Below are 72,089 nucleotides of genomic sequence, written 5' to 3' on the forward strand. Positions count from 1 at the left end.
AACAAGGGTCGATTGAAAGGTTACAACCAAGATCTGTGAAAAGGTTGTAACTAACAAGGGATTTAGGAAATTCAGGAGAAGCAGGAACATGAATTTAGGAGAAGCACATTAATTGCGCCAGCTCCAGATCGGGCTCAACACGCAAGCAGGTGCATGTCCATGCATGTTAAGGTAGCAGTTGGTGGCGGAGAGCAGGAAGGAGAAAGAGACGATAGTCGGCGGCGCTGTGCTTTTAAATGGCGAGGCAAGGCTTCTGCAGACGCGCCAGCAGCTGCTTTGGGCAAGCCACATGGGCAGCTGCATGCCACAGTGCGCAGGAGCGGCAAAACAAGGGCGGCGGCCGTTCAGTGAGCTGCTGCGTGGCAGCTGCTTGCCGGTAGCACTGTTCACTGCCTAAACCCATTTCTTCACCTCCCCATTTCCCCAATTTCTCTACAATGCGCAAAGAGATCCCTTAAGCAAACTTGTTGACTGATCTGAGCTCTCCAACTTTGCTCAAAAGATCAACATCAAAAGAGTGATGGTTTTGAAGATTTTGGATTTCAAACATAGGTACTTTGAAGCTAAAAACTGAACCTTCAATTAGGGTTTTGAAAACTATTTTAGTTAGGCATTTTTGAGCAATTATTATAGAGGTTAAATAGTAATCAAGCAATACAACCAAATGCTCATTAACATACCTCAAACATATTACCAATCAAAGGAACAAACATTGGCCAACTTTTATTTATGACAATTAGTTTAATAATTCTCCAAATAATGAACTTAATAACTGGTTTCCAAGAAAGCCAAAAATGCTAAGTGAGGGAAAGACAATATTAAATTCAGTTTTTGAAGCTCCAATTCAACATGTTTGATTTAGAAACACCACCAACTTGTGATTCCACATTAAAGTACACACTATGCACTACAAAGTTTTATTTTAACAAAATTTTAATTGTTCAGGCAAATTCACCTATATAAATTCACCAAATTTCTTAATCTCTATTATTGACATCATTTCATGCAACATGTGAAAAATATCATGAGCAACCTATGAAACACTATAATGCAACATATGAAACACTAATCATGCATCATAGCAATGCTATAAATGAAACAAGGAGTGCATACATGACATGATACAAGGTGATTATGCTTGATGATGCTCACGATCAAGTTTTAACTGCTTTTTAACATCTAGGATGTTACACAAGGCAAATACTACGACACTTAAAAAAATAGAGTAACAAGCATCGCCATTCAGTTATTAATTGTTTTTAAGGCAAAAACTATATATAAACGACACAGTAACAATTATCACAGCAACTTCATTCATAACTTCAATTACATTCCATAGTTGAACAATAACAAAGACCTATTGAAGACTACTGGGTGTACAATAACAAAGACCTATCAAGTACTGGTACATCCCAAAATTGAGTCTGGAGATAGGCAGTGCAAGCTAAGGACGAGGCAGCACCTCGCAAAACTTCCACTAGCATCTGCACCTCTCATGGCCAAAAGAGAGAGCAAAAAGAGGAGCATCTCAGTGAGGTGCTTTACCTTCCCTGCTGCACCTCTCACGTTCGAGAGAGAGAGAGAGAGCAAGAGGAGCATCTCCACCTCACATGGTCACGAGCATGTGCATTCCTGCATAGGATGACTAATTGTCAACATGTATGTTTAGTAGTAGGAATAAATGAAGGAAACCATTTTTTGTCCACCTTTCTTGTGTAGTAACTTCCTTGTCGATTAGAATATGGTGGTGCTCATGTCTCATGGTCGAGAGGAGGGCGTGGAAGAGAAGCGCCGCTATCATCGCTACTGCTCTAGAGGAAGAACGATCGCCAGGGCGCCAAGATGGTGAATGGGCACAAGAAATGCATAGGGCAAACCAGGGATTCCAAAGTGCATTGAGTACCCCTTGGCTTGCCTAAATAAGCGAACCCCCTTAATCGCAAAACTTCCATTAGCACCTAGATCAAGCAGCCCCCGCTGCACCTAGATGCTGGTAGTACCCAATCTTGATGGCCTTCACCCAACACTGCTGCTGCCGCCAGAGAAGTTGGAGAAGGAGCACCATGGCGATGAAGAAAATATAGATGGTTGGTGTCATGGGGTCAGAACCATAGCAAGCATTGTTGTTCGAGTCGGTGTCAGAGTATAGGTCTCCGGTGGCTCGAATGGACTCAAGAACACAAGAATCATAGAGAGAACACAACAGTTTATCCTGGTTCGGGCCAATCGGTGCCCTACGTCCAGCAACTGATGATCATTATACTCAAAAGCACTCAAAATTGGGGGGTTACAACAGGGTTGTATAGAGATTTGGTAGGGGGTTAGCTCGGTGCTAATCCTTAGGTTGCCTCGCTGCCGGTGGTGCCTTCCCCTTGTCGGAGAGGAAGAAGATGACAAGAAGCGGTGGAGGAGCTCTTGGTGCCCCTTGGTGGGTTGCCTTCCTCTCGATGCTGAGCGGAGACCAAGGAATGGAATGGAGTTGAATGACCTATCCTCTCCTTCCCCCCTTGGTTCGACCTTATCCCTTATATGATGACATAGGTAGGGTACATGGCTGTTTGGGGGAACTAGTCTATGGTCTACATGTGCTGGAGTCCAGGAGGGCCTTGCAGCGACGCGCTGTGGACCATGGCAATGTTGTGGAGCTGAAGAAGCCTTGGGCGCTGTTTGGCTGCTCTGTTCTGACACTATGCATGTCAAGTTGTGTCGGCTTTGACTTTCTGGAGTCTTCTTGGTGATGAAGGAGGTCGGCTTTAGGGGCTGACATGCGCTCCCAAGGGCCTCCAAGCCCTTGGAGGCCGCTGGGAAGCTATTTTCTTGTGTTAGGCCCCGTGCATGACCTTGTCAGAAAGTGGCTGGCAATGTCGTTCCCAAGGGGTAGCACCGTGGAGCCCCCGAGCCTTGGTAGCTCAGGGCATGTCTTCTTGCGCCTGGGCCTTGGCTAGCATGGTTGGCGGGGTAGGAGCCAAGGGCCAGGCCAAAGTGTTGTCATAGATCGAGAACCTCGGGGCTCAGGCAAGCCCCAGAGCCCCAAGCAGAAATCATGGTGGAGCCAGGCTCGGTCGGGCTTCTTCTCAAGAGGGTGCGTGCGAGCGTACCTGATGGATATAGACCCCGAGCCCTTGGGCGATCCTAGAGGGGTCGATCGGGGGGTCTTCATCGTTCGAAAACCATTGGACCCAAGGCTTAACATACCCATATGTTAGGATCTCGTCAGGAGCCCCCGAGCCCTTCATGGCCTCACTCGGCAGTGATGGCGATGAATGGCTGAATTTGATCTTCCGGTGACCGAACCCTCCTTGGCTAGGATGGCTTCCACTGACAAGGGTGTTATGCCCTACTTGGGGTCTTCTTCTTCAATGTGATGGCAGTTGCTCGGCCATCGGGGCTGAGTGATGATGGTGCTGATCCCTCTGTGTAACTATGTCGCACAGGTCTTCGACTCGAGCGAAGGCTCGATGAACTCGTCTGGGAGTTGCCAATCTTAAGCCTAGAGGTGCCCTCCTTTTTTATCAGAACCTACCGTGGGTTGGGTGATCATGAGCGTCTGGGCTCTAGCTCAGGGCCATCTGATCATCCGGAGCGCCATGCCCTTCTAAGGGTTGTGGTAGTAGGTCCTGGTGCTCTCGAGCTGGCCTTCTAGGGTCAACCTTCTGCTGTCATAGATTAGGGTGCAGGGGAGTGCACTAAGCCTTAGACAGGGACCCGAATCGCTGCTCCCGCCCGAACTTCGAAGAGTTGGTTGTTTTTTTGGGGATGTGTCACTCGAGCGCCCATCGATCAGGGTGTTGGGTTCCTCCAGTCTAGGGAGCTGGCATAGCCCCCGAGGCCATTATGGGGCCTCCCTATCAGTGGGAGAGGTGGCTTCTAGGCATGTCCCTTCAATTGACATCTTGTGCAGGTGGTTGATGGTGTCTGGACCATCATGCCTGGTGGAGGAGTTAAGGAGTGCACCATCGCGGTGTCCCACTTCGACTGGGAGATGGGACGTCGGGGCGACGTGGAGCAGATCTAGCAGAGGAGAAGCCACAACACTTGGTGTGCGTGGATCTAGGCCATCAATGATAGCTGGTGGGCCCGAGGGGAGTCGGATCCCCCAAGTCCCACGAGGAGGCATGCACGGAGTGGGCGACACACGTGGTGAAAAGTGGAGCGGGGACTGGACTCGTTGCCAGCGGTTCCCTGACTATGCCTTTACACTGCAACCGTTATCATGCAACCGCCCAAAGGCGTGCTGCGGGCATTGAAGAGGCGCCTGGCCAGTTCCCCAGGGCCCCTTCTTAGTCATTGATGGCTGATTGAAGGGCCCGGAGCCGCTCATAGCGCATCGTCTAGGCTATAAAGGGGGAGCCTTGAGGGACACAATGTCTTCAATTCCTTCCTTTGACCCCTTCTCTTCTTCTTCTCAGATCGATCTTCTTAGGTGGTGATGGCGACGATGAAGTGTGATGCTTCCCTCTGGGTGAGGCTATCTTGGTGCACCAGTGGTTGCATCTCCTGAGGGTGGAAGGACCCCTAGCAAGGGGAAGTCGGGTCGGGTGCCGCTAGCTCTAGATGAAGATTGGCAGCCGAGAAGATGTCTCCGTCCCCAGCAAGCTCCCGAGAATGGGTGACGCGGGGTCGGCCCTGCCTTCACTTTGCCTGTCTATGTGCCACAGAAGCTCAGTCGAGAGCCCTGACCAAGGGACCGTGGCTTTTGCCACCGTGGCAGTGGGTCGGTAGCAGTTTTTGCCGCCGTATATTGTAATCGGGTCATTCCCAATTAATGAAATGAAATTACTTTTGTTTGTAATCCCATTGCTCTTGAGTCAAGCTTAGAGACTTCGTCCCTCATTGGGATGGGCTATTACGATGATGGCCTCATTGGCCAAGGTTGCCATGCCCGTGCTACTAGCGAGTAAGTCCATGAGAACCCCGGGTTTATAGTCGTTCCATGCCCCAGTCATGTCCCCTAGAGGGGAGATCCTCGGCTTCCTGATCGAGCCACTCATATAGTTCCCAAGCCCATCTGTCGGTACTTCAGGGCTCACTGCCTCCCTCGTTGGGTCACCATGAGTAGCTCAGGGTGGATACTCGGACATTGCTCATACAGACTATCGGGATGCTTTTAGGCATCCTAGCTACAGCCATGTGGGCTCGTCTCCTGAGCATCCCTCGCACTTTAGGTGCTTCGGGTGGCCATGAAGCCTAGTGGGCTAGCCTTAGAACCCTCGGCGATGCCCCTTTCGGGGGGCCCTCAGACCATCATGCGGTGGGGTGGCCCAGTCCAATGAAGGATCGGGAGACAAGCATGTACCTGCAAAGAAAATGGAATGGACACAAGAGAAGGGAAAGATGACATAGCTGGTAACGCGGTGGTCGGGCCATTCTGTTAGCGCCTTGCTGATCTCTCGCCCGGTCCTCTCGCTCCATCCGTCCTATCCTCACCTCGCTCAGGGGCCTTCTACGATGGTTCTCCTCTAGTAAGGTCAACAGGTGGTTAGCTTGGTCGATGCTTTGGTGCCACCAAGCCAGCTATCGCTAGGGTGGCTCAGGATAAATGAGACAATTATAGAGAAAAGTGAAGGAAGAGGGTCCGGAGGACGAGACATATCTTGGTTTTTGTTGTTGGAGAGGTAGGCCAGCGAAGAAAGTCGGCAGGCGGGCCATGGCTCGTGAGATGGTGCTTCTAGGTGGATGGCTCGGCATTGGCCTTCCCTCATGGGGAAAGGTCGGAACTCACCACGATCGGGTCAACCCCTTCTAGGGGGCCAAGCGCCTAGATGGAGGGGCTAGACGAGCCACCACAGCTGCCAAGAACCTTGTCCACCTCGCCGATGCTCGGTCGATCGAGCGCACCTGCTTCCTTGGTTGCTTCCTCCACCGATTCCCATCCTACGTCGTGGCTAGAGCCATTGAGATCACTGGGGGCGATGAGCATGGCCACTTGGGTGATGCAGTCTTGCTCATAGTAGTAGGCTTGCTCGAAGCTTCCTTTGATGATGACTCCATTTGTGCCGGGCATCTTGAGCAACAGGTAGGTGCAGTTGGGGATGGCCATGAACTTGGCAAAGCACGGTCAACCGAGGAGGGCATGGTAGATGCCGAGGAAGTCAACCACCTCGAAGGTGAGTGGCTCCTTACGGATGTTGTCTAGCTGGCCAAAGGTGACATTGAGTCAGATGCGCCTGAGGGGCACGACTTCCTTCCCCAGCATGATCCCATAGAATGGTGCCTTGCTGGGGCGCAGGTTGCTGCAGGGCTATGCCCATTTTTGTCGAGGGTGCTGGCATAGAGTATGTTGAGGCCACTACCCCCATCCATCAGCACCTTGGTGAGGCATGTGGTGCCCATGATTGGGCTGACCACGAGTGGGTAGAGCCCCAGATGAGGGACACTAATGGGGTGGTCTTCCTAGTAGAAGGTGATGGCCGTCTAGGAACATCGGAGCCGCATCGAAGTGGCAAGGGTGTGAACAGTGTTCACCTCCTACTCGGTGATGTGATGCTGCTGGTGAGATTCATAGGCCTGGGAGCCCCAAAGATCATGAGCCAGCGCTTGGCTTCTGGGAACTCATTGTCTTCCTCCTGGGTGCCTCCTACCAGGCCGTCTGCCTTCGAGGCATGCTTCTAGGCCTTGCCCTACTGGCCAAGGGGGGCGGGGATGTAGCCTTTCATGGTAGCGCAGTCCTTGAGGAGGTGCTTTGCCTAACCACTGTGGAACAGGGAGGGGGCCTCGAATGCCTTCTTGAAGTGTTCTGGGCGTGCGCCTCGCCCGCGAGGGTGAGGTCCGGCGGCGTGGTTGGCTGCAGCCACCATCTCCTCCCCACGGTGCTTCTGGTCCTTGTTCCTCCTATCACGACGTCAGCTAGGACGAGGCAAGGTTGTCGCCACCATCGCCTCCGCTGAGGTGACCGGCGGCCTTGGCTTTGTCGCTGAAGTTGGCATAGACCGCCTGCTCGCCGGTTGCGATGTATAGGAGCTTTCGCATCGTGTGTGGGGTCTCATGGCCGAGCGCATGGACGATCGCCTCATAGGTCATACCACAGATGAAGGCGTTGATGACATCGGTGTTAGTGTTGTTGGGGAGCTCATTATGCTTCTTGGAGAAACGCTAGATGTACTCCTAGGAGGGTCTCGTTAGGCCTCTGCCTATTGTACATACCTCAGAAGTGGCCGATGAAGACAGAGCGGAGATCGCCCCAGCAGCAGATGCTGCAAGGCTCAAGCTGCTCAAGCTAGGCTCTAGTTGAGCCTGACAGAAGCAGATGAAGGTACTAGACAGTGAAATCATCCTGTGACACCCCGACCTTCATGGCGAGGCCTGTAATCCTCTAGCTAGTGATCCGGGTTGGTCTTGCCATTGTACTTGGAGATGTGCGTCGGTGGCCAAAAACGCCTAGGGTAGGGGGCCGCCCGGATTGCTGCCCCAAATGCTGGGGGCCAAAGTGATCTAGGGCGGTGCCCCCACCCCATTGCTAAGGGGTATGGGACTATTCCTAAGAATGGCACCTGGCCTCGATGGTGTCAGCGGATGTCACAGTCATCACCGATCCGGTGGCGTGCGGGGGACGCCGAGGAGAAAGGTTAGGTCTTCGCTCCTGCCGAGGCTTGGCGTCCTGAGTCCATGACCGGTCAGAGCTGTTGCTGGAGGTGTCGCTGTTGCTCCCCCTGCCTATGGGGCTGTGAACATCGGAGCGGTCCCTGTTGAAAGTAGCCATCATCTAGGGATGGCTAGGAAAGCACGATGCGGCACCGGGACATCGAGCGCTCAGCTTGCTGCTCGATGGTGACGCAAAGGAGCCGCTTTGCCTCATTTAGCCACTCGTTGGTCTTCAGGTCTGGCATGTCAGAGATGTCTTCCAGGCAGGCAAGCGGCGAGCCACCATGTTGTATGTCGCATGGGAAAAGCAGAGGCTGCTAGGAGCCCCCGTGCGGGCATCGTTATCATCGTCGAGAGGGTGCATGGCTCGCTGCCGTGCATGCTGCTACCTTTTGTTGGTATTTCTTAACGCAAACAGAAAGGATCCGCAAGAGCATGAAATTACCGTTGTAGCTTTCACCCAAAAGTATTTAGGGTATCGTATTTTCATAGGGAATAGAGGTATTTCTTCTAGCTAATACATCCAAAGAGAACACAAGGGTTAAAGTTGTTAAGGGTAGAGATGGATTCCTATGACCTTTGGGTCTAAGGACAAATAAACTCTACATTTACTTGCTCACTTTGGGCAACGGAGCACACATGGTCTGCCTAACGATACCGGCATACGGCTTTACACCATATCCGATCGTGGGGGATTATGAAGGACGGATAGGGTTGTCACCACCTGCCGCCTACCCCACAACTGAAGGATACGAGGCAAACGAAGGTAGCCTCTAGCCTAGACACCACATCTACGCTATCGACTACTACTCTAGTGTTCACGTAGGGTTATCCGTCTTTATCAGGGCCCTCAACTAGAGTATCCGCCATGGGGACAGATGACGAACCCCCAAACAAGTAATAATAGAGCTTAACTATTCAAAGGACTTAATGCCACAAGAGCCACGAACACTCACTTTAGCGGAAAGCTCCATTTAGGCACACATGTTCATCGAGGTACAATCTTAAGGAGACACCGACAAGTTCGGCTCTTCCCCGTACTCTCCCTCACATCTCTCCCAAGCCAAGTCTACTAGCTATGGACTAAGCCTTGGAGTGCAACTCTTGTGGTGTTGCTCTTCCTTGAGGTGTTGTTGGGATAAGGAGGGCTCGACCCTTGGTTTTTTACAAGCTTGAGGTCGGTTTGGTGGGATATAAAATAGGAAACTACCCAAACCATCCTTAGCAAGTCGCCATGCAACAACTGGAGCTAGGTGGGGCTGAGCGGGCTTGGGGGTGGTGCCCCTGGGTTGGCTCGTTTGCCACTGCATTGATCTGGTAGGCTCCTAGCTAGGCCTAGATGGCTCCCACGTCGGTGCCTGGCCCAGGTTTGTTGCGTAGGTTGGCTTTCTCATTTTATTCCATTGCACAGTTCTCCTTTACGTTTTTTGAGTTGCGCCTTTTGATGTGTTTTCCTTTGTATTCCATGTATATGTCCTAAAAATGACCAACTCACCAAAACTTCTGGAATACATTAGTGTAAAACCCTATTTACTAAGTTTTGATGTTTGTTTGAATGGAATTTGTGTAAAGTTAGCATCACAACCATCCTTCTAAAAAGCTTGGAAATGAGTAGAAGGAGATTGGGAGCCTCATGGGAGCACGTGGTTTTCAGCAAAATGAACTCTAGAGATTCCAAAAGTGAGCATGAAACATGAGGGGTCTCAAATGAGAAGCTTTCATGCTCGTCTGTGGAATTCATTTCCTTGGTCTCTAGAGTCGATGCTGCAGGAATGTCCATGACATAGAAGTTTTTGTTTTCAAGAACAATGTTTGGATAGCCAGAGGAACATGGTTCTTGCTCGAGTGAGGGTGGTAAAGGACATTCAGTTTTCACTAGAAATCCTAGGTGAAACTGAATGGGGAAATGAACTTCGCCTCCTCGAACGGGTCATGGTTGGGATGATGCTCTGCCATTGGGGAATCTAAGTGAGTGCCTGAAATAGTTTTCCCAAACTTTTCAATAGGGCTCCCATGGGAAGCATTTTCTTGAAAAAGCTTTTCAACGGGGTAGCCTATGACAAGATCAAACTCGAGGGTGGCAAAAACGTGGAAGTCTATGAAAACCTCGATTCCATTTATTATGATTGGCACGGCCCTAGCAATCCCACAACACTCAAAAATAGGTCCTGATGGGCTTTTGAAGAGTTTGTTGGTCGAGACTAGCGCCATTTTGCCCAAAAGAGTTTCCGTAAGGTATTCTGACATGATATTGGTCTCGACCATGGGGTTGTGCAGAGCTTCTACAACTATTGCCCTTGACAAGCAAGGCATGGTTGTGGAAGGTGAAAGAATCCGAATTGCTTCTAAAGAACGTTTCACTTCCATTAACCATTCCTTTGATGGATTTACTCTGGGGAAACTTCCTTGGGAAGATGTGTAAGCTTTTCTTCCTTATGAGTTTTGAGGTATTGCCATAATCCTTGAATTTGATATGGAACTCTGAAGGATGAAGCATTGTTTCCTTCGGTGTTCATGGTTTGGGTGAGGGCTCATAAGTCGAACCTAGGGATGGTATGGGCTTGGATTCGACAGATGAGGACTTCTCAACTCTCGACATGACTTTTGCATGGAGAGTTCTTGGGTTCTTGATGGAAGAAGCGTGATTGGCTATGAAGTGCTCCAGGAATTCTACTTGTTTCGTCATGGTTTTAAGTGTAAATGACCCTCTGATGGTCATGTCAAGGTATAGGACAACTTCTATGTCGAGACCCGAACAAAAGAGATGCAACAACATGCTGTCGGGTAAAGACAAGTCTAGGCCAGCATGTATTAACTTTGAAAACCTGACCTAGGCTGCTCCTATGGATTCCTTCTCATACTACTCGAAATCAAGGATTGCCCTTGTTAGGGAGTCGATACGGGACATAGGGAAGAATGCAAGACAAAACTTGCCTTTAAGTTCATCCCAATCCCCATTCGTACTTCATAAAGCAAATGTGTACCATTATTTCGCCTTCCCTGTGAGGGATAAGGGAAACAACTTCAACCTTAGTGTTTCTTGTGTCATGCTTGAGATGCTCAGGCACGAACACACCTCCTAGAATTCGTGCAGGTGATGGCATGGGTTTTCATTTTCTAGCCCAGAGAAGGGTTGTGCCCAAACCATAGCTTTTAAACTAGGGTGGATTTCACAGCCAGATGAGCAGTTAGGTTTTGAAGGTGGCTTAGGGAACTCCCCCTTTGAAGCAAAAGGGTATAGGATAGGAGTTGATGTCATGGTGATAAAAAGGAAAGAAAATATTTTTGTTTTTGTAAAAAGAAGGATACAGATATGAGGATGAACTAGGTTCGAAGAAAATAGCAACCTTTCCCTGGCAACAGCGCCAGAAAACTTGTTGGCATTTGTTAACGCGAATAGAAAGGATCCGCAAGCGCACAGAATTACCGTTGTATCTTTCACCCAGAAGTAATCAGGGTATCGTATTTCCATAGGGAACTGAGGTATTTCTTCTAGCTAATTCATCCCAGGATAACACAAGAGGTAAAGTTGGAAAGGGTAGAGATGGATTCCTATGGCCTTTGGGTCTAAGGACTGATAAACTCTACATTTACTTTGCTCACTCCGGGCGCCAGAGCGCACCTGGTCTGCCAGGCGATACCGGCATATGGCTCTACGCCGTTTCCGAATGTGGGGGATTAGAAGGACGGATAGGGCTGTCACCACCTGCCGCTACCCCTCAACCGGAGGATATGAGGCAAACAAAGGTAGCCTCTAGCCTAGACACCACGTCTACACTATTGACAACTACTCTAGCATTCACGTTGGTTTATCCATCTTTATGAGGGCCCTCTACTACAGTATCCGCCATGGGGACGAACAACGAACCTACAAACAAGTAAGAATAGAGCTTAACTATTCAACTGAACTTAATGCCACAAGAACCACGAACACTCACTTTAAAGAAAAGCTCCTTTGAGGCACAGGTGTTCATCGAGGTACAAGCTCGGGGAGATACCGACAAGTCCGGCTCTTCCCCATACTCTCCCTCACATCTCTCCAGAGCCAAGTCTACTAGCTATGGCCCTTGGAGTGTAGCTCTTGTGGTGTTGCTCTTCCTTGAGGTGTTGTTGGAATGAGGAGGGCTCTACCCATGCTTTTATACATGTTTGAGGTCAGTTAGGCGGGAGATAAAATAGGAAACCACCCAAACCATCCTTAGCATGCCGCCATGCAGGGGCCAAGTGGGCTTGGGGGCGGTGCAGGCCGCACCCTGGGCTGGCCCGTTCGGCACCGCCCTGCTCTAGCAGGCTCCTGGCTAGACATGGATGGCTCCCACGTCGGTGCCTAGCCCAGGTTTGTTGCGTAGGTAGGCTTTCTCCTTTTATTTCGTTGTGCAGTTCTACTTTACGTTTTCTGAGTTGGTCCTTTTGATGTGTTTTCCTATGTATTCCATGTATATGTCCTGAAAAATGACCAACTCACCAAAACTTATGGAATACAGTTAGTGTAAAACCCTATTTACTAAGTTTTGATGCTTTGTCTGTATGGAATTTGTGTAAAGTTGGCATGTGAAAATATGAGTTAAGGGCTGCCAACACCTTTGGCACTCGAGCTCTGCCTCGGCAGCCTCCAGGTCCACCTGCCGAGCCCGCAGGTGATCCTCCTTGTCTTAAAGGTAGGCCGCGCGGCTACGGGGACTCTAGTCCTACGGCATGAGCCCGGGCGCCTCCTTGGCAAGAACCTCACTATCAATGTGGTAGCACATGCGTGGAGGGGCGTTGTAGTCGACATCGTCGGAGTTGTACTCTGAGTCGCTCCCCAAAAGGATCTCGAGGAAGGTGCGCATCGATGGGACATCAGTCCCCGCCACATGAGAGAGGATGGCGCTCTGCGATGCCTGTTGACTAATGAGGTGCTCCAGCTCTAATTAGAAGGACGCTGCCGCATTCTAGATCCCAAAAGGCGGGTCTAGGTGGTAGTACCAGAAGCAGTCAGGTGGTGGGAGCACCTCACCGGTGGCGATCTGGTGGTGGACGTTGGCCAGCATGTAGAAGGCATTGGCCATGATGGAGAACTCGCCGGGGAATCGGACACCACCATCTAGGGCGGTGCCGCTTGCTTCGATGACGAGGCGGGTGGCTCTAGCCACCAGTAGAGCCAGAATCGCACTTGACGCTACCCCCTACCTGGCGCGCCAGCTGTCGTGGGGTCAGAACCACGACAAGCATTGTTGTTCGAGTCGGATGTTCAGAGTATGGGTCTCTGATGGCTTGGGTGGACTGAAGAACACAAGAATCATAGTGAGGACGCAACAGATTTATCCTAGTTTGGGCTAATCGGTACCCTACGTCCTAGTAGCTGATGATCCTTATACTCAAAAGCACCCAAAATCAGGGGGGTGACAACAGGGTTGTAGAGAGATTTGGTAGGGGGTTAGCTCGGTGCTAATCCTAAGGTTGCCTCGCTGTCCGGTGGTGCCTTCCCCTCGTCGGAGAGGAGGAAGACCACGGGATGCGGTGGAGGAGCTCTCGGTGCCCCTCAGTGGGTTGTCCGTGCTCTCGGTGCTGAGCGGAGGCCAAGCAATGGAGTGGAGTCGAATGATATGTCCTCTCCTTCCCCCCTAGGTCCAACCTTATCCCTCATATAACGAGATAGGTCGGGTATATGGCGGTTTGGGGGAACTAGTCTACCGTCTACATGCACTGGAGTCTAGGAGGGCCTTGCTAGCAACGCGCTGTGGACCGTGGTGGTGTCATGGAGTCGAAGAAGCCTTGGGCGCCATCCGGCTGCTCTATTTTGACACTCTGCGTGTCAGGTTGTGTCGGCTTGGACCAGCCTCCCCCAAGTGGACCTTCTGGAGTCTTCTTGTTGGTGAAGGAGGTCGGCTTTAGGGGCTGACGCGTGGGCCCAGGGGCCTCCGAGCCCCTAGAGGCCGCTAGGAAGCTTTGTCTTCTTGTGTCACGCCCCATGCGTGACCTTGTCGGAAAAGTGGCCGGCAATGCCATGCCCAAGGGGCAGCGCCGTGGAGCCCCTGAGCCTTGGTAGCTCGGGCGTGTCTTCTTGCGCCCGGGCCTTGGCTGGCATTGTTGGTGGGACAGGAGCCAATGGCCGGGCCAAAGTGTTGTCGTAGATTGGGAGCCTCGGGGCTCGGGCAAGCCCCCAAGCCGCAAGCGGAAGTCGTGGTGGAGCCAGTCTCAGCCGGGCTTCTTCTCCAGAGGGTGAGTGCGAGCGTACCTGATGGGTATAGACCCCGGGAGATCCTGGAGGGGTCGGTCGGGGGGTCTTCATCATTCGGGAACCATTGGACCCGAGGCTTAACATAACCATATGTTAGGATCTAGTCAGTTGGCTCAAGAGCTTTGTCTGTATCTATCTGTATCTAAGGAGGAAGGAGTGTGTGGATTGCCAAGAAGGGCATCCAGGCCCCAGCTTAAATAGGCCAACCTTGAAGATGGAGAAGCAGAGAGGAGCAGTTAATATAAGCATCAGGGAAGACGAGACATACTCCATAGGAAAGTGATGGTGATGCAACTGTGTTGTGGGTAGTTGGGAAATAGGGAAATAACTCACGCTGAATTTACAACCGCCGGTACACCAAATGGTCGTGTAGGGCCGGTGGCCATAACGCCTATCCCAGTTGGCTTGGCATTCCAAACGACGGTGGAATTCAACCCCACTACCACTGTCGCATTGATGGTTTTCAACTACCGGTTTCATTCCTTACGAGGCCTCCCTATCGGTCCAACCGACGGGGAAAGTTTCACACCGACACTTTTATCGCTACGGCAGTGAAAGCAGCGATAGTGAAAAGTAAATCTGTAGTAGTGTCAGTTTTGTACACAGTCAACACTTGGCAAAGACACGACCGACCACCTAGTGCCAAATCATGAGAAGCCAAGAAGCCGGTGTGTGGTTGAGGTGCGTGCAGGAAAGGAAAGGGTGCCGGATAATATTAGCATATTATATGGTGGGTGAATTAGCAGAGAGTTGATATAACCAGCAGAAGAGGTGAGGTTGCAGCACTAGTTGTAACGTGAATTAGCTGAGTTTGATATGTATTCTATGAGTTCTACTAGTCTAGTGTGCATGCTTTCAACTTATTGACAGGTTACGATAGAACACTCTAATGTAGACTATCGATTGACAACAGTTATATTATATGCATCCATGACAACAGTTAAAAGTTGTAGACTCTAATGTACACTCAAAAGTTGATAGAGCTCTATTAAATTTTGAATAAAAGTTGCAAAAAAACTATATTAAAAGTTGTGAGATAAACTATAGATTCGTTCCTGAAGTCATAAAAATGAAAGCAATAAGACAGTTTATATATCTTAAGCTTAGGCTTCTGCTAAATACATATCCTAGGACGAAAAATAAATACTAGAAACTATAAACAAAGGTCCCCAACGTAACCTCCATGTTAATCCTGATAAGAACCAATAGAAAAAAGAAAAACAAGAAAAGAAAAGGAGCAAGAAAAAGGAAGAAAAAAAGGCTGGGTTCCATTTGTCAATGACTCGTTCCACTTTCTTTATCCCCAGACCAAACATAACTTAAGCACGACTAATCTTGTTCTCCCAACTAAACACTAGACGGAATTATTCCATCACTTGAAATCAAGGGGGGGGTCATTCTATTCCATCATGTCTCCCAAAGAAGCAGTATCTTTGTTAAAATTCCTAGGCCAGTAATGCTGCTTCCACCAGAGCGAGGGTGCATCCTCCTCGTCCATGAAACAGCAGTGTATGGTGGCACCAGCTAGCTAGACACAGGAGCACTGAAGAAGATCGAGACGGAGAAGAGATTGCTTTGCGTCAGCATTCGAGGTCAAGAATTGCTTTGCCCATCAGTTTATACTAATGAATCCAAAGCGTTTTGGCGCACACAACCCTTTTGTCAGTTTTTATATACATCCAACAGAAGCGAACCGAATCTCAACCTCTTGGCTCCATCAAGCAAAGCGTTTCTTCTTCACTTTTTCTTTTCCACTCCAGGGAAAGAAAAGCATTATATTCCTTGTGCACAAGGACCAACCCAAAGTAACATTCCATTCCAATCCCATCCCAATCACAAGTAAGTAGCAAGCGATTGATCTATGTATGTATGCATATGTATGCAACCAGTATCTGCCATGTGTATGTGTGCATATATATGTATGCAGCCAAGAAGCTGCCATCTTGCCTTGCAAAGCATAACTTGCCGTGTATGAGTATGACGCCTAATTCCTTCCTACTATTATTCAATCAGGAATTCGATCCTCCAGCCGGGCATGGAATTGAATACACAAGTCATAGTGAATTCCAAAAGCCATGGAGTACGTAGTAGGAAATGGACTGCTCATTCCAGAAGCAAGGAATATCTGCTTCCATGCCAAGTTTACTTGGTCACTCGATCCTTGTCTCCTTTATTTTTCCCCATTGCTAATGCTAGCTATACATAAGGGGCCAGACCATACGTACTTGTCACCTTGCCTGTGTCACCGACAATCACATCCTCAAGAGGCAAACCAGCCGAGCAGGTAGCAGCTCAAGCCCCGCGCGCCTGCAAATTGAGGTGACTCCATCCTCTCCCGTTGCTACAGAAATCAACTTCTTTTAATTTCATTTTATTTTCCAATGTCTCTTGCTAGCATCGTTTCCTCTTTACTGTTTGAAGTGCTTGGAAGTCTATGTTTGTTTTCATTCACTAGCTACCCAATCTGCCTTGCCATGGATGAGACCTTGCAGATCACAAATTGGTTAACATTAATTTAGATCTGAGTCACATGTTAATCATTAATTACATATTCTCCTTCAATAAGCCTTGCATCCGGTTTGGAATATGAGTTAGCTACCTTAAGGTCATTTAATTTGGTGCGTGCACGCTGGCCCTTAATTACTTTGGCTGTCCATTACAAGACTCGGCTATTCCGATGAGAGTAATGTGTGACGGATTACTTGTTTATGTAGGACGTTCCTCTGGAGCCATGGCCGCCATCCTAGATGCTATGGCACCCTACGTGACGAAGCTGATAGCGGACATGGCCACAGAAGAGGTGGCCATATTGCTGGGTGTGTCCGGCGAGATTGAAAAGCTCAAAGATAACATGGAGACCATCAACTGCTTCCTTGCCGATGCTGAGAGGAGGCGCATCACTGAACAGATCGTGCAGCGATGGGTGAGGAAGCTCAAGGACGCCATGTACGATGCCACTGACATTCTTGACCTTTGTCAACTTCAAGCTGACAAGCACAAGGAATCTAAATGTGGCAGCATGGAGGAGAAGGCTTCGGGTTGCTTGCAGCCATTGCTCTTCTGCTTGCGAAATCCCTTGTTTGCACACAAGATAGGCAGCCGCATCAAGGAGCTCAACCAGCGGCTAGAAGGCATCTACAAGGAAGCGGACAAGTACAAGTTCAATATCAGCATCGGTTCCAATCCAGAGCCGCGGAGGCTAACTGCTGCTGAGTTATCCATCTACAAGACAAGTTCACACTTCGACGAGTCTTCCATAGTTGGGGAACAAATAGAGAGGGACACAAAGGAGCTCGTCCAGGTTCTAACCAGAGATGACAAGAATCATGACATCAAAGTTGTCTCTATTATTGGCATGGGTGGTATGGGAAAGACCACCCTCGCCCAGAAGATTTTCAATGAGGCAACCATCCAAGTGCACTTCAAAACGAAGATATGGTTAAACATCAACAAGCAGTTCCATGAGGCTGAGCTACTAAGGACAGCAATCCAGCATGCTGGGGGAAACCATGGTGGGCAGCAAGACAAGCGCACTCTCACAGACACCCTCATCAACACCCTATCTAATAAGGGCAGGTTTCTCATGGTGATGGATGATGTGTGGAGCCAGAGAGCATGGAACGACGTGCTTAGTGTCGCAGTTAGAATTGCCAGCAAGAAACAACCAGGAAGTCAGATCCTAGTCACCACAAGATTTGTACACCTACCACAGCAGATGCGAGCCGCCGCGCTGCACCAACACCGTGTCAGGCCTCTAGGCAATGATGATGCCTGGTCCTTGCTCAAGAAACAGCTGCAGCCTGATCAGGTTAGTCTAACCGTCTTATCCAAAAAAAAAGGCTAGTCTATCCATACTCTATACACTAGGACACCTGCTTTACTCATAGAAAGCCTATGAAGTCTCGTAGTACAATCTAAGCATTCTTGCTCAGAACAGCAGCTTTGGAGAGTAGCAAAAAGACACCAGGAAAACTATGATCTAGCAAACATAATAATCAAATTTAATAACAAAATGACACTATAGGGTCAGGTTAGCTATTAATTACTCTCTCCATCCAGAAACTCAGTGCACATCCATTTCAATGCGAAGTTTACCAATCTCCAATTTGACCTTATTTTTAGTATATCAACAAAAAGTAACAATATTTATCATATCAACTTTAGTATCATTAGATTTAACTTATGGAGAAATGAATTTACGATATATATATTTCAATTCATAGATGTTAATAATTTACTCTATAATTTAGTAAAACCTAAGATAGTTTGACTTAATAAAGCTGTCCACTTTTGGAATGTATGGAGTACATAATTAGATACTTTATTTAATGCCTCCACAATGATGCTCATAAGACGTGTTGGAGAAAGAAGTAAATCAATAGTTCCACTAGCGCCCAATGAGAGGCAGTTGCATCACCCGCCCTTCACTAGCATAGTAAACATTACTACAGGCGGTCTAAACGATTTTGGGAGGCAGGCAAGCTATCAGCCACCAAACCAATGTCTGTGTTAATCACGATTAACAGAGGCGGTGCTCGGTGCCCGCATCTGTTAATTGATTTAAAATAAAACAAATAAAATATCCCAAGCCCAACGTCAAACCCATGTACAGCCCGCCGCTTCTGTGTCCGTGCCACCGCGTTCTGAGCCCGCCATCATCACGTTCGTACCATGCAAGAGAAGGGGCCACGCGCCCTGCTCGGATCTGTCACTGCAGCGGAAAGCTGGTGGTCGCGCTCCGCCGCTGGAGGAGGGCCTTGCCCTGCGTGGATCCACCACCGCTGCTTGAGGTGGTAGCCATGCCCCACCGCTACTGGAGGTGGTGGTCGTGCCCCACCGCCACTAGCAGTGGTGGCCGCACCGCCACGCCACTGGAGGAGGGCCTCGACCCACATGTGCCCCAGGAGGAGGGGTCGCGCCCCCCGCACGGATCTGTCACCGCTGCCGGAAGAGGGCCACGCCCCATGCGCCGCCGGAGGAGGGGCAGTGAATCACCTATAGATCCGCCTGACGAGATCCTAACAGACATGTATGTTAAGCCTCGGGTCCAATAGTTCCCGAACAAAGAAGACCCCCGACCGACCCCTTCAAGATCGCCCGGGGGCTCGGGGGCTATGCCCATCGGGCACGCTCGCGCGCACCCACTGGCGAAGAGAACCAACTGAGCCTCACTCGACCGCAGCCTCTACCTAGGGCTCGGGGCTTCCCCGAGCCGTGGGCTATCGATCTACGGCACGACCAAGCCCAGTCCTTGGCTCCTGCCCAGCTCACGACGCCAGCCAAGGCCCGGGCACAAGAAGACAAGCCCCGAGCTACCGATGCTTGGGAGCTCCTCAGCCACTACTAATTTTTGACCCTATCGCATCGCTTCGCCTTGCATCAAATGCAAATCTGATGCAATAGGTGGCTGCTGTTGCATCAATTTTTCAAATCTGATGCAATAGGTGGTCATTATTGCATCGACATGGAGTTGGATGCGATAGTACTTCATCTCGATGCAATAGGTATGATCTATCACACCAATTTTGTACACTAGATGCAATAGGTAGAAATTATTACATCGGAAAATTTTGTTGCGTTACTATTGATTTTTTATGCAATATGTAGGTGGTACTGTTGCAACAGATTGATAGTGCTAAACTGTGATGCAATATATGATTTTTATTGCATCAGTTCAGGATTGTTTTGATGTGGTACATTGTCATTATTGGACCACAAGTGCCTTGGTCCAGGAAAAGGTCAACGCAGGGCATACCTATTGCTCGCTGAGCCGCGCGCCTCGTCACACAAACAGATGAGGGCTTCGTTGCGCCCTCCCTCATGTGGCCACGCCATTGCCTTCATCGCACCCTCCCCCCACGGCGCGCGCATCACGCCCTTTCCCCCACCCTCCCCCAGGCCGCCAAGGGCCACTGCACGCACTGTGCATCTCACCAAGTACGTATTGCCACGGTTGGTATATTGGAATATATTTCATTGCAAATAATTGTTGTATTGCCACACTTTTATTCATGGCCCTTGCATAGTCCTACGCATGGTCTAAAGAAAAAAAAAGGATAAGGCCACAACCGAGCCGCCCACCAAGTAGGCATGACACCAACACACTGCCCCACCAAACACACGTCACCCTGACTAACTGATGCCACCGTTGATGCCCTTTACACACTAGGAGCAATTAATATATAATTTTAAAATTTTGTCCTCATCAAGATGGGTACCAATACCACATGGTTGAGTGAATTTTACATATCATAATATATTTTTCCTCATTTCTTATTAAAAAGCAAGAAAAAAGCACCCTGGGTGCTCAAACCCACAACTAGCTCTCAAAAAAGCACAAAAAAACAATAAAACATACACCTTTGGGTGCTTCTCCACAACCAAGTATTGGAGCATAGAGTTACCACTAAATAGCAAGGCGTTGCCGAAAAATGATAGTCAGGTGCATTTTGGTCACTTTTAACTTCTCTCTCCAAAGCAGTCCTTAGAAATATTATTTTAATAGCTACATTGTTTGAGAACCAATTACCAGCATTGAAAAGTACTTTGTAGCCAAGACAACAGTGAGCAGTGTCCCTTAGCAAAGACCACCATTGAAGAGTGACCTACCGCAAATCTTTACAATATGGCACACTTTTAATATGTTGGCCAATCTAAGTGTCCTGGTCCTATAGAAGAACCATGGTCAAATTACACTTGAGCGGGTGGAGCCTCCTTGAGTGGGCGGAGCTCGCTATAGCGGTCAGCGGCGTAGGCCAGGCTCCCGAAGTTGAGGACCTGGCCCGGAGCGAAGGTGCTGGCCGTGATGGAGAACTCTCCGGGGAAGCCGACGCCACCGTCTGGGGCGGCGCCGCTTGATCCGGCGACGAGGCGGGTGGCTCCGGCCACTATAGAGCAGTAATCACACTTGACGTGCTCCCGTACCTAGAGCGCCAGTTGTCACGGGATCAGAACCGAAGCAAGTATTGTGTTCTGAGTACATGTCTCCAGTGTCTTGGGTGGACTCAAGAACACGAGAATCAACAGAGGGGACGCAATGCTTTATCCTGGTTTGGGCTCTCAGGTCCCTACGTCCAGCAGCTGATGATCCTTATACTCAAGAGCACCCAAAATCTGGGGGTTACAACAGAGTGTAAGAGAGAGAGATTTGTAGGGGATCGCTCGGTGCTGATCCTAGGGAAGCCTAGCCACTGGTGGAGCCTTCCCCCTCGCTGAAGAGGAGGAAGATGATCGGAGGAAGGGGAAGGAGCTCTCGGTGCCCCTCTCTAGGTGGATTTGCTCTTGGTGCAGAGCATGAACTGGTTTGCTGAGGAGTCCAATGATCCATCTCTGGATCGTCTAGAATTGTGTTCTGGAATTGTCGACTAGAATCGTCCTCTCCCGTCTTAGGATCCGACCTCCCCTTACATATCAAGGTAGGTCGGGTACATGACAGTTTGTGAGAGTTTAGCCAATGGTCTACATGTGCCGGAGTCCAGGAGGGTGTTGCCGTGGCATCAAGTGGACCGTGGCGATGTCGTGGAGCCAAAGAAGCCCTGGGCATCGTCCGGCTACTCTGTTCTGACACGCTGAATGTCAGGCTATGTCGGTTTGGACCGGTCTTCACCAGGTGCGCCTTCTGGAGGCTTCTTGGTGGTGAAGACAACCAGCTTGGGGGGCTAACACGCGAGCCCGGAAGCCCTGGAGCCCCCGAGGCAAGCAGAGGAGTTTGGCTTCTTGCATCACGCCTAGTGCGTGACCCTTTAGGAGGAGCGGTTGACAGTGCCACATTCGCGGGGTAGTGCCGGGGAGCCCCCAAGCCTTGGTGGCTCTAGGGGTTTGCCTCGAGCCTAGGCATTTGCTAGAACCGAAGGCTGGGAAGGAGCTAAGGATTGGGTCCATGCTCCCTTCGATCGGGAGCCCGGGGCTCGGGCGAGCCCCCGAGTCCCAAGCAGAGGCGCCGGGCATGTTCGGGCTTGGCCCAATGCCTTAGCCAGAGGGTGTACGTGAGCGCACCCGATGGGTGTAGCCCCCGAGCTATCCAGGAGGGGTCGGTCGTGGGATCTCTCGGTCGGGAACCCTTGATCCTGAGGTTTAACATATCTCTATGTTTGGATTTCATCAATAAGTAACCAATAAATATAACATTTGTCTAAATTATCCACCTATGCCATTACAAACCATAATGTAAAGTAGTCCAAAATTTACAGCTAAATTACTCAGTCTACCATTTCTAATAAACCAAAACGAAGACCCTAAGTTTGCATATAAATGAATATTTTAATGCATCAAGTGCGTCCTAGTAGATAATGCCCAGATTTCGACATTCGACTATCCTAGTCGTTCTATAGCTAATAATACCACGTAGCTGCCACACAACAAATTAAAACGCAAAGAGACCATTTAAAGTCCGATTCCTGTAGCCACAAGAAAACTTTTTTTTTGCAAGGAAAGCCACTACAAAACTTTCTGTAGTATAGTCCTGTTTCCCAAATGAGAACATTTAAAGCCCAATTGCAATGCACGGATTCCATATATTAGTCTTATGGGATTTTGGGGATTCCATTTCAAATCGGCCCTTTCCAAGCATAGTCTTGTGCTTATTTTCGAATAAAGGACGGTACACTTCCAATATGTTGGCCAACCTACGCTTCATTGTTTTACAGAAGAAGCTTATTTGCTTAGAGAAGTACATAAGCAACCTGATAGTTGTTAGAAGTAATTAAGAAGCTTTAAATTAAATGTTGGCAGGTAGATGGAATTGATCAACTGAAAACTATTGGGATGGAAATTCTTGAAAATTGTGAAGGCTTACCACTTGCAATTAAAGTGATTGGAGGTCTCTTGAGCACAAGATACCCAAGTGAGCATGAGTGGAAATCTGTTTTGAACAAGCCAGCTTGGTCACTGACCGGGCTGCCTCCAGAACTCGACAACCGACTATACTTGAGCTACGAGGACTTGTCACCCCAGATAAAGCAATGCTTTCTGTACTGCTCACTATTTCCTAAAGGTAAAGAAATCATTGGAGATGTAGTAACTCGAATGTGGATTAGTGAAGGATTTATCCAACCTTTGGATGGTAGTAGTATTATTTCACATGAGTATGGGTTCGAAGAGATGGCAACTGAGTACTACCAAGAGTTAATAAAGAGGAACCTTATAGAACCTTCAGAAGAATATTCTCTCACTGGATACAAGTGCACCATGCACGATGTGGTCCGCACCTTTGCTGAATATATGGCAAGAGAAGAATCACTAGTGGTGGTTGGCAGAGAACATGCAGCTACTGGTATTGGTGGTGGTGGTGGTGGTGGTGTGCATGTCCGTCGCCTCTCTATAGAACAGACCGTATCAGTACTGGATTGGGGCATTTTACAAAGGCGAGAGTCACTTAGGACATTAATTATAAATTTTAGAGTAAACTTTCATCTTCCTGGTGACTCGCTGAGTAGTTTCTCTAGTCTGCGGGTACTATACATAAGGTCTGCCGATTTTGATACACTAGTTCCCTCTCTGTCTATGTTGAAGCACTTGAGATACCTTCACTTATGGGGTACTGATATATCTAGGCTCCCAGATGACATCCACAAGATGAAATTTCTACTGTACATTTCACTTGGTAACTGTGAGAAGTTATTCTATCTTCCTGGCAGCATCATAAAACTTGTGCATCTAAGGTCTCTTGACATCAGCGGATCAAATGTCAGTGCCGTGCCTAAGGGGTTCAGTGAGTTAACAAATCTGAGGTCAGTTTATGGCTTCCCAGTACACGTGGACATGGATGCAAGCAATAGCTGGTGCAGTTTGCAAGAGCTGGAGCTTCTCTCTCAGCTTAGGGATCTTACATTATATGGCCTAGAGAAGGTGCAGGACAGCCGGATGGCTGAAAAGGCCATGATTAGCAGCAAGCGCCACCTTGGGTATGTAGAGTTGAACTATAGTGCAAGTGGACATACTATAGGGACAGGCAGTGGTGAGGCAGAGCAGCAGCAACAACAGAGTGTGACCGAGGAAGTCTTGGAAAAGCTCTGCCCTCCAACCTGCCTGGAGACTCTAGTTGTTCAAGGGGGATACATTGGTCGCCAGCTACCAGACTGGATGTGTGCTCCAGCGTCGGCAGAGTTTAAGAGCATAAGGTATTTGAAACTGGAGAACCTGCCTTGCTGCACCCAGCTCGCTGATGGTCTATGCTGCCTCCCAAGTTTGGAATTGCTGGACATCACGGATGCGCCAGCCATCAATCGTATTGGCCCCCAATTCCAAGCGTCATCCTCCGTGGCAGCTAGAGGTTCCGATGCTAGTACATCTCCACCGTTTCCTAAACTGAGACAGGTGTATTTGGATGGACTACGTGAGTGGGAAGAGTGGGAATGGAACGACTGTGAGGAGCATATGGATGTGGAAACTACCATAGCCATGCCTTGTATGGAGGAACTCCGAATAGATAACTGAAAGCTGAGCTGTCTTCCACCAGGCCTCGCCAGCAGCAAGAGGCGTGCTCTGAGAGAAGAGAACTATACCTGTACGAGCTCTCCAACCTGACACATGTGGAGAACTTCCCTTCAGTTGTGAAACTTGATGTGTTTGACTGCCCTGAGCTCAAGAGGATCAGCGGCCTCGCCATGTTTCAGAAGATTAGGTTCTAGAAGGTTCTCCACCGGACGGCACCGTACTTGGCCAAGGAAGAGCTCCGATTCTACGAGAAAGGGAACACGGTCTTCCACGACCATTGCCGCTCTCCCTCGTAGAATCAAAGCTCCTCCTTGACGTCCGTTACCGCTCGGCAGAGAACATGCTCGCCGACCTGAACACGGTCCGCAAGTTCAACTAGTACGGATTTTCTACAATTTTCTTACTATTTTCTAAGTTTTTCATTTCATGGAAAAATTAATTCTAAGATCACGCAAGCCACCGGGGACGAGGATGGCGCGTGCTCCAGCGAGGACGAGCGAGGCGTGATTTTGATGAACTAATTTAACTTTTGTTTATCCAAACATATATGCAAATCATCATGTGATTTTAAGCTAAAAATGACATATAAAATCATAATAAAGTCCAACATATAAAGTTACACATGCATCTACATCGCAAAATAAGATAAGCTACTGATAAAACATAAGAGGAATAAGTTTGTTACCTCCAAAATCGAAGAGCAACACCAATGGAGGGGGAGAGAGCAAGAACAACAGCAAGCTGAAGAACAGAGGCAGTGAGTTTGAATGGAATGGCTCGGGCTCGGGGAGGAAGAAATGAGCTGAATTATAGGCCGGGATAATTAGTCCTGGTTAGGGGTCCAAACCGGGACTAAAGATTAATCTTTATTCCCGGGGCATCACCCAAACCGGGACTAAAGATAAACCTTTAGTCCCGGTTGGTAATACCAGCCGGGACTAAAGATCCCTGCCCCGCGGACGACCGTTGGGCAGGGACCTTTAGTCCCGGTTGGTATTACCAACCGGGACTAAAGGGTCCTTTAGTCCCGGGGGCAAAAAATGCCTAGGCTAATGCTAAATTGGGACATCGTTTTAAAGTCTGTTCTCTAGTAGTGTGGGATGCTTGTACGTCACCTATCTATAGGGCAAACCGTATCAGTGGTGGAATGGGCTATTTTGCAAAGGCACAAGTCACTTAGAACATTAATTGTAAACTCTAGGGTAAACTTTCATCCTGGTGATTCGGTGGGTAGTTTCTCCGGTCTACGTGTGCTGTATATACTGTCTGCCAATTCTGATACAATAGTTCCCTCTCTGTCTATGTTGAAGCACTTGAGATACCTTCACTTAGTGGATACTGATATATCTAGGCTACCGGACGACATCCAGAAGATGAAATTTCTACGGTACATTAAACTTGTTAATTGTAAGAATCTATGCCACCTTCCTAGCAGCATCATGAGACTTGTGCATCTAAGGTCTCTTAACATCTATGGATCAAATGTTAGTGTCATTCCTAAGGGGTTCAGGGAGTTAACAAATCTGAGGTCACTTTATGGCTTCCCAGTACACGTGGACATGGATGCAAGCAGTAGCTGGTGTAGTTTGCAAGAGCTGGAGCCTCTCTCTTAGCTTAGGGTTCTTACATTATATGGTCTAGAGAAGGTGCAGGACAGCCGGATGGCTGAAAAGGCCATGATTAGCAGCAAGCGCCACCTTGGGTATCTAGAGTTGAACTATAGTGCAAGTGGACATACTATAGGGATAGGTGGTGCTGAGGCAGAGCAGCAGCAACAACAGAGTGTGACCGAGGAAGTCTTGGAAAAGCTCTGCCCTCCAACCTGCCTAGAGACTCTAGTTGTTCAAGGGGGATACATTGGTCGCCTGCTACCGAACTGGATGTGTGCTCCAGCGTCGGCGGACTTTAAGAGCCTAAGGTATTTGAATCTAGAGAACCTGCCTTGCTGCACCCAGCTCCCTAATGGTCTATGCTGCCTCCCAAGTTTAGAAGTGCTTACCATCATAGATGCACCAGCCATCAAGCGTATTGGCCCCCAATTCCAAGCGTCATCATCCGTGGCAGCTAGAGGTTCCATTGCTAGTACATCTGCACCGTTTCCAAAACTGAGACGTCTGTATCTGAATGGGCTACGTGAGTGGGAGGAGTGGGAATGGAACGACTGTGGGGAGCATATGGATGTGGAAACTTCCATAGCCATGCCTTGTCTGGAGAGACTCAAAATCGACAACTGCAAGCTCAGCTGTCTTCCACCAGGCCTCGCCAGCACCAAGAGGCATGCTCCGAGAGAACTATACCTGTACGAGCTCTCCAACCTGACACATGTGGAGAACTTCCCTTCAGCCCTTGTTTAGATGGAGAAATTTGGATTTTGGGGCTACTGTAGCATGTTCGTTTTTATTTGGTAAATAGTGTTTAAACATGGACTAATTAGGCTCAAAACGTTCGTCTCGTAATTTCCCACCAAACTGTGTAATTAGTTTTTCTTTTCATCTACATTTAATGCTCCATGCACGGGCCGCAAACATTCGATGTGACAGGTACTGTAGCAACTTTTTAGAAGTTGGGGTAGAACTAAACAAGGGCTCAGTTGTGAAACTTGATGTGTTTGACTGCCCTGAGCTCCAGGGGATCAGTTGCAGAAGATTAGGATCACTCGCTGCCCAAAGCTGGAGGTTCTAGAAGGTGTCCCAGCACGCAACAGCCTTCGACTGGAGGACGCCACCATGGACACGCTTCCGGAATACCTGCGAGCTGTACACCCAAGGTATCTCGAGTTGTATTGCAACAAGAAGCTACACGAATCCTCCTCATCACCAGGTAGCTCTGAATGGAAGAAGATCAGCAATATTGGAAAACGCGACATCAACTGCATCGAAGATTCAGATACAAGTTCGGATGGATATTCAGAGGAAGACTGAGGACAGCACAGCTCCATTGATGATCGCTCATGCACTCAGGTAATAGTAAATCGCATTCTTTCACTATGCCGAAAGTTGCTTTCCATATTATTAATTAGTTGTTGCTTGTACTCCAATTCTCGCATAAGTATGTTTATTATCATCTCTTGTATTTGTAGCTTTAATTTTTCTCTCACTTAGTACGTATTTTCAAGTGTCATTATGCAGTGACCGTGTAACTAATGTATGCAGGGATCCAGGATCCTTACGCAGAGCCACATGATGTTAGCTTGCAGTGGCAATTGGGAGTGAGATGTGCTTGGTAGAAGCTCGTCTCCAGCACGCACTTATGCAGTACACATACTCTGTTCACATACAGAGTGTCAACATACTGCCAAAGCATGGTTACCCGCGGCGTCTCCTGCACTCTTGTAGTCTTGACCATGTATCTTTTTACACTCCATATATATATTTTTTGAAGTAATGGACCTATATATATTTGCACAAGTAATAGGTCTGAAGCCGTGGATCTTGTAATGAACCGAATGTGTGGTCATGAAAGCAGACATGCAGCACGAACATTGTATGGTGACCTGATCGCTGATCATGAAATCAGGCATCCCAATCATTGTTGTTGATCGATCTTACTCAGCCTCCTCGATATCATGGCCATTATGGAGTTCTCCACTCCGATCTTGGTGGCAACAACATGTCCACTTCTGCTTTTTCGCCTGCACTGCACCAATATATGCAAGGCCCTCTGCTTTGTGAGGGAGGCAGAGCAAATGGTTCATTCATACTACTTTGGGAATATACGTCACCTGGCACCAGTGAATCCAATGTATCTCTAGTTGGATTGCAACAACTGGCCGCATAAGCCCGCAATAATATAATGCTGGCGACACGCGCAGACGGGTTGAGGGACAGCAGCAACCTGCCCCAGCGCCCAGCCTGCAATTCTACTAGCGAATGCACTTGCTTCTTGTAAAAGCAGAAAGTAAAGGACGGACCTGCTTGGTGCGTGCAGGCTGAAGCTTCGACTTTGATTGAAGCTGTGTTCAATTCACTCCAAAGTGTGTCGGTCAGTAACTCAGTATCCAGCAGCAGGTCCTTGTGCTTCCGAGTGGACTGGCGTCGCTTGTCGTGTAGGGGAGGGGGTCGCCGGTGGGTGCGGCCATGCGGGCAAAAGAGGTGCAGGAGCTGATTAGAGGTAGCTGTACACTGTGGTAATCATTGTCGTCGCTGGTGCTAGACCGGGGTGCTAGATCGAGGGAGCACCGTTGCCGGGAAAGGGACAGATTGAAGGAGCGGCGGCGGTGGCAGCTTCAGGAACCCGATAATAATAAAAACGAGCCCCTGTGTGGCTGAATCCATGGGAGTGGGCCTAGTGTTACAAACAACTGAAGGAAAATTACCATTATACCCCTGATAGAAAAAATTAAATTTATAAAAATTGTTTTTAAAGAATTGGTCACAAAATAGAAAATATGAAAGTACCTGCAAGTACCAGTGGTACTTTTCCAACGAATTGTGAAAGATATGCAAGGTTCTCCTGTGTGACCGAGGCAGGCAAATGTCAAAAGAGTTATTTTATGTACAAAAGCTGGTTGGGTTTATTTTAGAATACCATTTAGAAAAGGCTTAAAATCTTACTATTACTAATTAGAGGCCCTAACAGAGCCTCCACGTTAATCCTCATCAGATGTGTTAGAAAAAAAGAAAATTGCTAGAAAATCTCACATTAATCAGACACATGTGGCTATCAAATCAAAAGCCTTGAGCCATTCATAACCATTAGATCTATTTTATTTGAAGAAAATTACCCACGTATGACATTATACTAAATAAAATCTTTTTAATGAAAACAAAAAATGGTCGTACGTATATTTCATAGTCAGTTAATACAAAATAGCAGATTGGTCTATCTATCATGTTCAATTTTAGTTATTATATTAATATCAATATAAAATATCAGGACCCATCACGTTTATGGATCTATCACTAAACTTTTTTTTTACAAAGAAAAAGAGAACGTTCAATCATACAGAAAAAACTTGAACCGCCTTACAAATGTTCGCTCATAGATGGTTAATATAAAATATTAGATTAGCCTACGAATCGTGTTCACTTGGTTAATACATTAATATGCATATAAAATATCATATCTGTAGTGACCAGATCCTAACATATGGGTATGTTAAGCCTCGGGGTCTATGGTTCCCGACCAAAGAGACCCCCCAATCGATCCCTACAGAATCGCCCTGGGGCTCGGGGGGCATATCTATCGGGTACACTTGCGCGCACCCTCAGACTAAGGAACTTGCCCGAGCCTGAGCACACCGAGGCATCTGCTCAGGGCTTAGAGACTAACCCGATCCTCAGGCTCCCGATCGGCAGGGAACATGAGCCCGATCCTTGGCTACTGCCCGGCCTACGACGCCGGCCAAGGCCCAGGCACAAGAAGACACGCCCCGAGCCATCGAGGCTCGGGGGCTCCTCGACACAGCACTTTGGGCGTGGCCTTGCTGGTTGCTCCCCCGACAAGGTCACGCACGGGGCGTAACACAAGAAGACAAGGTCACTCCTCGGCCTCAGGAGGCTTGAGGGCTTCCGGGCCCGCGTGTTAGCCCCTCGAGCCGACCTCCCTCGCCACCAAGAAGACTTCAGAAGGTGTGCCTGGGGGAGGCCGGTACAAGCTGACATGGTCTGACACTCAGCGTGTCAGAACAGGCCAGTCGGATGATGCTCAAGGCTTCTTCGGCTCCACGACATCGCAATGGTCTATAGAGCGCCGCTGCAAGACCCTCCTGGACTCCGGTGTATGTAGACCACCATAGGCTCAACCCCCAAAACCACCATGTACCCAACATATCTCGATATATAAGGGATAAGGTCGAATTCTAGAGGGGGGAAGCCGATTCAGACAGATCATTCCATTCTTCATCGATCCGCTCCTGCTCAGCACCGAGAGAAGAGCAACCTAGAGAGGGGCACCAAAAGCTCCTCCACCGCACCCATCGTCTTCCTCCTCTCAGACGTGGGGACAGCTCCACTGGCGGCGAGACAACCTCAGGATTAGCACCGAGCTAACCCCCTACCAAATCTCTCTTCCTCATGTACCCTCTGTTGGAATCCCCCGATTTTGGGTGCTCTTGAGTATAAGGACTATCCGCTGCTGGAAGTACGGCATCGATCAGCCCGAACCAGGATAAAACCGTTGCGTCCTCTCTGTGATTCTTGTGTTCTTGAGTCCACCTTAGCCACCGGAGACACGTACTCTGACATCGACTTGAACAACAATGCTTGCCACGGTTCCGACCCCGCGACCTCAGGTGCGCCAGTTAGGGGGCAACATCAACTGCGATTCAGGCTCTATTGTGGTCGGAGCCACCCGCCTCGTCGCCGGAGCAAGCGCCACTGCCCCAGACGGCGGTGTCCACTTCCCTTACGAGTTCTTCATCACAACCGGTGCCTTCGCTCCGGGCTAGGTCCTCAACTTTGGGAGCCTGGCCTATGTTGCCAACTGCCACGGCGAGCTTCGTCTACTCAACGGGGCCGCGTAGGCAGGCAATGAGCTCTTGGCACCGCCCCCTCTACCAGTCCTCCAGGAAGCATATCTCAAGGCCCTGGCCCAGCAGATCTGACGCGGTCTAGGTCCACACCCCACTGTGTTGGGTCGTCGCCAGATGTTCTACATGCTGGCCAACGTCCATCACTAGATCGCCACCGGCGAGGTGCTCCCGCCGCCTAACCGCTTCTGGTACTACCTCCGGACCTGCCTTTCAGGATCTAGAATACGGTGGCATCCTTCCAGCTGGAGCTGGAGCACCTCGTCAGCCACGAGGCGCCATCCTCTCCAGCGTCGTGGGGGCTCAGATCCCCTCGTTGCACACCTTCCTCGAGATCCTCTCGGAGGACAGCTCGGAGTACGACTCCGACGACATCAACTGCTACGCTCCACCGCGCATGTGCTACCACATCGACGACGAGGTAGCCGCCAATGAGGCGCCCGAGCTCACACCGCCATACTTGAGTCCCCGCAGCCGCGCAAAGTACCTTCAGGAGAAGGCGGATCGCTTGCGAACTCGGCAGGTGGACCTGGGGGCCGCTGACGCAGAGCTCCAGCGCCAAAGGTAGGACTTTGCGTAGCAGCAAGCCGCACAGCTTCTCGCCAACAACGATGATGCCCGCACTAGGGGCCAGCACCCTACGCTTTCCCTCAGTGGCCTACAACATGGCGGACGCCACTTGCCGGCTTGAGGACATCTTCGACACGCTAGACCAGAAGACAAACGAGCGGCTGCACGAGGCGAGGCGGATTCTCCACGTCGCCCTTGAGCAGCAGGCCGATAGTTCCGCCTCCCGGTGTCGCACTGTTTTCTCTAGGCCGTCCAAGCCGACGACCACCATCATCGGGGACCGCTCTGACGCACACGCCCTACCAATGGGTGGAAGTGGCGGTGACTCCTCTGGCAGCAGCTCTGGCCGTCCACGGACCAGGGGTGCCAAGCCCCGGTAGGAGCGAAGGCGCGAACCTTCTCCCCTGCGTCCCCCTGCGCACCACCGGGTTGGCGACGACCGTGACGTCCGCGACACCATCGAGGCCAGGTGTCATGCTCAGGCACAATCCCACACTCCCGAGCGGAGGGGCGGGGGCGCCGCCTCAGATCACTTTGGCCCCCTGGCGTTCGGGGCAGCGATCCAGGCCACACCCTACCCCAGGTGATTCCGGCTGCCGACGCACATCTCCAAGTATGACGGCGAGGCCAACCCGGACCATTGGCTCAAGGACTACCGCCTCGCCATGAGGGCCGGGGGTTTGGACGACGACTTCGCCGTCTAGTAACTTCCCCTGCTCCTGTCTAGCTGACCAGAGCGTGGCTCAAGCAGCTCGAGCCTGGCAGCACCGTATCCACTGCTTTGTCGCCTGCACTGCACCAATATATGCAAGGCCCTCTGCTTTCTGAGGGAGGCAGAGCAAATGGCCAGGACGAGCCTTCACTGTGAGCTGTGACTGAGGAATATAATGGTTCATTCATACTACTTTGGAAGCACAGGGCATGTCAGTGAACAGAGGAAGGAGGACGTATAACAGAGCAGAAAGAGAGCAGAGCAGAGCACAGCCACCATCTGGTCGCTTGGTTTTTGGGCCAGAACACCTCTATCGCTTGGCCTCTCAACCTGTACGAGGATACCAACCTGATATCTGTGCACAGCTTCCAATCAGTCGTGTCACTTGACGTGTCCCACTGCCCCAAGCTCAAGAGTATCAGTGATCTCTGGACTGCAGCACAAGATTACCCCATACTCAAAAGGATCAACAACCTCTCTAGGTTGTAGAAAGTCAGGATCATCGGTTGCCCAAATGTGGAGGTGCTAAAAGGAGTCCCGTCACTAGACAGCATGAGATGAGACTATTGATGCCACCATGGAGACACTTATGGAATTCCTAACAGCATTAATATTATGAGAATTCTCTAATTGCCACTCAAACATATAACAATCCCTTCATTGCCATAAAAAGTTATAGGCTTCCTTCACTGCCATCCGTTTAGAGTTTTTGATCCCCTCATTGCCATTACCGTTGTATGAACAAGGCATATTTGTTGCAAGAAAGAACAAGCCTTATTTCCTTAATTGCCATCCATATAGATAATTTGTTCCCTTAAATGCCATTGAGAGGACAAAACACCATTACAAGGTGTTCGTTACACAGGAGACGGGACTAACTCCGTGAGCGCCGTTGATAACCAAATTTGAACAATTTTTGTAGTCTGAGTTTGATAGTATGCTTAGGCATTTTATTTCACTGGATTAATGAAATTTAAGTTTAATTCAGTACTATCTCTACGTAGATATTTTTTATTTTTTTATCTCTAAGATCTACTTTAAAAAAAGAAAAATCAGCATCCTCCATTGTTCAAAGTCCAAAAAAGCAATTCATCCTTCCATATCAAGCATGATCCATCTCCAAGTACTTCATAAGAAAATCTCCCTCCACGATGCAGACTCTTCCTAATCTGATATATCTTGTGAACATTATTATTTAGCATAATGGAATCAGAAAAAGCTACGAATTTCATGGTCAAACAATAATGTTCGCAGCGATGGCGTCACCTCACTTGAAGCGGATGAAGATGGCACCAGCGGAGGTTCACAGTGATGGCGCACTAGGGCCGGCCGCGACTTGACGACTTCTACTCGCCGAATCTGGCCGTTTCATGTGCATGCCGGGAAGCAGGGATGTGCTGAGGTTGTAGTTTGTTCCTTTTTTTTGGTCGTGTGCTCTCCTCTTTGCTGACGTGTAAGTCTATGTGCTCTTATATCCTTTTGTCTGTGTATATCCTTCATGTATATAGAGGGGCCGGATTAATGAATCCATTATCTAAAAATTTGTTCAAACTCCCGAGACAACGGAGTATTTGTTCAGTCCCGCTTTTTTTACGATGATCGATACAGATTCTGATTTTAATACGTATTCGGTCACACCCCCTACATCCCGTATGTGCCCTGGACCCTAAACCAGCACTCATACAAGATAGAACAAGTCACGTGTAGCAATGGTACGGAATTCAATTTTAATATGTATTGGATTACGTTGCTAGTTAATTAAAAAGGGTGAAACTAGCTCCCTGACGCCCGTGCCTGCTCCGCGCCCGCGCGTATGTAGGACAGGAGGGGACCGCCTACACTGCTTTGCACCCCGTGCGAATGCATGTGGGGGACCACCCGCGCCCGTTCCGTATCGTGCATGCGGGGACTGCCTTCGCCTGCACCTGCTCCCCGCGCCTGGTTATGAAACACTTGCAACATGAAGCACTTGCTGCAACATACGTCTAAAACGGATGAAACATTTGGAACATACGCTTGCAACATATGTGTATAGCCAGTGCAACATATGCAACATCCAGATAAAACATTTGCAACATACATCTGAAGTAGATGAAACATTTTGAATAGACACTTGCAACATACGTGTATAGCCATTGCAACACATGCAACATCCATATCTACTTTTGCAACATCCATATGAAACACTTGCAATATACCTCTGAAACACCTAAAACATACATGTTTGCAACACACACTTTCAGCGCAACATGGGCGGGCAGCGCGGTGAACTGGTGCAGTGGAGGTGGCCCTGCGGAACGAGTCTGGGCAGGTAGGTGGTGTGGTGGAGGCGTCCACGGCTGCGGTGAGATGGCCGCAGTGGGTGGGGTGCGCGACGGGTGGGAGCAAGCTTGCGGGTGGAAGCGAGCGGCGTAGGCGGGGCGCACGACAGACGGGAGCTGGCAGAGTAAATCAGAAGGAAGCAGGCCAGAGATTGGCGTGATGCGTCCTGCTCGACCAGACCACAACCGTCTAAAACCGCCCTACCTGCAACTCCAAGGTGGCCGGAATAATAGTTTTTCTTTTCTTTTGTGGCAAAGCAGAACAAAGCAGAACTAGCACAAGTTGAACAAACAAAGCGTAAATGGCATCGACAAATTGATAAAAAATCTGGCCGGCCGGTGTTCCCTTCCTCAACTCCATCGGCAAAATTAAGGAAAGAGAATACAATTAAGCATATATAGCTGCCTCCTTGGCGTGATCCGCGTTGTCCCGGCAGCCCGTCCAGCAGCCGTTTACATTGTGGCCTTGCCTACTGGCTACTGCTGGTTACTCATCCCCATCTGCCGATCTGCTGACACGCGCACTCCGGTGAGTCGTGTCTAGCTACTTGATTACGGCGTACTACTTTTCTATGATCGCAGGACTAGTTAATACAAGCTACATAAATTAGTTAAGCACATGGTTTACTAATCTGCAGTTGCTATCTTGTGGGTGATTTTTACTACTAGCTGGCTACCAGCAGCAGGTACGACCATGGTTTCCAATATCGGCCGAAATTTCCTGATATTTCCGATATATCCTCTTTATCCGTATGTGCCGATAAGAAAATAATCTTTTTCATACGAATTTTGTTTAAATTTATTTAAATTTACTTAAATTCAAATTAAATTTTATTTGAATTTGGTCCGATATTTCCGATATATCATGTTTATCATCTTTATCTGTGATCCCCGATAAATTTTAATTTCCGAAAATGAAAACCTTAGGTACGACACGCTTAATTCAGCCATGGCGGCTGTCCTGGATGCTTTCGCACCCTACGTCAAGAAACTAATGGCACGGCATGCTTAATTCAACCATGGCGGCTGTCCTGGATGCTTTCGCACCCTACGTCAAGAAACTAATCGCAGACATGGCGCAAGAAGAGGTGTCCATGATGTTGGGCGTCTCCGCTGAGATCACCAAGCTGGAGGACAACATGGAAGGCCTCAAAGCCTTCCTCACAGATGCTGAGAGGAAGTGCATCACTGACACAAGCGTCCAGAGATGGGCGACAAAGCTCAAGAATACCTTGTATGACGCCGCTGACATCCTAGACCTATGTCAACTCGAGGCGAACAAGAGGAGGGAGTCCAGAGGTGGCGGCAGCATGGAACAACAAATGGCGCCCGGCTGCTTCCAGCCGTTGCTCTTCTGCTTGCGGAATCCTGTGTTCGCACACAAGATAGGCAGCCGCATCAAGGAGCTGAACAAGCAGCTAGACAACATCTACAGGGAGGCCAACAAGTGCAAGTTCAATATGAACCTCGGTTCCAACCTAGATGCAAGGAATCTAACTGCTGAGTTATCCAGCTATAGGACAAGTTCACATGTCGACGAGTTAGCCATAGTTGGAGAACAGATAGAGAGGGATACAAGGGAGCTCGTTCAGGTGCTAACCACAAATGATGATAATAATCACAGCATCAAAGTTGTGTCTATCATTGGTGCAGGCGGCATGGGTAAGACCACCCTTGCCCAAAAGATCTTCAATGATGCAACCATCCAAGAGCACTTCAAAACAAACATATGGCTAAGCATCACCCAGCAATTCGATGTTGTTGAGCTACTGAGGACAGCAATCGAAAATGCTGGCGGAGACCATGGTGGGAAGCAAGACAAGAGCACGCTGACTGAGACCCTCATCAACACCATATCCATAGGCAGGTTTCTGCTTGTGATGGATGATGTGTGGAGTCATGAGGCTTGGAATCATGTGCTTAGTGTCCCAGTCAGGAATGCCAGCAAGAAACTACCTGGAAGCCGGGTCCTTGTCACTACAAGATCTGCACACCTACCCCAACAGATGCAATCCCCCCTGCGCCAACACCGTGTCAGGCCTCTAGAGAATGATGATGCTTGGTCTCAGCTCAAGAAACAGTTGCAGCCTGACCAGGTTAGTCATCTATCCATACTTTATACAACTAAGATATATACTTGATTTATAGAAAGCGTATGGATCATAGTTCCGTTAAATCTAAACATTAGTGCAAGGAGCACCAGCTTACGAGAGTAGAAAAAGGAGACCAGTAAAACATGATAGAAAGAGAAAAATAATAAAATATATGGGTAATAACAAAACTCTAGGTTCAAGTTAGCAATTACTCACTCCATCCAAAAATTTAGTGCATGGCTAGCTCTTTATGAAGTCTAGCTACTGGAAATGTGGTCATATTTAATATCAACAGAAAATATTAACTTCAATTATGACATCAATTTAGTATCATTAGATTTTGTTTATAAAGAATAAATAAGTATATTTAGAGCAAACCTATTTCACTTTATAAATGTTCACTATTACTGTAATGATATTTAGAGGCGGTCATTTTGCATTTACGGAGGCAGGCATGACATCAGCCTCCGGCCTATCATCATTCTTAATCAACCATTTCCGACGACGGGCAAACGACCGCCTTCATAAATCGATTAATGAATGGCCACATCTGTTAATACCATTTACGGAGATAGGATTTGGAGAATCAGTTCAGCACTAGCACCTCTCTACTACTACACCACACGCTTATTTGTGACTATATATAAGATGCTATCTTTTTATATCAACATTTCATAATCTTATATTGAATATTTTGAATACTAATTGAACTCAAATGGAAAATTTTTAACTATAAAGTTTAAATCTTGTCAAGCACTTCAACTTTGGTATAGGATATGTCTCCATGTGAGATTGTTTAAAAAATCAAAATTTTGAATCTCAAAATATGTGAAATTAAAACAAATATTTGAGACACTAAAAATTTTAAATAAAAAATTTATCAATGGAAAATATGTAGATCAGGTTAGCCCCCTCAATTTTGGTATTAACTATGTGAACATTTGAAATGACTTCAAATAAAAGACTTAGGAATTCTAAATTTTGAATTTCAAAATCTATAAATTTAGAACGCATATTTGGGACTCTAAATGACTTCAAATAAAAGACTTCAACTCAAAGTTGTAGATTGTATTGAGACTTACAACATTTGTATAGACCATGTCAACATCCATGATTGTTTGAAAATTTTAAATATAAAATTTCAGAATCTATAAACTTACAACAATATTTTAGGACCCTAAATAGTTTTAAATCAAAAACTTTTAAACTACTATTAAGTTGTAGATCACATTCAAGGCGACAATTTTGATATAAAGTTTATCTTTATACGAGTTCATATGCACAAGTTATGAATTATTTTTGCATGCAACTATTTATAGAGGCGGGCAACTTAAGACACCCGCATCTAAAAATTTATTTGTGGAGGCAGTCATCCTAAGCCGACTGCCTTAGTTAATCGATGCTTTTCGGAGGTTGTTGTCTTAGGACGTCCGTCTCCCTAAATGATTTTCGGAGACGCACATTTTCCTGGAGGCCACATGACCATTGATGGAGGTGGTCACTGGGTGTGCCCTCCTCTGTTAATCAAAGATCATGTTTCCTAAAATCATTTTACAATAGTGGATGGTAATTTTAACTATAATTTAGTGAAAGCTAAAATTGTTTCACTTAGAATAAAACCGCCCTCTTAGTTGGAAGTAGGGATTACTAGTAGTTAGAAACTTCCTTATGTGTCCCACAATAATGTTGAAAAGACATGTTGAAAAAGAGCTAAATACTAGAACTTTTTTCAAAGAAGCAGAAATATAAGGTCGACAATTTGGTAGCCTCTATAAAAATATTCACAGGATCTAGCTAGTATGTTTTGTAAAAGCATAACCACATTTCGTTATACAAACTAGTCTAGAGTAGCACCTTAAATCTGTATATGAACTACAGACCTCTGTGGTTATATAAAATAACCTAAGTAAGCGTAAATGTTGGTCTGGACTAGACGACACCTATATACTATTATAAACAATAATCTAAGTAGCACAAAAATTTACATCTAAATTATCTACATTTGCATCTAAAGTACTTAATATGTACATAACCTTCATTGTTTTACAAAAGAAGCATGCTGAATTCGTATTATTTGCAAGGAAATGTAATATAAGCAACCTCATCGTTGTTAGAAATAATTAAGATGCTTCAAATTACAAGTTTGGCAGGTAGTCAAAATTGATCAACTGAAAACTATTGGGATGGAAATTCTTGAAAATTGTGATGGCTTACCGCTTGCAATTAAAGTGATTGGAGGTCTCTTAGCACAAGATATCCAAGTGAGCATGAGTGGAAATCTATTGTCACACCCCAAATTTTTTGATTTTGAGTTGTACATAGAAAACACTAAATAAAATAAATAATTTCAATGAAGATATAAAATTTCCCAAGTTTAGTTTAAGGTAGTGCAAGTTTAGTTATAGAAAAAAAGAATTTTCAATGTTTTCCAAATTAATTTAATGGGTTTTGCTTGATGTGATGTTTGCTTGTTGTGTGACTTGGTGTAATGAGTGAGTAAAATTTTCAAAATGCATTTAGTAAGTCGTTTATCTGTCTCCGGCTCGTCTCTATCTTTTTCTATAATCAAATTCTTGCTTTCTCGATCCTAATATTTTCGTTCGGAATTTTCCAAGATCCTCTTCATCTGCTCTAAATCATTCCTTTGAGTTTCTCACTCATTAACCTATCTCTCAAAACTTTATGGGAATTTTTCAGCTTTTTCTAGAACTTGTTCCTACTTGTCTATGAGCATAATTTAATTTTTAGATGCTCCAAATTATCTTATCATGGGCTCCAAATACTTTATTTGGGTTCCTCATGTTTCATAATGTCTCTAGGCATTTTCCCCGAATTTTCAGAACTTTCGGAGTATTTTTCGCGGCTTAAATAATAATCCTATACTTTTTTGAAATTATTTTATCCATGAAATTAATTAATTCCGAAAATAATAAATCTCTCCTTTTTCCCAATGCTCAAAGCTCATTGCAATAATCCTAATAAATCCTAAAGGCACATGTCTTTTATTTACTAATGGGCTTTAATGTTTATTTAGACTCATTAGTGTAGGTGGATGGTGCAACGTCAATTAGCACCATATTGCTAGTTGATGTGGAGGTGGGGAGTTTTTCTCCCTATATATATATATGTACCAACCCCTTGGGCAAAGCACATCAACGCTACCGTAAAGATAAGCCCCTAGTCTGTGAAATCTCTCGTGTAGTAAATTAGATTTTTCTCCTCCTCTTGTCGTCGCCGCTGCAGGCTGCCAAGCGAGCGTGGCCTCTATGCGCGAGCGTGGAGATTCTGCTCGAGCCGTCCGTGCTCAGCGCGTGCCGTCGTCATCTTCTCCTGGCCGCGCGAGTCAGCGCATTGCCCTACCGTGAAGCCGGCCCCACATCATCTCGGTCGAGCCGATCCTCCATGAAAGCCAGCCACGAAGGCTCAAGCAGGGCAGTAGTCGGCCATGGCCATGTGTGCAGTCCCAGGAAGAAACAACTCTTGGTAAATCTCACGAAATCCTTTTTTTCCTTCCTGTGATTCGCTAGTGCCGGCGACGTTGCCTGTTCCTCATCACCTCTCTTTGTACCTACACCTTACGTACGTTTTGCCGTGACCTGCAGGCGACAAGGCCGTAGCTCCTGAAGCATGTGTTGCTTGACTTCGTCCTTGCATCACTGCGGCTTCATGGTCCAGCTTGTGCCTGGCCGGCCAGACACAACTCTGTGTGGCCGCTCGGCTCCTGCTGTAGGCCACCGACGCCCGTACCCTACTGCTAGATGGTGATGCATCAATTGTCGGGTGCGCCACTTGCTTCGACGGAGAACTCGTAGACGTGGAGAGCTTCACTGAGACGAACCCTGAATTCCCGATGAGCCATGCTGCCGTCTCCTCCTGCTAAGCCTGCCATGGCTGTCGTCCCCTTGTTGTTGATGGTGAGCACCTGCACATTTGTGTTCTGTCTTGCCCACCTATTCTACGTGCTAGCAACGACGTTTGACGTGTTACGTGCTTGTGATTTGTAAATTGAATATTCATTTAACTAATAGTATACGACTCTTTTTCTAAATTAAAAGCAACATAGGTGTCACACTTCGTAGTTTATACACAAATGTTAATATAATTAATTACACTGGTAGAGAACAGAGCTTTACTCCCGGTGGGGAACCCCCTCTAGTCCCGGTTCCCCACCCGGGAGCAAGCATCCGGGACTAAAGGGGGTCCTTTAGTCTCGAGTCAGGAACCGGGACTAAAGGGGTACCTTTAGTTCCGGTGGGTAACACCAACCGGGACTAAAGGTGCCTCCTCACATGCCACGAGGACAGCACCCTTTAGTCCCGGTTGGTAATACCAACCGGGACTAAAGGTTATTTTTTTTCTTTTTTATTTTCTTGTTTTCTTTTCAAAATAGGTTTTCGAAGTCGTATTGTACGCTGCTAATAATACATTTATACGCGCGTATAGTATGTTTCGGTTCAAGCACAATAAACGTATTAAATGACACAATTCAAGCATAGAACTATATATATATATATATATGCATGCATGCATCATATATATTTACATGCATGCATGCATTTGTATATTTTACATTATATTATTTTATATGCATATATTACAAAAGATTGCATTACAGTTGTTGTGATATAACAAATTTTCTCTCATCCTCTAGCTTGGCTTCCATGGCATTGTTGGGTCGAAGTAGAACTTGCCCTTGGAATCGATGACCTGGTCATTAAAAATTCCGGCTATAGACTCTTGAATTGCTTTGAGCTGGTCTTGCCGTATGACCTTTTCCTCCAAGCATCGAGCCTACAGGTTTGAATTAAAGGAAAATAAATTAATATATGTACATACATACATACATATATATATATATATATATATATATATATAAACATAGTAACACAATCAATAATAATAATTAAATGAATATATAGTGTATTTTTAACGTACTTTGAGTCTCTCTGTAGGAGTTATTTGGGAGATATCCTTGATAAACTTGCAAACATAGTAACCACAGTAGTTGTTCCCCTGTTCTTGCCTCAGACACCACTTTACGAGAAAAAGATTTGTCATCCAATCTGGTGATCAGGTGAAAGCTATATGTTTAATTAATAAAGATGATGCGATTTAGGGGACTTACTTTCAAAGGGATTACATTCAGTGGCGCTTTGCATTTTTCCATGTGTTGCTTCTCAATAAATGTTTTCCAAACACTGCCCAATAAAAAATTTGCCACATCATCAGGTATAGTTAATCATCAATGCAAGTTTGTGTGTATATATAGTTGTTAGAGATACCGAAATTACCTCTGGATAATATCTATCATATCTTGATAGTCTTGTTGTGGTTTTCTCATCGAGTCATAGATTATCAAGTGACTTTTCACCAGATCGATGTCCATCAATATTCAGTGATTGTTGCATGTGTTTATAGGATATAACTCATAACACTCATTAATTAACTAGAATTAACATATGAGCCATTAAGGATGATCGACATTATTAACACTCACTTGAAGTTGTAGGGGAAGAGTATATCCTTCTTGTGGCGTTGGTTCACTAAGAAGTTCATGAGGTTACTCTCTGACTCAGACTTCCAATTAGGCTTTGGAATAACTGGGTCTTTGAATATTATATGGGGATCAACAAAACCAATTTCATTGCAGCCTTTCTTTCTGTGCTCTGTCATTATAAATCTGCATATATATAGTACTTGTTAGGATAATTTATATGCATATACACACATATGATGAGTTTAATAATAGATCGAAAGAATTATTACTTACAGGCAATAGCAGCTAATGATAACTTTGTCCAGAGAGGTCAGGTGGCATAGTTGATGAAATTCTGCAAAGTCAACATACATAACATCATCGCCACGTAACCAATGTTCGTCTCTAATTCTGACACCAATGTAGAAGTCTTCACCGGTAGATGCCTGCATATACCACTTATTTAGCAGGTACATTTGCGTCCCCAGATCACCTAAGGCTTGAGGGCTGTATAGACTCTGGCCTAGTACAAATTTTCCCTTCCAAATATCAACCTCCGCCGTACTCTCAATGTTTCCATCACCAAACATCTGGTAAAGGTCGAGACCAGTCTCTTCAATAAATTCACCAAGGTGATCCAAATCGACATCCGGAGGTATGTTTGCCTGATGCATTAATCCTAAATTCAAACCATATTCATTACCAACAACTAGCGGGGGGACTGATTGGTGCGATTGTTGTCCGAGTTGTGCAACTCTTTTCCATGCCCGCTTCTTTTTCTGTGCCGCCTCAATTGACTTGGTGAGAGTGCGGTCATAGTCCGTTAACGTTGCTTTGGACGGCTTACGAGATTCCCGCTGTTATTGCTGGTAAGAAGCCATCTTTTTTCTTAGAATATCTGGAGCTACGAAGAAGTACGGTTTCTCCGGGTTTCTCCTTGCTTCTTGATCCTTTTTAAGTTTGTCATAGAATCTGGACATATCTTTTTTATATGCATCAGTTACTTCTTCCTTCTCTTCAGATATTATTTTGGGAATAGCCCTTGGTTTCATGGTGGCTTTCTTTGCCGGCGGGGGCTAGTTCTTCGTTTGCGGGGCTGGCCTCTTGCTAGTACTTGGCTTCTTGGTAGGCGGGGGCGGGGAAAGCGTTGGAGACCTCCTTGGAGGTGGTGGCAGCGGTGTTGGAGACCTCCTTGGAGGTGGCGGCTGCGGCGTTGGAGACCTCCTTGGAGATGGTGTGGATGCAGCCTCGCCTTCCAACACATTGTCATTGTACAGAGCACTATGATGATCTGGCGATTGAACAATAATTGGACTTAGGTTGGGGGAGGATCTGCTACAAAAAAAAGAATGACATATTATTATGAGCAGATTGTTAATTATTTAAGCCAATATAAATTAATGATGTAGTGTTTTCATCCGCACCTATGGTGAGGTAGTTCAGGAGGAGGTGGAGGCGACATCCCGGGAATGATGATGTAGCGCTTGCGCCATAGAATGAATGTCTTCTCTGCTTCTCCTAAAGTCTTCTCGCCATCACCTCCAGGAATGTCAAGAGGCAAATCACTAAAACCTTTCTCAGCTTTATCTACCGAGATGGTAGCATATCCTTCTTAGATTATATTCCCATGAATCCTTGGTGTCTTGGTTCGGTCGATAGGATTAACAAGACCGATAGCCACTTTGATTGTGGAATTCCCCTTCGGAATGTGTAGCTCACACGATGTACAAGGTTTAGTGACATCATCCACAGGGAAGCGCAGTCCTGTGTCCCCTTGATTTGGTACCTCCGTGGAAGTGCAGCTGCTTTTCAACTGAGCACTCACTGATGCCTGCTTGCTTCCTGACTCTGATGCCTGCTTGCTTGCACTCACTGCTATTTGCACTTGCCTTCTGATTTCCTCCTGCATTCTCGCTTCAAGGTTTTTTTCCCGCTCCTGTGCTTCACTCACCGCTTCCTCCAACCTCTGGAGCCGAGGTGCCTCTTCTTCCTTCTTTCTCTGGCGGCTTCTGTAGGAAGGTCTGTCCTGAGGGAATCCATGCTCCCACGAGACACTTCCTTTGCCTCTAGTTCGGCCACCGTGTTCAATAGTCCCGATGGCGTATGTCAGTTCATCCTTCTCTTTGTTGGGCCTGAACGCACCACTAGTAGTAGCTCTCTAAGCATAAAACAATCTTTCTGTTGCTTCTTGCAGTCTTGCGCCATAAACGCACTTCCCTGTCTCATGGTCCAGTGTTCCCCCATGAGCGAAAAACCAATTCTTTGCACGCTCTCCCCACTCGAGTGATTCTGGTGTGATACCCTTAGCAAGAAGGTCTGCTTCCATTTTGTTCCACTTCTTAATGGCAGTCGGGTAGCCACCTGATCCAAGTTATGGTGGTATGTCTTCTGTTGGGCATTATGTTGGTTCTTTATCACCCGACTCACACCCTCTTCTGACGTCTTGTATTGTACAAACTCATCTCAATAGGGCCTCTACTTTGAGATCGGGCCTGGGACAGTGAAATCTGGTGCTATGTTCTTCTTGACATACGCGTGTATAGGTGTTTCTTCCAAGTCTGAAACTGGGTGGCCATCTTCTTCATTGCCTAATCCCTAACTCGCTCCTTCAATTCATCACCATCTATTATATCATCATAACCATCTGTTTGGAGCGTGAAATGTTCCAAGACATCATTCCAAATTAACGTCTTGTCACGATCGGAGACAAAACTGATATGAGGAGCATTGGTCTTCTTCTTCCATTCACGGGTACTGATCGGGATCCGGTCCCTTACAAGGTAACCACAGTGGTGCACGAATTTTGTTTTATTTGCCCCCCCCCCCCCCCCCCCCCCCCGGTTCGCCTGTATCCACATTGAACTCCGAGATGATGAAGCGGCCCTCCAATGGCTTTTTGGGACCTCGAACATTTTTACTCTTCGTTGTAGTTGTTGATGTCGATCCAGAGGGCTACAAAACATAAACATTATTTTTAATGTCATGAGCACACATAAGACATATGATAATATATATAGCTAATAATAAAAAATATATACTTGGCCAATATCTTGTTGCTCATTTTGTTCAAGAGCTAAGTACTGACTCCCGTCATCTGCATCCTCTTGCATGTTATTTTAGCACCATCATCGCCGGCAACTTGAGTGCCAGTGTTGATCAAATTCATCATCAACTCCTCCTCATCCATGTTTCTCGGGTCGGCCATCTAGCTTCAAAAAACAAAACCAATATATAGTACGTCAAATCTTTGCTTACATACGGCCGAGGGCAAATTGCGTCGGTGACTAGGGCGAACCACGTCGGTGACATCAACAACGCGGTTCGCCCTAGTCACCGACGCAATTCACCCTAGTGTGATTGTTTAGCGTTAACGATAATATGAATGTTGATCGACTAGGCCACGAAAGAGGGCGGTGTGACGAGAGTGGCGGTGCTCCACTCCGCCGTATATATGTTTGTACACATGGGTGAAAGAGGGCGGCGGTGCTCCGCCGTATAAACCCTAAACCCTAGGGCGAACCTAGGAACGAGTCTCTGAAACAATTCTCGGTCGAAATGGTTCACAAATTTATACACGTGCGAATTAATTACGCAATTGTTCATCAGTCCCGGGTTGCATGCTATGCTAAGGTCATTGGGATTAAATAGCTTAAATTACATGCGAATTTCTTCTAAAAGGATAACCTTTGGTGATGCGTCTGATTTTCTTCTTTGATATGATTTTCAAAACATACATGACTCAGCCAGTTACTAATCTTTAGAATTATTGCAAAATATATGAATTACATACTCAATTTAGTATATATATCTCTATGATTATCTATGAAAAAGTTAATTTCATTATTTCCAAAGTTAAACAAGTTTGTTCGTTTTATTTTGTTCTCAAATTTAACGGATACTCTTCAATTCCTATATGTATAGTAGTTACTACTCATGTATGAGTTCATTGTATTTTCTAGCAAACATGTGTATAGGACACATATATATAGTTGCATCCATAAATACTTAAATGCGGATATCAAATCTGCGGACATGTTGTCATGTTGATAACTCTAGCTAGGTAGCTGTATAACCATACAAATAGAGAAATTGACAACGATATTCATGCAATACACCCACAAAATCAACTACAGCAGTTATTTTTCATATAAAAGACAATGATAATATGGTTAATGGATAACAGCATATATGGGCACATTTTCTCGAGGCAACCTGTAAAAGTGCTGCATCAGCCTCTGATTGTTCCCCGGATTGAAAACAAAGGCCGTAGCAATGTACCTCGATCGGGAAATGGAGATCGAGGAAGCCACGCGCCGTGTCAGTGTGGCCGGCGCGTCGGGCCGGGGCGGGCAGCAGCTGGCGCTGCGAGGTCGTCGGCGCGCGGGGTGGCGTGAGCACCGCGGACGCGCGCGAGGCGGTGGCGACGACCGGCGTCGGGCGGGGTGGTGGTGGCATCCTCGGTGTGGCGGGCCAGGTGGCGTGGGCGCAGCGGGGGAAGAAGATGGCACTGGTATATATATGCCATACCCCTTTACTCCCGGTGCCAGCTCCCCACCGGGAGTAAATGTCCTTTCCTCCCGGTGCGTGTTACCTTTACTCCCGGTTGGTAACACGCACCGGGAGCAAAGGTTTTTTTGGCGGGCCACGAAACTGCAGCCCACCTTTACTCCCGGGTGGGATTCCCACCCGGGAGTAAAGGTGGGCTGCAGTTTCGCTTCTCGCCGGTTTTGAGCAAATTTTTTTAATAGAAATGCAAGTCTTGTTAAATACATAGTAAATTAAATAAAAGGTATAAAATTATTTTGTTAAAAATATGGATTTTCTTTTTCTTTATTGCACATAGGAAAAATCTATAACTTAACTTTTTTTATTTTTTGTTATAATTATAAAACATAATGTAACTAATATTTATTATTTTGTTAATGCAAAAATGTAGTGTTTAATTAAAATTATTAAAACTATTGGTTTTTGACATGAAATTTGTTTTCACATCATTTTAACGTTAATATTTTAATTTTTCATCACTCAATATCCTAATTTAACTTTTCGAGAGAGAAATCCCAGCAAATCAAACATTGATTTAATTTGAAACACGACATAATAAACATCTGAATTCATAATTATTACATAATATCTCAAACACACACTACATTAAATCACTATATCATCAAGTGGGCACCGCAGTGGTGTGCATGTCCGTCGCCTCTCTATAGAACAGACCGTATCAGTACTGGATTGGGGCATTTTACAAAGGCGAGAGTCACTTAGGACATTAATTATAAATTTTAGAGTAAACTTTCATCTTCCTGGTGACTCGCTGAGTAGTTTCTCTAGTCTGCGGGTACTATACATAAGGTCTGCCGATTTTGATACACTAGTTCCCTCTCTGTCTATGTTGAAGCACTTGAGATACCTTCACTTATGGGGTACTGATATATCTAGGCTCCCAGATGACATCCACAAGATGAAATTTCTACTGTACATTTCACTTGGTAACTGTGAGAAGTTATTCTATCTTCCTGGCAGCATCATAAAACTTGTGCATCTAAGGTCTCTTGACATCAGCGGATCAAATGTCAGTGCCGTGCCTAAGGGGTTCAGTGAGTTAACAAATCTGAGGTCAGTTTATGGCTTCCCAGTACACGTGGACATGGATGCAAGCAATAGCTGGTGCAGTTTGCAAGAGCTGGAGCTTCTCTCTCAGCTTAGGGATCTTACATTATATGGCCTAGAGAAGGTGCAGGACAGCCGGATGGCTGAAAAGGCCATGATTAGCAGCAAGCGCCACCTTGGGTATGTAGAGTTGAACTATAGTGCAAGTGGACATACTATAGGGACAGGCAGTGGTGAGGCAGAGCAGCAGCAACAACAGAGTGTGACCGAGGAAGTCTTGGAAAAGCTCTGCCCTCCAACCTGCCTGGAGACTCTAGTTGTTCAAGGGGGATACATTGGTCGCCAGCTACCAGACTGGATGTGTGCTCCAGCGTCGGCAGAGTTTAAGAGCATAAGGTATTTGAAACTGGAGAACCTGCCTTGCTGCACCCAGCTCGCTGATGGTCTATGCTGCCTCCCAAGTTTGGAATTGCTGGACATCACGGATGCGCCAGCCATCAATCGTATTGGCCCCCAATTCCAAGCGTCATCCTCCGTGGCAGCTAGAGGTTCCGATGCTAGTACATCTCCACCGTTTCCTAAACTGAGACAGGTGTATTTGGATGGACTACGTGAGTGGGAAGAGTGGGAATGGAACGACTGTGAGGAGCATATGGATGTGGAAACTACCATAGCCATGCCTTGTATGGAGGAACTCCGAATAGATAACTGAAAGCTGAGCTGTCTTCCACCAGGCCTCGCCAGCAGCAAGAGGCGTGCTCTGAGAGAAGAGAACTATACCTGTACGAGCTCTCCAACCTGACACATGTGGAGAACTTCCCTTCAGTTGTGAAACTTGATGTGTTTGACTGCCCTGAGCTCAAGAGGATCAGCGGCCTCGCCATGTTTCAGAAGATTAGGTTCTAGAAGGTTCTCCACCGGACGGCACCGTACTTGGCCAAGGAAGAGCTCCGATTCTACGAGAAAGGGAACACGGTCTTCCACGACCATTGCCGCTCTCCCTCGTAGAATCAAAGCTCCTCCTTGACGTCCGTTACCGCTCGGCAGAGAACATGCTCGCCGACCTGAACACGGTCCGCAAGTTCAACTAGTACGGATTTTCTACAATTTTCTTACTATTTTCTAAGTTTTTCATTTCATGGAAAAATTAATTCTAAGATCACGCAAGCCACCGGGGACGAGGATGGCGCGTGCTCCAGCGAGGACGAGCGAGGCGTGATTTTGATGAACTAATTTAACTTTTGTTTATCCAAACATATATGCAAATCATCATGTGATTTTAAGCTAAAAATGACATATAAAATCATAATAAAGTCCAACATATAAAGTTACACATGCATCTACATCGCAAAATAAGATAAGCTACTGATAAAACATAAGAGGAATAAGTTTGTTACCTCCAAAATCGAAGAGCAACACCAATGGAGGGGGAGAGAGCAAGAACAACAGCAAGCTGAAGAACAGAGGCAGTGAGTTTGAATGGAATGGCTCGGGCTCGGGGAGGAAGAAATGAGCTGAATTATAGGCCGGGATAATTAGTCCTGGTTAGGGGTCCAAACCGGGACTAAAGATTAATCTTTATTCCCGGGGCATCACCCAAACCGGGACTAAAGATAAACCTTTAGTCCCGGTTGGTAATACCAGCCGGGACTAAAGATCCCTGCCCCGCGGACGACCGTTGGGCAGGGACCTTTAGTCCCGGTTGGTATTACCAACCGGGACTAAAGGGTCCTTTAGTCCCGGGGGCAAAAAATGCCTAGGCTAATGCTAAATTGGGACATCGTTTTAAAGTCTGTTCTCTAGTAGTGTGGGATGCTTGTACGTCACCTATCTATAGGGCAAACCGTATCAGTGGTGGAATGGGCTATTTTGCAAAGGCACAAGTCACTTAGAACATTAATTGTAAACTCTAGGGTAAACTTTCATCCTGGTGATTCGGTGGGTAGTTTCTCCGGTCTACGTGTGCTGTATATACTGTCTGCCAATTCTGATACAATAGTTCCCTCTCTGTCTATGTTGAAGCACTTGAGATACCTTCACTTAGTGGATACTGATATATCTAGGCTACCGGACGACATCCAGAAGATGAAATTTCTACGGTACATTAAACTTGTTAATTGTAAGAATCTATGCCACCTTCCTAGCAGCATCATGAGACTTGTGCATCTAAGGTCTCTTAACATCTATGGATCAAATGTTAGTGTCATTCCTAAGGGGTTCAGGGAGTTAACAAATCTGAGGTCACTTTATGGCTTCCCAGTACACGTGGACATGGATGCAAGCAGTAGCTGGTGTAGTTTGCAAGAGCTGGAGCCTCTCTCTTAGCTTAGGGTTCTTACATTATATGGTCTAGAGAAGGTGCAGGACAGCCGGATGGCTGAAAAGGCCATGATTAGCAGCAAGCGCCACCTTGGGTATCTAGAGTTGAACTATAGTGCAAGTGGACATACTATAGGGATAGGTGGTGCTGAGGCAGAGCAGCAGCAACAACAGAGTGTGACCGAGGAAGTCTTGGAAAAGCTCTGCCCTCCAACCTGCCTAGAGACTCTAGTTGTTCAAGGGGGATACATTGGTCGCCTGCTACCGAACTGGATGTGTGCTCCAGCGTCGGCGGACTTTAAGAGCCTAAGGTATTTGAATCTAGAGAACCTGCCTTGCTGCACCCAGCTCCCTAATGGTCTATGCTGCCTCCCAAGTTTAGAAGTGCTTACCATCATAGATGCACCAGCCATCAAGCGTATTGGCCCCCAATTCCAAGCGTCATCATCCGTGGCAGCTAGAGGTTCCATTGCTAGTACATCTGCACCGTTTCCAAAACTGAGACGTCTGTATCTGAATGGGCTACGTGAGTGGGAGGAGTGGGAATGGAACGACTGTGGGGAGCATATGGATGTGGAAACTTCCATAGCCATGCCTTGTCTGGAGAGACTCAAAATCGACAACTGCAAGCTCAGCTGTCTTCCACCAGGCCTCGCCAGCACCAAGAGGCATGCTCCGAGAGAACTATACCTGTACGAGCTCTCCAACCTGACACATGTGGAGAACTTCCCTTCAGCCCTTGTTTAGATGGAGAAATTTGGATTTTGGGGCTACTGTAGCATGTTCGTTTTTATTTGGTAAATAGTGTTTAAACATGGACTAATTAGGCTCAAAACGTTCGTCTCGTAATTTCCCACCAAACTGTGTAATTAGTTTTTCTTTTCATCTACATTTAATGCTCCATGCACGGGCCGCAAACATTCGATGTGACAGGTACTGTAGCAACTTTTTAGAAGTTGGGGTAGAACTAAACAAGGGCTCAGTTGTGAAACTTGATGTGTTTGACTGCCCTGAGCTCCAGGGGATCAGTTGCAGAAGATTAGGATCACTCGCTGCCCAAAGCTGGAGGTTCTAGAAGGTGTCCCAGCACGCAACAGCCTTCGACTGGAGGACGCCACCATGGACACGCTTCCGGAATACCTGCGAGCTGTACACCCAAGGTATCTCGAGTTGTATTGCAACAAGAAGCTACACGAATCCTCCTCATCACCAGGTAGCTCTGAATGGAAGAAGATCAGCAATATTGGAAAACGCGACATCAACTGCATCGAAGATTCAGATACAAGTTCGGATGGATATTCAGAGGAAGACTGAGGACAGCACAGCTCCATTGATGATCGCTCATGCACTCAGGTAATAGTAAATCGCATTCTTTCACTATGCCGAAAGTTGCTTTCCATATTATTAATTAGTTGTTGCTTGTACTCCAATTCTCGCATAAGTATGTTTATTATCATCTCTTGTATTTGTAGCTTTAATTTTTCTCTCACTTAGTACGTATTTTCAAGTGTCATTATGCAGTGACCGTGTAACTAATGTATGCAGGGATCCAGGATCCTTACGCAGAGCCACATGATGTTAGCTTGCAGTGGCAATTGGGAGTGAGATGTGCTTGGTAGAAGCTCGTCTCCAGCACGCACTTATGCAGTACACATACTCTGTTCACATACAGAGTGTCAACATACTGCCAAAGCATGGTTACCCGCGGCGTCTCCTGCACTCTTGTAGTCTTGACCATGTATCTTTTTACACTCCATATATATATTTTTTGAAGTAATGGACCTATATATATTTGCACAAGTAATAGGTCTGAAGCCGTGGATCTTGTAATGAACCGAATGTGTGGTCATGAAAGCAGACATGCAGCACGAACATTGTATGGTGACCTGATCGCTGATCATGAAATCAGGCATCCCAATCATTGTTGTTGATCGATCTTACTCAGCCTCCTCGATATCATGGCCATTATGGAGTTCTCCACTCCGATCTTGGTGGCAACAACATGTCCACTTCTGCTTTTTCGCCTGCACTGCACCAATATATGCAAGGCCCTCTGCTTTGTGAGGGAGGCAGAGCAAATGGTTCATTCATACTACTTCGCTGTGAGCTGTGACCGAGGAATATAATGGTTCATTCATACTACTTTGGGAATATACGTCACCTGGCACCAGTGAATCCAATGTATCTCTAGTTGGATTGCAACAACTGGCCGCATAAGCCCGCAATAATATAATGCTGGCGACACGCGCAGACGGGTTGAGGGACAGCAGCAACCTGCCCCAGCGCCCAGCCTGCAATTCTACTAGCGAATGCACTTGCTTCTTGTAAAAGCAGAAAGTAAAGGACGGACCTGCTTGGTGCGTGCAGGCTGAAGCTTCGACTTTGATTGAAGCTGTGTTCAATTCACTCCAAAGTGTGTCGGTCAGTAACTCAGTATCCAGCAGCAGGTCCTTGTGCTTCCGAGTGGACTGGCGTCGCTTGTCGTGTAGGGGAGGGGGTCGCCGGTGGGTGCGGCCATGCGGGCAAAAGAGGTGCAGGAGCTGATTAGAGGTAGCTGTACACTGTGGTAATCATTGTCGTCGCTGGTGCTAGACCGGGGTGCTAGATCGAGGGAGCACCGTTGCCGGGAAAGGGACAGATTGAAGGAGCGGCGGCGGTGGCAGCTTCAGGAACCCGATAATAATAAAAACGAGCCCCTGTGTGGCTGAATCCATGGGAGTGGGCCTAGTGTTACAAACAACTGAAGGAAAATTACCATTATACCCCTGATAGAAAAAATTAAATTTATAAAAATTGTTTTTAAAGAATTGGTCACAAAATAGAAAATATGAAAGTACCTGCAAGTACCAGTGGTACTTTTCCAACGAATTGTGAAAGATATGCAAGGTTCTCCTGTGTGACCGAGGCAGGCAAATGTCAAAAGAGTTATTTTATGTACAAAAGCTGGTTGGGTTTATTTTAGAATACCATTTAGAAAAGGCTTAAAATCTTACTATTACTAATTAGAGGCCCTAACAGAGCCTCCACGTTAATCCTCATCAGATGTGTTAGAAAAAAAGAAAATTGCTAGAAAATCTCACATTAATCAGACACATATGGCTATCAAATCAAAAGCCTTGAGCCATTCATAACCATTAGATCTATTTTATTTGAAGAAAATTACCCACGTATGACATTATACTAAATAAAATCTTTTTAATGAAAACAAAAAATGGTCGTACGTATATTTCATAGTCAGTTAATACAAAATAGCAGATTGGTCTATCTATCATGTTCAATTTTAGTTATTATATTAATATCAATATAAAATATCAGGACCCATCACGTTTATGGATCTATCACTAAACTTTTTTTTTACAAAGAAAAAGAGAACGTTCAATCATACAGAAAAAACTTGAACCGCCTTACAAATGTTCGCTCATAGATGGTTAATATAAAATATTAGATTAGCCTACGAATCGTGTTCACTTGGTTAATACATTAATATGCATATAAAATATCATATCTGTAGTGACCAGATCCTAACATATGGGTATGTTAAGCCTCGGGGTCTATGGTTCCCGACCAAAGAGACCCCCCAATCGATCCCTACAGAATCGCCCTGGGGCTCGGGGGGCATATCTATCGGGTACACTTGCGCGCACCCTCAGACTAAGGAACTTGCCCGAGCCTGAGCACACCGAGGCATCTGCTCAGGGCTTAGAGACTAACCCGATCCTCAGGCTCCCGATCGGCAGGGAACATGAGCCCGATCCTTGGCTACTGCCCGGCCTACGACGCCGGCCAAGGCCCAGGCACAAGAAGACACGCCCCGAGCCATCGAGGCTCGGGGGCTCCTCGACACAGCACTTTGGGCGTGGCCTTGCTGGTTGCTCCCCCGACAAGGTCACGCACGGGGCGTAACACAAGAAGACAAGGTCACTCCTCGGCCTCAGGAGGCTTGAGGGCTTCCGGGCCCGCGTGTTAGCCCCTCGAGCCGACCTCCCTCGCCACCAAGAAGACTTCAGAAGGTGTGCCTGGGGGAGGCCGGTACAAGCTGACATGGTCTGACACTCAGCGTGTCAGAACAGGCCAGTCGGATGATGCTCAAGGCTTCTTCGGCTCCACGACATCGCAATGGTCTATAGAGCGCCGCTGCAAGACCCTCCTGGACTCCGGTGTATGTAGACCACCATAGGCTCAACCCCCAAAACCACCATGTACCCAACATATCTCGATATATAAGGGATAAGGTCGAATTCTAGAGGGGGGAAGCCGATTCAGACAGATCATTCCATTCTTCATCGATCCGCTCCTGCTCAGCACCGAGAGAAGAGCAACCTAGAGAGGGGCACCAAAAGCTCCTCCACCGCACCCATCGTCTTCCTCCTCTCAGACGTGGGGACAGCTCCACTGGCGGCGAGACAACCTCAGGATTAGCACCGAGCTAACCCCCTACCAAATCTCTCTTCCTCATGTACCCTCTGTTGGAATCCCCCGATTTTGGGTGCTCTTGAGTATAAGGACTATCCGCTGCTGGAAGTACGGCATCGATCAGCCCGAACCAGGATAAAACCGTTGCGTCCTCTCTGTGATTCTTGTGTTCTTGAGTCCACCTTAGCCACCGGAGACACGTACTCTGACATCGACTTGAACAACAATGCTTGCCACGGTTCCGACCCCGCGACCTCAGGTGCGCCAGTTAGGGGGCAACATCAACTGCGATTCAGGCTCTATTGTGGTCGGAGCCACCCGCCTCGTCGCCGGAGCAAGCGCCACTGCCCCAGACGGCGGTGTCCACTTCCCTTACGAGTTCTTCATCACAACCGGTGCCTTCGCTCCGGGCTAGGTCCTCAACTTTGGGAGCCTGGCCTATGTTGCCAACTGCCACGGCGAGCTTCGTCTACTCAACGGGGCCGCGTAGGCAGGCAATGAGCTCTTGGCACCGCCCCCTCTACCAGTCCTCCAGGAAGCATATCTCAAGGCCCTGGCCCAGCAGATCTGACGCGGTCTAGGTCCACACCCCACTGTGTTGGGTCGTCGCCAGATGTTCTACATGCTGGCCAACGTCCATCACTAGATCGCCACCGGCGAGGTGCTCCCGCCGCCTAACCGCTTCTGGTACTACCTCCGGACCTGCCTTTCAGGATCTAGAATACGGTGGCATCCTTCCAGCTGGAGCTGGAGCACCTCGTCAGCCACGAGGCGCCATCCTCTCCAGCGTCGTGGGGGCTCAGATCCCCTCGTTGCACACCTTCCTCGAGATCCTCTCGGAGGACAGCTCGGAGTACGACTCCGACGACATCAACTGCTACGCTCCACCGCGCATGTGCTACCACATCGACGACGAGGTAGCCGCCAATGAGGCGCCCGAGCTCACACCGCCATACTTGAGTCCCCGCAGCCGCGCAAAGTACCTTCAGGAGAAGGCGGATCGCTTGCGAACTCGGCAGGTGGACCTGGGGGCCGCTGACGCAGAGCTCCAGCGCCAAAGGTAGGACTTTGCGTAGCAGCAAGCCGCACAGCTTCTCGCCAACAACGATGATGCCCGCACTAGGGGCCAGCACCCTACGCTTTCCCTCAGTGGCCTACAACATGGCGGACGCCACTTGCCGGCTTGAGGACATCTTCGACACGCTAGACCAGAAGACAAACGAGCGGCTGCACGAGGCGAGGCGGATTCTCCACGTCGCCCTTGAGCAGCAGGCCGATAGTTCCGCCTCCCGGTGTCGCACTGTTTTCTCTAGGCCGTCCAAGCCGACGACCACCATCATCGGGGACCGCTCTGACGCACACGCCCTACCAATGGGTGGAAGTGGCGGTGACTCCTCTGGCAGCAGCTCTGGCCGTCCACGGACCAGGGGTGCCAAGCCCCGGTAGGAGCGAAGGCGCGAACCTTCTCCCCTGCGTCCCCCTGCGCACCACCGGGTTGGCGACGACCGTGACGTCCGCGACACCATCGAGGCCAGGTGTCATGCTCAGGCACAATCCCACACTCCCGAGCGGAGGGGCGGGGGCGCCGCCTCAGATCACTTTGGCCCCCTGGCGTTCGGGGCAGCGATCCAGGCCACACCCTACCCCAGGTGATTCCGGCTGCCGACGCACATCTCCAAGTATGACGGCGAGGCCAACCCGGACCATTGGCTCAAGGACTACCGCCTCGCCATGAGGGCCGGGGGTTTGGACGACGACTTCGCCGTCTAGTAACTTCCCCTGCTCCTGTCTAGCTGACCAGAGCGTGGCTCAAGCAGCTCGAGCCTGGCAGCACCGTATCCACTGCTTTGTCGCCTGCACTGCACCAATATATGCAAGGCCCTCTGCTTTCTGAGGGAGGCAGAGCAAATGGCCAGGACGAGCCTTCACTGTGAGCTGTGACTGAGGAATATAATGGTTCATTCATACTACTTTGGAAGCACAGGGCATGTCAGTGAACAGAGGAAGGAGGACGTATAACAGAGCAGAAAGAGAGCAGAGCAGAGCACAGCCACCATCTGGTCGCTTGGTTTTTGGGCCAGAACACCTCTATCGCTTGGCCTCTCAACCTGTACGAGGATACCAACCTGATATCTGTGCACAGCTTCCAATCAGTCGTGTCACTTGACGTGTCCCACTGCCCCAAGCTCAAGAGTATCAGTGATCTCTGGACTGCAGCACAAGATTACCCCATACTCAAAAGGATCAACAACCTCTCTAGGTTGTAGAAAGTCAGGATCATCGGTTGCCCAAATGTGGAGGTGCTAAAAGGAGTCCCGTCACTAGACAGCATGAGATGAGACTATTGATGCCACCATGGAGACACTTATGGAATTCCTAACAGCATTAATATTATGAGAATTCTCTAATTGCCACTCAAACATATAACAATCCCTTCATTGCCATAAAAAGTTATAGGCTTCCTTCACTGCCATCCGTTTAGAGTTTTTGATCCCCTCATTGCCATTACCGTTGTATGAACAAGGCATATTTGTTGCAAGAAAGAACAAGCCTTATTTCCTTAATTGCCATCCATATAGATAATTTGTTCCCTTAAATGCCATTGAGAGGACAAAACACCATTACAAGGTGTTCGTTACACAGGAGACGGGACTAACTCCGTGAGCGCCGTTGATAACCAAATTTGAACAATTTTTGTAGTCTGAGTTTGATAGTATGCTTAGGCATTTTATTTCACTGGATTAATGAAATTTAAGTTTAATTCAGTACTATCTCTACGTAGATATTTTTTATTTTTTTATCTCTAAGATCTACTTTAAAAAAGAAAAATCAGCATCCTCCATTGTTCAAAGTCCAAAAAAGCAATTCATCCTTCCATATCAAGCATGATCCATCTCCAAGTACTTCATAAGAAAATCTCCCTCCACGATGCAGACTCTTCCTAATCTGATATATCTTGTGAACATTATTATTTAGCATAATGGAATCAGAAAAAGCTACGAATTTCATGGTCAAACAATAATGTTCGCAGCGATGGCGTCACCTCACTTGAAGCGGATGAAGATGGCACCAGCGGAGGTTCACAGTGATGGCGCACTAGGGCCGGCCGCGACTTGACGACTTCTACTCGCCGAATCTGGCCGTTTCATGTGCATGCCGGGAAGCAGGGATGTGCTGAGGTTGTAGTTTGTTCCTTTTTTTTGGTCGTGTGCTCTCCTCTTTGCTGACGTGTAAGTCTATGTGCTCTTATATCCTTTTGTCTGTGTATATCCTTCATGTATATAGAGGGGCCGGATTAATGAATCCATTATCTAAAAATTTGTTCAAACTCCCGAGACAACGGAGTATTTGTTCAGTCCCGCTTTTTTTACGATGATCGATACAGATTCTGATTTTAATACGTATTCGGTCACACCCCCTACATCCCGTATGTGCCCTGGACCCTAAACCAGCACTCATACAAGATAGAACAAGTCACGTGTAGCAATGGTACGGAATTCAATTTTAATATGTATTGGATTACGTTGCTAGTTAATTAAAAAGGGTGAAACTAGCTCCCTGACGCCCGTGCCTGCTCCGCGCCCGCGCGTATGTAGGACAGGAGGGGACCGCCTACACTGCTTTGCACCCCGTGCGAATGCATGTGGGGGACCACCCGCGCCCGTTCCGTATCGTGCATGCGGGGACTGCCTTCGCCTGCACCTGCTCCCCGCGCCTGGTTATGAAACACTTGCAACATGAAGCACTTGCTGCAACATACGTCTAAAACGGATGAAACATTTGGAACATACGCTTGCAACATATGTGTATAGCCAGTGCAACATATGCAACATCCAGATAAAACATTTGCAACATACATCTGAAGTAGATGAAACATTTTGAATAGACACTTGCAACATACGTGTATAGCCATTGCAACACATGCAACATCCATATCTACTTTTGCAACATCCATATGAAACACTTGCAATATACCTCTGAAACACCTAAAACATACATGTTTGCAACACACACTTTCAGCGCAACATGGGCGGGCAGCGCGGTGAACTGGTGCAGTGGAGGTGGCCCTGCGGAACGAGTCTGGGCAGGTAGGTGGTGTGGTGGAGGCGTCCACGGCTGCGGTGAGATGGCCGCAGTGGGTGGGGTGCGCGACGGGTGGGAGCAAGCTTGCGGGTGGAAGCGAGCGGCGTAGGCGGGGCGCACGACAGACGGGAGCTGGCAGAGTAAATCAGAAGGAAGCAGGCCAGAGATTGGCGTGATGCGTCCTGCTCGACCAGACCACAACCGTCTAAAACCGCCCTACCTGCAACTCCAAGGTGGCCGGAATAATAGTTTTTCTTTTCTTTTGTGGCAAAGCAGAACAAAGCAGAACTAGCACAAGTTGAACAAACAAAGCGTAAATGGCATCGACAAATTGATAAAAAATCTGGCCGGCCGGTGTTCCCTTCCTCAACTCCATCGGCAAAATTAAGGAAAGAGAATACAATTAAGCATATATAGCTGCCTCCTTGGCGTGATCCGCGTTGTCCCGGCAGCCCGTCCAGCAGCCGTTTACATTGTGGCCTTGCCTACTGGCTACTGCTGGTTACTCATCCCCATCTGCCGATCTGCTGACACGCGCACTCCGGTGAGTCGTGTCTAGCTACTTGATTACGGCGTACTACTTTTCTATGATCGCAGGACTAGTTAATACAAGCTACATAAATTAGTTAAGCACATGGTTTACTAATCTGCAGTTGCTATCTTGTGGGTGATTTTTACTACTAGCTGGCTACCAGCAGCAGGTACGACCATGGTTTCCAATATCGGCCGAAATTTCCTGATATTTCCGATATATCCTCTTTATCCGTATGTGCCGATAAGAAAATAATCTTTTTCATACGAATTTTGTTTAAATTTATTTAAATTTACTTAAATTCAAATTAAATTTTATTTGAATTTGGTCCGATATTTCCGATATATCATGTTTATCATCTTTATCTGTGATCCCCGATAAATTTTAATTTCCGAAAATGAAAACCTTAGGTACGACACGCTTAATTCAGCCATGGCGGCTGTCCTGGATGCTTTCGCACCCTACGTCAAGAAACTAATGGCACGGCATGCTTAATTCAACCATGGCGGCTGTCCTGGATGCTTTCGCACCCTACGTCAAGAAACTAATCGCAGACATGGCGCAAGAAGAGGTGTCCATGATGTTGGGCGTCTCCGCTGAGATCACCAAGCTGGAGGACAACATGGAAGGCCTCAAAGCCTTCCTCACAGATGCTGAGAGGAAGTGCATCACTGACACAAGCGTCCAGAGATGGGCGACAAAGCTCAAGAATACCTTGTATGACGCCGCTGACATCCTAGACCTATGTCAACTCGAGGCGAACAAGAGGAGGGAGTCCAGAGGTGGCGGCAGCATGGAACAACAAATGGCGCCCGGCTGCTTCCAGCCGTTGCTCTTCTGCTTGCGGAATCCTGTGTTCGCACACAAGATAGGCAGCCGCATCAAGGAGCTGAACAAGCAGCTAGACAACATCTACAGGGAGGCCAACAAGTGCAAGTTCAATATGAACCTCGGTTCCAACCTAGATGCAAGGAATCTAACTGCTGAGTTATCCAGCTATAGGACAAGTTCACATGTCGACGAGTTAGCCATAGTTGGAGAACAGATAGAGAGGGATACAAGGGAGCTCGTTCAGGTGCTAACCACAAATGATGATAATAATCACAGCATCAAAGTTGTGTCTATCATTGGTGCAGGCGGCATGGGTAAGACCACCCTTGCCCAAAAGATCTTCAATGATGCAACCATCCAAGAGCACTTCAAAACAAACATATGGCTAAGCATCACCCAGCAATTCGATGTTGTTGAGCTACTGAGGACAGCAATCGAAAATGCTGGCGGAGACCATGGTGGGAAGCAAGACAAGAGCACGCTGACTGAGACCCTCATCAACACCATATCCATAGGCAGGTTTCTGCTTGTGATGGATGATGTGTGGAGTCATGAGGCTTGGAATCATGTGCTTAGTGTCCCAGTCAGGAATGCCAGCAAGAAACTACCTGGAAGCCGGGTCCTTGTCACTACAAGATCTGCACACCTACCCCAACAGATGCAATCCCCCCTGCGCCAACACCGTGTCAGGCCTCTAGAGAATGATGATGCTTGGTCTCAGCTCAAGAAACAGTTGCAGCCTGACCAGGTTAGTCATCTATCCATACTTTATACAACTAAGATATATACTTGATTTATAGAAAGCGTATGGATCATAGTTCCGTTAAATCTAAACATTAGTGCAAGGAGCACCAGCTTACGAGAGTAGAAAAAGGAGACCAGTAAAACATGATAGAAAGAGAAAAATAATAAAATATATGGGTAATAACAAAACTCTAGGTTCAAGTTAGCAATTACTCACTCCATCCAAAAATTTAGTGCATGGCTAGCTCTTTATGAAGTCTAGCTACTGGAAATGTGGTCATATTTAATATCAACAGAAAATATTAACTTCAATTATGACATCAATTTAGTATCATTAGATTTTGTTTATAAAGAATAAATAAGTATATTTAGAGCAAACCTATTTCACTTTATAAATGTTCACTATTACTGTAATGATATTTAGAGGCGGTCATTTTGCATTTACGGAGGCAGGCATGACATCAGCCTCCGGCCTATCATCATTCTTAATCAACCATTTCCGACGACGGGCAAACGACCGCCTTCATAAATCGATTAATGAATGGCCACATCTGTTAATACCATTTACGGAGATAGGATTTGGAGAATCAGTTCAGCACTAGCACCTCTCTACTACTACACCACACGCTTATTTGTGACTATATATAAGATGCTATCTTTTTATATCAACATTTCATAATCTTATATTGAATATTTTGAATACTAATTGAACTCAAATGGAAAATTTTTAACTATAAAGTTTAAATCTTGTCAAGCACTTCAACTTTGGTATAGGATATGTCTCCATGTGAGATTGTTTAAAAAATCAAAATTTTGAATCTCAAAATATGTGAAATTAAAACAAATATTTGAGACACTAAAAATTTTAAATAAAAAATTTATCAATGGAAAATATGTAGATCAGGTTAGCCCCCTCAATTTTGGTATTAACTATGTGAACATTTGAAATGACTTCAAATAAAAGACTTAGGAATTCTAAATTTTGAATTTCAAAATCTATAAATTTAGAACGCATATTTGGGACTCTAAATGACTTCAAATAAAAGACTTCAACTCAAAGTTGTAGATTGTATTGAGACTTACAACATTTGTATAGACCATGTCAACATCCATGATTGTTTGAAAATTTTAAATATAAAATTTCAGAATCTATAAACTTACAACAATATTTTAGGACCCTAAATAGTTTTAAATCAAAAACTTTTAAACTACTATTAAGTTGTAGATCACATTCAAGGCGACAATTTTGATATAAAGTTTATCTTTATACGAGTTCATATGCACAAGTTATGAATTATTTTTGCATGCAACTATTTATAGAGGCGGGCAACTTAAGACACCCGCATCTAAAAATTTATTTGTGGAGGCAGTCATCCTAAGCCGACTGCCTTAGTTAATCGATGCTTTTCGGAGGTTGTTGTCTTAGGACGTCCGTCTCCCTAAATGATTTTCGGAGACGCACATTTTCCTGGAGGCCACATGACCATTGATGGAGGTGGTCACTGGGTGTGCCCTCCTCTGTTAATCAAAGATCATGTTTCCTAAAATCATTTTACAATAGTGGATGGTAATTTTAACTATAATTTAGTGAAAGCTAAAATTGTTTCACTTAGAATAAAACCGCCCTCTTAGTTGGAAGTAGGGATTACTAGTAGTTAGAAACTTCCTTATGTGTCCCACAATAATGTTGAAAAGACATGTTGAAAAAGAGCTAAATACTAGAACTTTTTTCAAAGAAGCAGAAATATAAGGTCGACAATTTGGTAGCCTCTATAAAAATATTCACAGGATCTAGCTAGTATGTTTTGTAAAAGCATAACCACATTTCGTTATACAAACTAGTCTAGAGTAGCACCTTAAATCTGTATATGAACTACAGACCTCTGTGGTTATATAAAATAACCTAAGTAAGCGTAAATGTTGGTCTGGACTAGACGACACCTATATACTATTATAAACAATAATCTAAGTAGCACAAAAATTTACATCTAAATTATCTACATTTGCATCTAAAGTACTTAATATGTACATAACCTTCATTGTTTTACAAAAGAAGCATGCTGAATTCGTATTATTTGCAAGGAAATGTAATATAAGCAACCTCATCGTTGTTAGAAATAATTAAGATGCTTCAAATTACAAGTTTGGCAGGTAGTCAAAATTGATCAACTGAAAACTATTGGGATGGAAATTCTTGAAAATTGTGATGGCTTACCGCTTGCAATTAAAGTGATTGGAGGTCTCTTAGCACAAGATATCCAAGTGAGCATGAGTGGAAATCTATTGTCACACCCCAAATTTTTTGATTTTGAGTTGTACATAGAAAACACTAAATAAAATAAATAATTTCAATGAAGATATAAAATTTCCCAAGTTTAGTTTAAGGTAGTGCAAGTTTAGTTATAGAAAAAAAGAATTTTCAATGTTTTCCAAATTAATTTAATGGGTTTTGCTTGATGTGATGTTTGCTTGTTGTGTGACTTGGTGTAATGAGTGAGTAAAATTTTCAAAATGCATTTAGTAAGTCGTTTATCTGTCTCCGGCTCGTCTCTATCTTTTTCTATAATCAAATTCTTGCTTTCTCGATCCTAATATTTTCGTTCGGAATTTTCCAAGATCCTCTTCATCTGCTCTAAATCATTCCTTTGAGTTTCTCACTCATTAACCTATCTCTCAAAACTTTATGGGAATTTTTCAGCTTTTTCTAGAACTTGTTCCTACTTGTCTATGAGCATAATTTAATTTTTAGATGCTCCAAATTATCTTATCATGGGCTCCAAATACTTTATTTGGGTTCCTCATGTTTCATAATGTCTCTAGGCATTTTCCCCGAATTTTCAGAACTTTCGGAGTATTTTTCGCGGCTTAAATAATAATCCTATACTTTTTTGAAATTATTTTATCCATGAAATTAATTAATTCCGAAAATAATAAATCTCTCCTTTTTCCCAATGCTCAAAGCTCATTGCAATAATCCTAATAAATCCTAAAGGCACATGTCTTTTATTTACTAATGGGCTTTAATGTTTATTTAGACTCATTAGTGTAGGTGGATGGTGCAACGTCAATTAGCACCATATTGCTAGTTGATGTGGAGGTGGGGAGTTTTTCTCCCTATATATATATGTACCAACCCCTTGGGCAAAGCACATCAACGCTACCGTAAAGATAAGCCCCTAGTCTGTGAAATCTCTCGTGTAGTAAATTAGATTTTTCTCCTCCTCTTGTCGTCGCCGCTGCAGGCTGCCAAGCGAGCGTGGCCTCTATGCGCGAGCGTGGAGATTCTGCTCGAGCCGTCCGTGCTCAGCGCGTGCCGTCGTCATCTTCTCCTGGCCGCGCGAGTCAGCGCATTGCCCTACCGTGAAGCCGGCCCCACATCATCTCGGTCGAGCCGATCCTCCATGAAAGCCAGCCACGAAGGCTCAAGCAGGGCAGTAGTCGGCCATGGCCATGTGTGCAGTCCCAGGAAGAAACAACTCTTGGTAAATCTCACGAAATCCTTTTTTTCCTTCCTGTGATTCGCTAGTGCCGGCGACGTTGCCTGTTCCTCATCACCTCTCTTTGTACCTACACCTTACGTACGTTTTGCCGTGACCTGCAGGCGACAAGGCCGTAGCTCCTGAAGCATGTGTTGCTTGACTTCGTCCTTGCATCACTGCGGCTTCATGGTCCAGCTTGTGCCTGGCCGGCCAGACACAACTCTGTGTGGCCGCTCGGCTCCTGCTGTAGGCCACCGACGCCCGTACCCTACTGCTAGATGGTGATGCATCAATTGTCGGGTGCGCCACTTGCTTCGACGGAGAACTCGTAGACGTGGAGAGCTTCACTGAGACGAACCCTGAATTCCCGATGAGCCATGCTGCCGTCTCCTCCTGCTAAGCCTGCCATGGCTGTCGTCCCCTTGTTGTTGATGGTGAGCACCTGCACATTTGTGTTCTGTCTTGCCCACCTATTCTACGTGCTAGCAACGACGTTTGACGTGTTACGTGCTTGTGATTTGTAAATTGAATATTCATTTAACTAATAGTATACGACTCTTTTTCTAAATTAAAAGCAACATAGGTGTCACACTTCGTAGTTTATACACAAATGTTAATATAATTAATTACACTGGTAGAGAACAGAGCTTTACTCCCGGTGGGGAACCCCCTCTAGTCCCGGTTCCCCACCCGGGAGCAAGCATCCGGGACTAAAGGGGGTCCTTTAGTCTCGAGTCAGGAACCGGGACTAAAGGGGTACCTTTAGTTCCGGTGGGTAACACCAACCGGGACTAAAGGTGCCTCCTCACATGCCACGAGGACAGCACCCTTTAGTCCCGGTTGGTAATACCAACCGGGACTAAAGGTTATTTTTTTTCTTTTTTATTTTCTTGTTTTCTTTTCAAAATAGGTTTTCGAAGTCGTATTGTACGCTGCTAATAATACATTTATACGCGCGTATAGTATGTTTCGGTTCAAGCACAATAAACGTATTAAATGACACAATTCAAGCATAGAACTATATATATATATATATATGCATGCATGCATCATATATATTTACATGCATGCATGCATTTGTATATTTTACATTATATTATTTTATATGCATATATTACAAAAGATTGCATTACAGTTGTTGTGATATAACAAATTTTCTCTCATCCTCTAGCTTGGCTTCCATGGCATTGTTGGGTCGAAGTAGAACTTGCCCTTGGAATCGATGACCTGGTCATTAAAAATTCCGGCTATAGACTCTTGAATTGCTTTGAGCTGGTCTTGCCGTATGACCTTTTCCTCCAAGCATCGAGCCTACAGGTTTGAATTAAAGGAAAATAAATTAATATATGTACATACATACATACATATATATATATATATATATATATATATATAAACATAGTAACACAATCAATAATAATAATTAAATGAATATATAGTGTATTTTTAACGTACTTTGAGTCTCTCTGTAGGAGTTATTTGGGAGATATCCTTGATAAACTTGCAAACATAGTAACCACAGTAGTTGTTCCCCTGTTCTTGCCTCAGACACCACTTTACGAGAAAAAGATTTGTCATCCAATCTGGTGATCAGGTGAAAGCTATATGTTTAATTAATAAAGATGATGCGATTTAGGGGACTTACTTTCAAAGGGATTACATTCAGTGGCGCTTTGCATTTTTCCATGTGTTGCTTCTCAATAAATGTTTTCCAAACACTGCCCAATAAAAAATTTGCCACATCATCAGGTATAGTTAATCATCAATGCAAGTTTGTGTGTATATATAGTTGTTAGAGATACCGAAATTACCTCTGGATAATATCTATCATATCTTGATAGTCTTGTTGTGGTTTTCTCATCGAGTCATAGATTATCAAGTGACTTTTCACCAGATCGATGTCCATCAATATTCAGTGATTGTTGCATGTGTTTATAGGATATAACTCATAACACTCATTAATTAACTAGAATTAACATATGAGCCATTAAGGATGATCGACATTATTAACACTCACTTGAAGTTGTAGGGGAAGAGTATATCCTTCTTGTGGCGTTGGTTCACTAAGAAGTTCATGAGGTTACTCTCTGACTCAGACTTCCAATTAGGCTTTGGAATAACTGGGTCTTTGAATATTATATGGGGATCAACAAAACCAATTTCATTGCAGCCTTTCTTTCTGTGCTCTGTCATTATAAATCTGCATATATATAGTACTTGTTAGGATAATTTATATGCATATACACACATATGATGAGTTTAATAATAGATCGAAAGAATTATTACTTACAGGCAATAGCAGCTAATGATAACTTTGTCCAGAGAGGTCAGGTGGCATAGTTGATGAAATTCTGCAAAGTCAACATACATAACATCATCGCCACGTAACCAATGTTCGTCTCTAATTCTGACACCAATGTAGAAGTCTTCACCGGTAGATGCCTGCATATACCACTTATTTAGCAGGTACATTTGCGTCCCCAGATCACCTAAGGCTTGAGGGCTGTATAGACTCTGGCCTAGTACAAATTTTCCCTTCCAAATATCAACCTCCGCCGTACTCTCAATGTTTCCATCACCAAACATCTGGTAAAGGTCGAGACCAGTCTCTTCAATAAATTCACCAAGGTGATCCAAATCGACATCCGGAGGTATGTTTGCCTGATGCATTAATCCTAAATTCAAACCATATTCATTACCAACAACTAGCGGGGGGACTGATTGGTGCGATTGTTGTCCGAGTTGTGCAACTCTTTTCCATGCCCGCTTCTTTTTCTGTGCCGCCTCAATTGACTTGGTGAGAGTGCGGTCATAGTCCGTTAACGTTGCTTTGGACGGCTTACGAGATTCCCGCTGTTATTGCTGGTAAGAAGCCATCTTTTTTCTTAGAATATCTGGAGCTACGAAGAAGTACGGTTTCTCCTGGGTTTCTCCTTGCTTCTTGATCCTTTTTAAGTTTGTCATAGAATCTGGACATATCTTTTTTATATGCATCAGTTACTTCTTCCTTCTCTTCAGATATTATTTTGGGAATAGCCCTTGGTTTCATGGTGGCTTTCTTTGCCGGCGGGGGCTAGTTCTTCGTTTGCGGGGCTGGCCTCTTGCTAGTACTTGGCTTCTTGGTAGGCGGGGGCGGGGAAAGCGTTGGAGACCTCCTTGGAGGTGGTGGCAGCGGTGTTGGAGACCTCCTTGGAGGTGGCGGCTGCGGCGTTGGAGACCTCCTTGGAGATGGTGTGGATGCAGCCTCGCCTTCCAACACATTGTCATTGTACAGAGCACTATGATGATCTGGCGATTGAACAATAATTGGACTTAGGTTGGGGGAGGATCTGCTACAAAAAAAAGAATGACATATTATTATGAGCAAGATTGTTAATTATTTAAGCCAATATAAATTAATGATGTAGTGTTTTCATCCGCACCTATGGTGAGGTAGTTCAGGAGGAGGTGGAGGCGACATCCCGGGAATGATGATGTAGCGCTTGCGCCATAGAATGAATGTCTTCTCTGCTTCTCCTAAAGTCTTCTCGCCATCACCTCCAGGAATGTCAAGAGGCAAATCACTAAAACCTTTCTCAGCTTTATCTACCGAGACTGGTAGCATATCCTTCTTAGATTATATTCCCATGAATCCTTGGTGTCTTGGTTCGGTCGATAGGATTAACAAGACCGATAGCCACTTTGATTGTGGAATTCCCCTTCGGAATGTGTAGCTCACACGATGTACAAGGTTTAGTGACATCATCCACAGGGAAGCGCAGTCCTGTGTCCCCTTGATTTGGTACCTCCGTGGAAGTGCAGCTGCTTTTCAACTGAGCACTCACTGATGCCTGCTTGCTTCCTGACTCTGATGCCTGCTTGCTTGCACTCACTGCTATTTGCACTTGCCTTCTGATTTCCTCCTACATTCTCGCTTCAAGGTTTTTTTCCCGCTCCTGTGCTTCACTCACCGCTTCCTCCAACCTCTGGAGCCGAGGTGCCTCTTCTTCCTTCTTTCTCTGGCGGCTTCTGTAGGAAGGTCTGTCCTGAGGGAATCCATGCTCCCACGAGACACTTCCTTTGCCTCTAGTTCGGCCACCGTGTTCAATAGTCCCGATGGCGTATGTCAGTTCATCCTTCTCTTTGTTGGGCCTGAACGCACCACTAGTAGTAGCTCTCTAAGCATAAAACAATCTTTCTGTTGCTTCTTGCAGTCTTGCGCCATAAACGCACTTCCCTGTCTCATGGTCCAGTGTTCCCCCATGAGCGAAAAACCAATTCTTTGCACGCTCTCCCCACTCGAGTGATTCTGGTGTGATACCCTTAGCAAGAAGGTCTGCTTCCATTTTGTTCCACTTCTTAATGGCAGTCGGGTAGCCACCTGATCCAAGTTATGGTGGTATGTCTTCTGTTGGGCATTATGTTGGTTCTTTATCACCCGACTCACACCCTCTTCTGACGTCTTGTATTGTACAAACTCATCTCAATAGGGCCTCTACTTTGAGATCGGGCCTGGGACAGTGAAATCTGGTGCTATGTTCTTCTTGACATACGTCGTGTATAGGTGTTTCTTCCAAGTCTGAAACTGGGTGGCCATCTTCTTCATTGCCTAATCCCTAACTCGCTCCTTCAATTCATCACCATCTATTATATCATCATAACCATCTGTTTGGAGCGTGAAATGTTCCAAGACATCATTCCAAATTAACGTCTTGTCACGATCGGAGACAAAACTGATATGAGGAGCATTGGTCTTCTTCTTCCATTCACGGGTACTGATCGGGATCCGGTCCCTTACAAGGTAACCACAGTGGTGCATGAATTTTGTTTTATTTGCCCCCCCCCCCCCCCCCCGGTTCGCCTGTATCCACATTGAACTCCGAGATGATGAAGCGGCCCTCCAATGGCTTTTTGGGACCTCGAACATTTTTACTCTTCGTTGTAGTTGTTGATGTCGATCCAGAGGGCTACAAAACATAAACATTATTTTTAATGTCATGAGCACACATAAGACATATGATAATATATATAGCTAATAATAAAAAATATATACTTGGCCAATATCTTGTTGCTCATTTTGTTCAAGAGCTAAGTACTGACTCCCGTCATCTGCATCCTCTTGCATGTTATTTTAGCACCATCATCGCCGGCAACTTGAGTGCCAGTGTTGATCAAATTCATCATCAACTCCTCCTCATCCATGTTTCTCGGGTCGGCCATCTAGCTTCAAAAAACAAAACCAATATATAGTACGTCAAATCTTTGCTTACATACGGCCGAGGGCAAATTGCGTCGGTGACTAGGGCGAACCACGTCGGTGACATCAACAACGCGGTTCGCCCTAGTCACCGACGCAATTCACCCTAGTGTGATTGTTTAGCGTTAACGATAATATGAATGTTGATCGACTAGGCCACGAAAGAGGGCGGTGTGACGAGAGTGGCGGTGCTCCAGCTCCGCCGTATATATGTTTGTACACATGGGTGAAAGAGGGCGGCGGTGCTCCGCCGTATAAACCCTAAACCCTAGGGCGAACCTAGGAACGAGTCTCTGAAACAATTCTCGGTCGAAATGGTTCACTAATTTATACACGTGCGAATTAATTACGCAATTGTTCATCAGTCCCGGGTTGCATGCTATGCTAAGGTCATTGGGATTAAATAGCTTAAATTACATGCGAATTTCTTCTAAAAGGATAACCTTTGGTGATGCGTCTGATTTTCTTCTTTGATATGATTTTCAAAACATACATGACTCAGCCAGTTACTAATCTTTAGAATTATTGCAAAATATATGAATTACATACTCAATTTAGTATATATATCTCTATGATTATCTATGAAAAAGTTAATTTCATTATTTCCAAAGTTAAACAAGTTTGTTCGTTTTATTTTGTTCTCAAATTTAACGGATACTCTTCAATTCCTATATGTATAGTAGTTACTACTCATGTATGAGTTCATTGTATTTTCTAGCAAACATGTGTATAGGACACATATATATAGTTGCATCCATAAATACTTAAATGCGGATATCAAATCTGCGGACATGTTGTCATGTTGATAACTCTAGCTAGGTAGCTGTATAACCATACAAATAGAGAAATTGACAACGATATTCATGCAATACACCCACAAAATCAACTACAGCAGTTATTTTTCATATAAAAGACAATGATAATATGGTTAATGGATAACAGCATATATGGGCACATTTTCTCGAGGCAACCTGTAAAAGTGCTGCATCAGCCTCTGATTGTTCCCCGGATTGAAAACAAAGGCCGTAGCAATGTACCTCGATCGGGAAATGGAGATCGAGGAAGCCACGCGCCGTGTCAGTGTGGCCGGCGCGTCGGGCCGGGGCGGGCAGCAGCTGGCGCTGCGAGGTCGTCGGCGCGCGGGGTGGCGTGAGCACCGCGGACGCGCGCGAGGCGGTGGCGACGACCGGCGTCGGGCGGGGTGGTGGTGGCATCCTCGGTGTGGCGGGCCAGGTGGCGTGGGCGCAGCGGGGGAAGAAGATGGCACTGGTATATATATGCCATACCCCTTTACTCCCGGTGCCAGCTCCCCACCGGGAGTAAATGTCCTTTCCTCCCGGTGCGTGTTACCTTTACTCCCGGTTGGTAACACGCACCGGGAGCAAAGGTTTTTTTGGCGGGCCACGAAACTGCAGCCCACCTTTACTCCCGGGTGGGATTCCCACCCGGGAGTAAAGGTGGGCTGCAGTTTCGCTTCTCGCCGGTTTTGAGCAAATTTTTTTAATAGAAATGCAAGTCTTGTTAAATACATAGTAAATTAAATAAAAGGTATAAAATTATTTTGTTAAAAATATGGATTTTCTTTTTCTTTATTGCACATAGGAAAAATCTATAACTTAACTTTTTTTATTTTTTGTTATAATTATAAAACATAATGTAACTAATATTTATTATTTTGTTAATGCAAAAATGTAGTGTTTAATTAAAATTATTAAAACTATTGGTTTTTGACATGAAATTTGTTTTCACATCATTTTAACGTTAATATTTTAATTTTTCATCACACTCAATATCCTAATTTAACTTTTCGAGAGAGAAATCCCAGCAAATCAAACATTGATTTAATTTGAAACACGACATAATAAACATCTGAATTCATAATTATTACATAATATCTCAAACACACACTACATTAAATCACTATATCATCAAGTGGGCACCGCAGTGAACTTCTTCTTTACGTATGTCTCTTGGTTATGATCGCGTCGTAACCATGGAGTGTCCTCATCATTTACCAAGATGCTAGGGTCTTTGTTCACTTTGAAGGGCGGAATTCGGTCATCCTTTTCATAATCTTCTGACATGTCCGACTTGTCCTCAATTCCCACGATGACTCTTTTCCCTGAAAGAACTATGTGGCGCTTTGGCTCTTTGGTTGAGTCATTATCAGTTTTTCCCTCTTTTTGGTTTGGTACACATATCATTGACATAGAACACCTTATTCACATCCTTGGCAAGGACGAATGGTTCGTCTTTGTACCCAATATTACTAAGGTCTACTGTTGTCATTCCATACTCGTTGTCTACTGTTACCCCGCCTCCGGTCACCTTGACCCATTGACACTTGAACAATGGGATCTTCAAAGTAGGTGCATATTCTAGTTCCCATATTTCATCTATGCGGCCATAATATGTCTGCTTATTCCTATTTGGGTCTGTGGCATCTATGCGAACACCACTATTTTGGTTGGTACTCCTTTTATCTTGGGCTACTGTGTAGAATATGTTCCCATTTATCTCGTACCCTTTGTATGTGACGATATGCCATGATGGTTGCATAGCCAATATATACAGTTGCTCATGGATGCTGTCATCACCTTGACATTTTTTTCGCAACCAACCGCCGAAAGTTTCCATGTGCTTACGCATAATCGAAGCTTCAGTCTTCCCTGGAAACTCGGATCGTAAGAGATCCTTGTGTGTCTCAATATACGGATCTACCAAAGAGGAGTTCTGTAGAACTGTATAGTGCGCTTTATTGAAATAATCATCCTCCATACCAATATATGTTTTCCTCCCTAGTGTCCCCTTTCCACTTAGTCTCCCCCCATGTCTCGATTCAGGAACACCAATCGAGTCAAGGTCGGGAATAAAGTCAACACAGAACTCAATGACCTCTTCTGTTCCATAGCCCTTGGCGATGCTTCCTTCTGGGCGAGCACAGTTGTGAATATATTTCTTCA

The 72,089-nt window shown here is 46.2% G+C and overlaps 3 protein-coding genes across 3 annotated transcripts; all 3 read left to right on the top strand.

Moving 5' to 3' along the window:
* The first annotated feature begins 16,532 nt into the window (after positions 1-16,532).
* On the top strand, positions 16,533-24,429 carry LOC136489628 (putative disease resistance protein RGA3). The gene is made up of 3 exons (XM_066486207.1): positions 16,533-17,609; positions 22,532-24,147; positions 24,258-24,429. The coding sequence occupies exons 1-3, from the start codon at positions 16,533-16,535 to the stop codon at positions 24,427-24,429; spliced, it is 2,865 nt and encodes a 954-aa protein (XP_066342304.1).
* A 10,951-nt stretch (positions 24,430-35,380) lies between these two features.
* On the top strand, positions 35,381-48,395 carry LOC136489629 (putative disease resistance RPP13-like protein 1). The gene is made up of 3 exons (XM_066486209.1): positions 35,381-36,403; positions 47,278-48,113; positions 48,224-48,395. Exons 1-3 carry the CDS (start codon positions 35,381-35,383, stop codon positions 48,393-48,395), a joined length of 2,031 nt encoding a protein of 676 aa, XP_066342306.1.
* A 10,997-nt stretch (positions 48,396-59,392) lies between these two features.
* Positions 59,393-60,552, top strand: LOC136489630 (putative disease resistance protein RGA3). Its single transcript, XM_066486210.1, has 2 exons — positions 59,393-60,415; positions 60,508-60,552. The coding sequence occupies exons 1-2, from the start codon at positions 59,393-59,395 to the stop codon at positions 60,550-60,552; spliced, it is 1,068 nt and encodes a 355-aa protein (XP_066342307.1).
* Positions 60,553-72,089: the final 11,537 nt, after the last annotated feature.

The sequence above is a fragment of the Miscanthus floridulus genome, chromosome 10, assembly GCF_019320115.1.
Source record: "Miscanthus floridulus cultivar M001 chromosome 10, ASM1932011v1, whole genome shotgun sequence".
Taxonomy (NCBI): domain Eukaryota; kingdom Viridiplantae; phylum Streptophyta; class Magnoliopsida; order Poales; family Poaceae; genus Miscanthus; species Miscanthus floridulus.

Bases quoted from the DNA above. Each gene is read 5' to 3' on its own strand.
- LOC136489628 (XM_066486207.1), top strand. From the start codon at position 16,533: ATGGCCGCCATCCTAGATGCTATGGCACCCTACGTGACGAAGCTGATA. The intron at 17,610-22,531 runs GTTAGTCTAACC...AAATGTTGGCAG, and splicing joins AACAGCTGCAGCCTGATCAG to GTAGATGGAATTGATCAACT. The intron at 24,148-24,257 runs GTGGGAATGGAA...GTCTTCCACCAG, and splicing joins GGACTACGTGAGTGGGAAGA to GCCTCGCCAGCAGCAAGAGG.
- LOC136489629 (XM_066486209.1), top strand. From the start codon at position 35,381: ATGGCGCAAGAAGAGGTGTCCATGATGTTGGGCGTCTCCGCTGAGATC. The intron at 36,404-47,277 runs GTTAGTCATCTA...TCTATGTTGAAG, and splicing joins AACAGTTGCAGCCTGACCAG to CACTTGAGATACCTTCACTT. The intron at 48,114-48,223 runs GTGGGAATGGAA...GTCTTCCACCAG, and splicing joins GGACTACGTGAGTGGGAAGA to GCCTCGCCAGCAGCAAGAGG.
- LOC136489630 (XM_066486210.1), top strand. From the start codon at position 59,393: ATGGCGCAAGAAGAGGTGTCCATGATGTTGGGCGTCTCCGCTGAGATC. The intron at 60,416-60,507 runs GTTAGTCATCTA...TCTAAACATTAG, and splicing joins AACAGTTGCAGCCTGACCAG to TGCAAGGAGCACCAGCTTAC.